This window comes from Pteronotus mesoamericanus, unplaced genomic scaffold, assembly GCF_021234165.1.
Source record: "Pteronotus mesoamericanus isolate MK-2021 breed Mesoamerican mustached bat unplaced genomic scaffold, CSHL_Meso_final contig_202, whole genome shotgun sequence".
NCBI lineage: Eukaryota > Metazoa > Chordata > Mammalia > Chiroptera > Mormoopidae > Pteronotus > Pteronotus mesoamericanus.
In genome coordinates, this window is record NW_026555086.1 from 287,794 (window position 1) to 356,491 (window position 68,698).

General features: G+C 58.9%; 2 protein-coding genes across 3 annotated transcripts; both read right to left on the reverse strand.

Moving 5' to 3' along the window:
* Positions 1 to 516: 516 nt before the first annotated feature.
* Positions 517 to 29,208, reverse strand: DPY19L3 (dpy-19 like C-mannosyltransferase 3). The gene is made up of 19 exons (XM_054570283.1): positions 29,110 to 29,208; positions 28,015 to 28,169; positions 27,124 to 27,260; positions 21,339 to 21,429; positions 19,562 to 19,683; positions 18,867 to 19,012; positions 17,589 to 17,712; positions 16,928 to 17,062; positions 15,541 to 15,672; positions 13,983 to 14,084; positions 13,288 to 13,361; positions 12,920 to 13,078; positions 12,007 to 12,129; positions 11,563 to 11,674; positions 10,957 to 11,013; positions 7,488 to 7,570; positions 3,263 to 3,395; positions 2,853 to 3,011; positions 517 to 1,913 (listed from the first exon to the last, which is right to left on the reverse strand). The coding sequence occupies exons 2-19, from the start codon at positions 28,115 to 28,117 to the stop codon at positions 1,752 to 1,754; spliced, it is 2,154 nt and encodes a 717-aa protein (XP_054426258.1). The 5' UTR covers positions 28,118 to 28,169; positions 29,110 to 29,208; the 3' UTR covers positions 517 to 1,751.
* Positions 29,209 to 37,114: 7,906 nt separating this feature from the next.
* On the reverse strand, positions 37,115 to 51,538 carry ZNF507 (zinc finger protein 507). Of its 2 annotated transcripts, none has more exons than XM_054570285.1 (6): positions 51,472 to 51,538; positions 43,392 to 45,523; positions 42,262 to 42,379; positions 39,179 to 39,293; positions 37,550 to 37,684; positions 37,115 to 37,463 (listed from the first exon to the last, which is right to left on the reverse strand). In XM_054570285.1, exons 2-6 carry the CDS (start codon positions 45,519 to 45,521, stop codon positions 37,115 to 37,117), a joined length of 2,847 nt encoding a protein of 948 aa, XP_054426260.1. In that variant the 5' UTR covers positions 45,522 to 45,523; positions 51,472 to 51,538. The 2 variants fall into 2 exon arrangements, with proteins under 2 accessions (XP_054426260.1, XP_054426259.1); XM_054570284.1 differs by having other exon boundaries at positions 51,401 to 51,538.
* Positions 51,539 to 68,698: the final 17,160 nt, after the last annotated feature.

Sequence of the window (68,698 nt, forward strand, 5' to 3'; positions counted from 1 at the left end):
CAAAAGGGACCCCCAGGAGCCCTCGGGTGTTCGCATGACGCGTGGGGCCCGGTCCCCGGGAAGCAGGGGCATGTGCTGTCTGCGTCACGCCTGCGAAGCGGTGGTGCCTGGGCTCGTCTTGAGGGGTTTTTTGGGCACTTAACACTTTTCGGGAAGACTGAACACTGAGTGTGTCGGCCAGCACGACCCCGGGCTCTGAGCAAGGGTCTCTGCTGGCCACCCACAGGGCGAGGCCAGGCCTGAACACTTTGCAGACTCCAAATACCCAGATGCTTCGACTGACGCAAACAGGAATGTTTCACATCAATGGAACGATATCTGAGAAAATAACAGGATTTAACGATCGGACCCCGGAGTCCACTGCACGGGGCCGGGGGCATCTGGTGCTGGCTGAGGGGACAGCCGCCCCTTCAGACCTCAGTGCTCCCTGAGTGTTTACTACTCATCACCGCAAACCGCAAGGACACAGAGAAGAAGAAATTCAGGAGTCTCAGTTGCATAATTAATAAACCCAGCTGCTGCCAGTTTTTATTTAAATAAGTTTTGATAAAAGCCGAGTACCCTCAAGTCCAAAGGCCTGTCCAGCCTGCTGCAGAACACTGCTTGGTGAGTAGTGACCGCTCAAAGCCACCGGCGCAGCGGTAATTCACTTCCTGCAGCTGCGGGGCCCTCCGGGCGGAAGGCTGAGCTCCTCAGCCATCGTGACTTTAACCAAACGCACCACGTGCTTTTACCAGCAACTTTCACACGTCCCCGTCCTTAGGAATTACTTACGAAGGCAACCGTCAGGCCTTTGGGGCGGGCGCACAGAACGCTCTGGTCGTTGACAAGCAGGCAGGAGGGTGGGCTCTGGGTTTGGGCGACCAGAAGCCCAGCGCCAGGCCCTCACAGTGAGACCACGGCCGGGCTTGGTCGGAGGATGCTCCCTGCCAAAAATACTGTGCTAACGCGTTCGTGAAGGTACGATATTTTAAAAATATTCCGATTTTGCAAGGTTCTAGGCTGTAAAAAATACAAAGGCTAAAAACAAAACGTTTACAAAATTTTGCAAACCCAGTCCGTTTAAACAAGTAAGAAATAAAGAGATGTGACCTTTCTCGCAGGATCAGTTAAATGGAATCACAGGTGTTAAAATGGCAACACTGAACAGCGACCACACACGAGCACACACAGAGCTCCGCCCTCTAGACCTGCGGTGTGGACCCTGAAATTCTCCCGCGTCCAGCAGGAACACGCACAGGCACACGCAGTGCATGACGTGCGCCACACAGTACATTTCAGACAGAGCGCATTTAGTTACAAAGACCTAACATGATTTTGTTTGAAATATTAAAAGCATGATAATTGGAAAACATTATAAAATTTCTAGGTGAAACTGGGCAATAAAGAACTTTTAAAAAGCCACCAACTGGTCTTCACTAGTGAAATGACAGTCAGCGACGTAGTCCCGCGCCCACAACGCGCCGCGGCCGGCGCTGCCGCGAGTCGGCGGCGAGTCCAGAGGGTTTCAGGCCCTGCCCAGGCTGTGGGCTCCCGGCGTGAAGCGGGCTGCTCGGGCTGTCCCCGGCCACGGAACCCTCGGTCGCTGGGAGGAGGCCGAGAACAAGGAAGGGGACGGCTGGGCAGGCACCTGAAGACCGCGCCCGAGCGGCAGCGTCCGCATCCGGGCCTCCGAACGCCACGCGCCACGCGGTCTGCTGCGGCTCGTCGCGGGGCGCCACGCATGGACGCCGGGGACGGAGCAGGGGCTGTCACGGGCCCCTGGCCAGCCTGTAGACGTGGAAGGTCTTGTTCTGGAAGACGCGTGTGAAGAGCTTCGCGTAGGGCGGCAGGCCCCTCCTCACCTCCTCGCAGAAGCGCGGGTGGGCTGCCTGGCGCAGGTCTGGGTCGTTCCCACCGGGGCCGTCCATCACCTGGAGCCCAGACAAAACCCAGGGTGATTCGGCAGGAGGGAAGGGGCGCAAGCCCGCACCCCGAGGGCCCCCCGCGGCTCCTCTCCCAAGAACAAAGTCTGAGAGAACCCGCCACGGCCGGCCCGCCCGGCCCCCGGCCCCCAAGACGGCCTGGCTAGGCAGGGCCGTGCACGAAGCAGCACGGAGGCGCGCGTCTTGGGTCTGCTCCTCCCGAGCGGAAGACAGGGCTGTGGGCAGCTGTCCGCTGGGGCGACGGCCTGAATCTCGGGCTCGACGTCCTCGGCGTCGCTCGCGGAGGCGGAGCTGGCGGACAGCGCTGTGTGCGTTTCGGGGGCAGGCTGGCGGCCTGACACAGGCGCGCGCTGGCACGGCCCGGACCGGCTCAGCCAGCACGCCGGGCGGAGGAGGGGACGGGCGGCGGCACCGGGCGAGTGCTCGGGGCGCCGGGCCAGCGCGGGGCCTGCCGCTCACGACGACGCGCCGCACGCGGGGGGCTTTGCTCAGAGATTGGACCGGAAGTCGTCTGAATCCGGAGTTTTCCGCGGTGGAGTCTGGCCGGATCCAGGCCAGGCTCCTGTTTCCCTGCCCTGCGGCGTGAGCTGGCCCGACAGCACCCTGTGTCCGGTGGACAAGGGGGGCCCACAGGGGCAGCGGGGAGGCGATGTCGCCGCCGTCAGCCCAGCGACGCTTCAGAGCACAGGTTTTAACAAGGCGACGGTTTTAGCAGCAAAGCCTTAAATGGGAACCTCGGGCTCAACACCCCCAACCCGCCGGCTGCAGACGACCCGTCCGCCCTGACCTGGGGCACCGGTGCGCCCTCCCCTCCCCCGCCCAAGGGACACAGAGAAGAGGCCGATGCGCTGTCGCTCCGCGAGGCACAGAGGTGCCGACACCCCCAGGACCCCGGGGGGAGCCCGCCCCCCGGGACCTCGCGCTCACATGTCCGTTGGCCACGTCCAGCAGGTCCCGCAGCCGGCAGCCCCGCTGGTGCCTCCGCTCGTAGCAGATGCTGTCCTCCAGGATGACGTAGTCGGTGCCCAGGGCCCGCAGCAGGGCGTGGACCTCCTCCGGGGGCCTCTTCGCGTATATCTGGTAGACCTTCGCAACGCAGTGGACACGGGCGGGCAAAGCGCGCTCAGCTGCTGGGGCGTCCGCCGAGGGCGGTGCTGCAGCCTCCCCGGGCAGGGGGGCCTCAGCCCGGGCACCAGCTCCCCTCCTGGCCCCACGGGGGGCTCCCCTGAGCACTTCCACCCCACGCCCCCTCCCAGCCTGCAGGCAGGGGGTGCCCACGGGCAGGGGAAGCCCGCGGCCGGCGCCCGGAAGCCAGAGGAGGCGCGGTGCACACTTACCGCCTTGGTCCGAGCTCGCAGGCCGCTGTCCTCGTAGTGCGGGTGGTTGGTGAGGGTCCGGCCCGTGCACAGCTTGACTCCCGCCAGCAGCTGCATGCTCCCCGCAAACACTGCGGTCCCCGGGGTGTTCGCGCTGGAAGATTTTAGAGTCTCGATCACCCCACGGCTGGGTTTCTCACAGGCGACTGTGCAGGGGATGCCGCACAGCGTCAGCGCCGCCCTGCTGGGGGCGAGGGCCTGAGGCCGGAAACGCGAGGACAGCCTGAGACTCACTTGCCCTCAGTCTAGTTGACAAAATTTTTTGCAGCTGTGTTTGTCTGGGAAGCGTCTGACAGAGGCTCCAACGGGTCTGCCCCAGCAGTGCTCTGTGCTCGTCTCTGAGCCTTCCCCACACCCTGGGGTGGAGCCCACCCGCGCCCGGCCCTGAGGGGCAGGTTCTCGGGAGAGAGTGTGGAAGTTCCCCTTTGCTTTTTGGGTAAATGTAGCTGAAGGGCCGCCCACCGCAAAACAAGTCAGAAAGCTGAAAGCTGCAGGTGATCAGTCGCTTCTGAGGGTTTTTTGTTTAAAACAAGCAAAAGAGATCCCACAAATTGCTATAAACTACTTTTCAGAAAGAATCAGTGCAAACAAAGGAGCGTGGAGAGGAGACGCTGAGAGCCCCGCCCGCGCTCCCTCGGGGGTGCAGCGCCCTCCCGCGGAAGCAGGCGTCTCCAGAGGCCTCGCCTCCAATCCTGGTCACCGACGGCAGGGACTCGGGGCGCGCGGCCTCTGCCACCCAACCACGAGCCCGCTTCCCGGCACCAGAGCCCTGGTTTGGGGGACCTTCCCCCTTCCCTCACCCTGGGGAAAAGAATCTTAGTAGTTGACCTGACTCCCTCCTGTCGTTTTGAAACCTGGGTGTGACCCGCCCACTGGAGAGGTGTCACTGTGAAGAAGGTGCCCACAGTTGGCGCGCCCTCCCACGCAGACCTGCTGGCCCCCCTTAGTGGGTGAGGAAACCCCACGCTCGCCCGGGTGCCCGAGAGGGACTGGAGTCCATCGGAAACCGCGCGGCCCGCTCTCCACGGAAAGGCTGCTCCCGAGGGGAGCCTGCGGGCTCCCCCCACCCCCAGCCCGAGGCTGCTCCGTTTGTTCCAAGTTAACGCTCACCCAGCCGAGGCCTGAGGGGCCTACGAGTAGGATGCCCCGCAGTTCAAGAGGCGCATCTGCAAGCAGTTTACTCTGGAAAAGGTCAAGCTTTCCTTTCCAACAACGGACCTCGCGGGCGTCAGAGCCCACAAGGCGGGTTCCGGCAAGAAGCTTTCAGGGAGCTCGCCCGTGCGGGTGGGGGTCACTCTGACAAGCAGACCCAGGAGCCCAAGCCAGAGAGGTGTTCGCTCCGGCTCCTAACCAGCAATTTCCAGGGAGCCCTTGACATCTGCCCCCTGTGGGCAGGGGACCAGGAAGGTTCAAACGACCTGTAGAGGGAGGTCTACAGAAGCCCAGCTTGTTTGCTGAGGGATCACTGAACACCCTGTGGCCACGGCCACCCCTACTGGCAGCCACAGGCGCTCACGGCAGAAGCCGCATCGTCTGCCCCGCCCCTCCGTCTGCTCTGCACTGGCCTGGATCGGCTGCTGCCCTCTGTGTCCCGGACACCCCGGTTAACACCCCCGGGCGCCGCCTCTGGTCCTCTGAGCAAACAGGGCTGCCCGGCGGAGCAGAGACAGAGGGGGACAGCAAGGCCGCCCCAGCGCCGCAGCCGGACCGCCCAGGGACCTGCACAGAGCTGCCCGCCGGCGCCGCTTGCAGCCGAGGCACAGACGCAGCCTGGCCTCCCATCTGCCTGCGGCGTCGCGGAGGGCCCACTGCGCGCTGCCCCGGCCCAGCTGCTGGAGGCCACTGAGCAGTGCTCTCTCCGCCGTGGGCGGGCCCGCAGGGATGCTGAAACCAGACGCATCAGCACGCGCCGCCCCCCAGGACGCCCTGAGCGCACCGAGCCCCGCACCCTGTGGGTGGTGCTGTCCTGGGGCAGCGGCACCGCCAGGCACAGCGAGGTGACGTGTCACGTGACTGCTTAGACTTCTTGAGGAAGAAATGGAGAAGAGCTCGTGCAGTGGGGACACGTGCCCACGTGTGGCCTCGCTGGCGCGGGGAGGAAGCTCAGGAGCAATGTCTGCTGTCCGAACCGCGGGGGTCTGGGCAGGGTCTGGCCACAGTCTCCGGTCTTGTGCGGATGCCTGCAGCTGCCGCGGGACAGCCCGTCTGCAGACACCCCGGACGCCGGCCCAGCAAAGGCGACGCCTGTCCCCGGGGCTCGGCCTGGCCTCTGTCCCAGCCCAGGGCACGGCTGACGCAAAGGTGCAGCAAACAGGCAAAGTGGAACTAAATGAGAAATTCACACAGTTTCTCAACTGCAGACACCGAGAGCCACAGCGTTTTACATTTCCTGCGGAAAAGCTCTCGGGCGCAGGGCGGGGACAGGCCTGTGTCTAGGACGGACACAGGCTCCTCAGCACCGCACGGTGCTTCTCCATTAGAGGAGAACAAGGCCACCTTCGCTGACGTCTGAGCGGGCGGCGCGTAGAGCGCAAGGGCGACTTGGCCCCATTGCTCTGTCAAGCTCCGCAGCAGCCGCCCGACCTGAACACAGTGCATTCTGGGAGGAGTGCCACTCAATGAGACAGGGCCCCCAGGTCGGATGCGTTTACATGATGTGATTTACGTGTCATTCCAGAAAGGCCTGGTGGCATTTTGAGCAAATACTCTCATTTATTTTTGAAGCTTGAAGCCCCAACAAGTAAACTGCTGTTGATCTAACAGATAAACTGTACATTACTGTGAACATTTGCTTTATCTATACCTCAAAAATATATAGAATTATGGAAATACTACAAAAAGACTCATTAAACATGAAAGTGGTTTCTAGGCATTTAAGGTCTGAACTTAACCTACCTCATACTTAAAATATACAGAGCAGTTCTTTCTGCTTTGATTAAATGCAAAGGAAATTTGGTCCATTTTCTTAGTCTCGATATATTGAGAAAACATTGTGCACACTCTCCTCACCGGGAAGAGGCCATTTCTAGAAGCCAAGCAGCTAAAACGTCACACTTCAAAATACTCAAACCCGCAGGTCTCTGAGCTGTCCGGGGACCAAGAAGAACTCCAGCCACCAAACACTCTAAGGGCACAGGGGGACCAGGCACCCCCGCCCAGGCTGCGCCTTGTGACGCGCTTCCTGACACGCCAGACCCGTGGACGTGCCCCCGGGCTTTGCCAAACGAGGTGTTGCAAAAACCCCGGGTTCTGGGGCTTTACAGGCAGGAGACACCATCAGCCGGGGGGTGAGGAGGGACACACACAGGCCAGGGTGCTGGGGACACGCGTGGGGGCGCGGGGCTCGCCCGCGCAGGCAGCCTCCTGGTCCTCCTGGGAGGAGCCCTGGGCCCGAGGCCCCCCAAGGTCTTCGCCCTTGACGAAGAAATTTAATCCCGAAAGATTCTTGGTTTTGTCCTTAACGTAAAATCTCTACTGCTCTAAGGAACTAAAGAGCAAAATGCACAAAACATTCTCTAAGAATTAGGACGCTGAAACTTCTTTCCACTGACACGGGTTAAGCCTCTCACTGTCTCACACGCGATCAAGAATAAGAATCTGTATAAAGCCCATGGATTTTGCCTGCAGACGCGGGCCGCCGAAGGCCGCCCTGCACACACGGGGCCCGGGGCCGGGCACGGGGCCAAGAGGTGGGGTTTTGCTGGCGGAGGCGGTTCGTTCAGGAGGCTCGCGTGCCGGGGCCCCACTGAAGCGCCAGGTGCCCGTGCAAGGGGAACGCCGGCCGCCTCCCCCCGCCCCAGGGGCTGCGCCGCGGGTCCTGCGCGCTCCAGGCCCGGGCGCCGCGCAAGGGTGGCCAGCGCGTGAGGACGGGCGCGCTGCGGGGACCGGCGGCCGGAGCCCCTGCCGGGCCGGGGCCGCGCGGGCCGACGGTGCTGGCACAAGAGGCAGCCACCGGCCCCGCCTCACTCGGCGTCCGGGCGGCCTGCCCTCGCGGGCCCCGGGCTGCGGTTCCAGAGCGCAGTTCTCGCGTGAAGGAAGCTAGTTCCGAACACAGAGCTTTAAAGAAACCTTGAGAATGAGTGTCTCTCCGCAATTAGGTTCAGCAAGAAGCAGAGGACACAGACCGGGAGTCTGCAGAGACGCTGGAAAGGCACCGAAAGTGAAAAGGGTAAGAAAATCCTCTTACTTAATCCAGTCCATCAGCTCCACTGTATCTGGGTCATAGAATTCCCTCAACTCGGACAGCTCATCCATCATTCCTGGCCAGAACTGAAATTAAAAACAAAACAAAACAAAAACAAAATCCGCCCCACACCCACCGCCGTCGCTAAGGTGGAAGGGACAGGCGGGCCTGCCCCTGCGGGTGAGCAGGGCGCCCCGCAGTGGGACCCGGGCCTTGGCCCCGCCGCCCCCCACTCTGCGGCCGGGGGAGTTGGCTGACGCCTCGGTTTCCAAGATCAACTTGCGTCAAAGCTAATTCTGACTAGAGGTGCTGCCGACGTCTTAAAATGAGCTTTTGTTTTACTCAATAAAAATGCTGCTGTTAGAATCTAGTGGAACGTTAATTTGGAGAGAGGAACAGTGACCATGACAAAGTTCACAGCCTACAGGAAGCTCTAAATGTGACCCCACGCCCTGCCCTCCACGCCGGGTGCGCCCGGAAGGCAGCAGCGCGGGGCGGGGCGGGGGCCGCAGGCACGCTGTGGGGGCCGGGCACACGGGCTGCAGGCGGCCTGCCGCGCCGTCTGCCGTCCTCGGGAGCCGCAGGCCCCGCCCGGCCACGCGGGGCAGAGTGCTCTCCAGGTCCAGCCCCTTTGCTGCGTCGTGGGGCCGCGGGCCACTCTTGTCCCAGAAGTCTGGGCAGCCAGTTTGCCTCTCTCACCGCCACTGCGGGTGCGATGGCAGGAGGGCCCCTGCGCCGGGCTCTCCGGGCCACCGGGCGCGTCTGAGTCCGCGCGTCCGCTGCGGGCACTGCCGGCCGCCCCGGGTCCCCACGGCTGTGCAGACGCAGGCGGGGTCCCCGCCGCTCTGACGGGGCACGTTGAGCACAGCGCCCGGTCCAACGTGGGCGGTTCGAGCCCGTGACTGGGAGGCTCCGCCGTCCGCACCGCCCTGAGCGAAGACCAGGGCTCCTCGGCCGCCTGGGCCACGGCCCCGCGCCGCTGACAGGAGGCGCCCTGCCCCTCTGGGGGGCAAAGCGGGCCACCGGGCACCGGCACCTCGAGTTCCGGGTTCCAGACGAAGACAGACCCCGGCTCACGCAGTGCCTGCATCACGTCCGGTCCCCCGTCACCCCCGGGACTTCGATGGTCAGTAGAAATCAACTTTCTGCCCCCGGTTGGTGCGGCGCAGTGGACTGAGCGCCGGCCTGCGAACCACAGGGCCGCCGGGTCGACTCCCCGTCGGGGCACAGGCCTGGGCCGCGGGCCAGGTCCCCAGCAGGGGGCGCGCAAGAGGCGACCACACAGGGATGTCTCTCTCCCTCTTGCTTCCTCCCTTCTCCTCTCTAAAAGTGGATAAATAAAATCTTAAAGAAATCAACTTCTTTACGGTACGTTCTAATGCTTTTGCCATAAAACATTTTTAAATCTGTGAATTCAAGGGATATGACATATTTTTTTTGTTTGAAAGTGGCTGTTACTAATTCTGAAAATGTTAACATTTAGTAACATAGTCTTGTGGTCAGTCTTTAACCAATGGAAAGGTAAGTGTTGATGTAACTAAATGTTGTTTCTACATGGTCCACAGTAGTTTCTGTGACGTTTTAACAACCCAAGCACGTTACCAACCTGGGGGTAAAACTACTATTAAAGACTCGAGTTTGGAAGGGAGACTAGTAAATGCGCTTCCCTCCCGACGGGGTCCCCTGAAGAGACACGGAGCAGCGTGAGCACCAGGGACACGAAGCTCGGGAGCTGCCTCGGCTGCCCGTATGGCTCCGGTCGGGCTGCGGAAGGCGGGCTCACGCCGCTGCCAGGGAGGCCTGCTCAGCGGCAGGCCGGCGGCCGCAGGGAGCCGCGCACGCACACGCCGCCTCGGTCCTTGAGCCTCGTGCCGCGCGGGCACGCGGAAGCCGAGCCAGCTGCCCAGCCTCCCACATGGGCCTCTCCTCCGCCGGGTGCCGGCACAGGCCCGGCTTGTGGGCCCCTTGGACGGGCGGGGCAGGGCCTGCCATGGGCGTGCGGGCGGAGGGCTCTGCCCCCTCGCGCGATGCCCCGCCCTCCCCGGACACGCCCAGATATCCGCACACGTTTCTGGTCGCCCCAACGGGAGACAAGGTCTCTGGCGCGCGGAGGCTGGGAGGCTGCCAGGCCAGGACGCCCGGTGCCCAGGGGCCCTCGCCAGCTCGGCCACGCAGAGGGCCTGACCGGGCAGCAGCCCAGCCGTGGGGCCGGGGACCCAGCTCGGGGCCACAACCAGAGCCTCTGGTTCAGCAGGTCAGCGACCCAGAGCTCCGAGGGTGGCTTCTCCCCGCTACCCCGCCCTTCCCCGTCGTATCAACAACAGGTGACTTGAGTCCCCACCCAGGTTCAAAGGGACCAGTGCGACTTGAAGGAAGGGGCTCCCTGCGCAGAGAGTTGGAGGTGAGGCCGCCTCCCGCCCCGTTCGGCCTGCGTCTGCCCGACCCTTGGCGGCGGCTGCGGGGGAGTCCGCCAGAGTCTCGCCGACGTCGGAGCGGTCCCCAGGGTCCCGGGGAGGGGGAGGAGCCACCTCGTGCTGGGGTCCCAGGGCCTGGCCCGGGGCTCTGCCTGGGACAGCGAAGGGTTGGATGGAGAGGATCGTGACCGAACATAGTTTTTCGAAGTATTTACAATGCAATCATCCAACACAGCGATTATCTAACTTTTTTCCCCCTAAGTCCTTTGCTTAAAATAGAATCTTATGCGAACACATAAGCAAGTGAACCCCAAGTTGGGCTGCCGTGGCTGACCCCCTCTGTGGGGGGCCGCTCCCGCCAGGCGCCTCCCAGACCGCGGCCTACGCGCAGGACCGCTTGAAATCCAGTTCTGATTAAAGCAGAGTTTGAAGAAAATCATCTAAACTTAAAAAACACATTCGTGTTTTTTTTTTTTTTTTTTTGAGAGGCTGAGAGTTCACTTGGATCAAGCAGTCTGGGCTACCTGCCCAGGTGACAACTGGAGCCTCTCACCCGGAAGATGTGACCGAGCGTCACAGAGTCGCTGACGCGGCTGACGACCCGGGGTCTTGGGCTGGAAGTGCCGCCAGTGCCAAGTCAGAAACCAGCCACCTGACAGGACAAAGTCGCAGCATTTTCTCCGGAGGGAGGGACGGGCCAGGCCAGGCCAGCGCCGCCGCGGCTGCTAAGCTCAGTCCGTGCAAAGCGGGTAACAGGGAAAACAACGTTCCTACTTTATTCACCTCCAACAGGTCTGGAAACATCTTTATTTTCAGAATTTGCATCAGCTGAATAGTAAGTCAAAACCAAGATTAACTAGAATGATTAAGCTGTAGTACTTTTTGCCATGTTTTTACTTCTTAAATGCCACTTGGGGGACGACCGGTCTCCCCACCCACGCGGGGGGCACCTGAGACCTGCGCAGTGCACCCCGCCTGCCGGCGACGGCTGAGGTCGCTGGGCCGAAGCACACGCTGCTGCGTTGGTCAAGGACAAGAAGGAGGAAAATCCATCTTACCTTATAGCACAGACAGAGCAGTATTAACGTCGGGACTGAATACCGCATTACACACATCTACGTAAAAAAGACAACAACATTTAGATTACAAGCGTTTTCAACGCTTTTGCCTCAGTTTTACTCTGTAAACATGACTTTTTTAAAAACAACAGAAATTTATAGTTAAGGGGGCGTTTCCCGGAGCCTCTGACACGTGAGGCAACCAGGCAGGGCCCGGTCGCTCTGCAGAGCTTGTGGCTCCAGTGCACTGCCCCCCGCCCCCCGTGCCCCTGGGGAGCAGGACAAGGCAGACCACGTGCTCACTGGTCACTATTTTTAGGACAACACGCTGTCGTTACAAGTGGTAACTCTGGACAATGGGATTACTGGGGATTTTTAAATTTTCTTTTTGTGCTTTTCAGTATTTCTAAATTCTGTATAATGAGCATATCTAATTTACGGTCTGGAAAAAGATGATTAAAAAATGAAATTAAAAATAAAAAAAATTCCTCATAAATCACACTGCATCAATGATCTACTTTTTCGCTTCGATCCCGGTATCAGTTTGATCAGAGGGGTGTGTGGGCGGCCGCCCAGTAACCGGGGGGCCGCGGGGGCCGCACTGACCCGCGCCGGGGTGTACAGGCGGGCGGCCCTCAGGAGCGGCCCCCACACGTCCGCGCTGCACAGGCCGGAGGCTGCGAACACGCACAGGTGCGGCGTCCACAGGTACTTCATCCTGCAAGGACACGGGCACAGGTCAGCCCGAGCCGGCGCCCGTCAGACCGGGCCCGAGCTGTGCCGAGACCCCGCCGCAAGCCGGCCGTTGGCGCCACTGCCGTCCGACGGCCACCGGGGGGAAGACGCAGGGATGTTGCTAATGAGGAAAACCCTGGTTATCAATGAGGTTTTGTTCTGGGAGAAAACAGCAGACAAAAGGCGTTTTATGGGAACCATGGTCATTAACGGAGATGATGTTAGTCTCCAATTTTACTGCTAAATTATGTCAGGTAAAGAGTGGCTGAAGGAAAGGATCAATCAGACAGAATCAGACCGATCAGACAGAAATACCTCATGGTGCTCAGTGCCAAGAATCCAAACAAAATGGTGTGTATTAGGTGGTAGGCAGTCTCTGGTCTCAGGTGGAGGGTGCCGGGTCCCGTCCGACCCGGGGCGGGCTGGCCTGGGGACCCCCTGCATCGAACGGCACACGCACCGGTCAAAGCTGCGTACGGGCTTTTGATTTAGTCAAATCTTTTTAGAAGGAGACACAAGGAGCTTATGCTTTCATATATTTAGAAACGTATTATTTCTCTAAGATAAAATAAATCACCATTGACCATTTTAACTTGTTTATGAGGCTCAAGGTATCATAATATAAGTGCAGCAATAAGTAGAAGAACTAAAATTTAATAAATGTCAATTTAACGTAAGTAAAAATATAAAGTGCTTCAATCCTTTAAATTATAAGAGAAGAGCAAAAGAAGTCCTTTTGAAATCACGGAAACTAAGAGATCTAGGGAAATGTTTTATAAGTTACCAGTGCTTGTCAAGCTTTTACGAATGAGAAAAATAAAAAATGTGTCCATAAGCTTGGATTTCCGTGTCTCTGTGGACCAAGGACCGCCCTGTACGCCACTGACCCCCCAACCCCGTGTGTGTGGCAGACGTGTCCCACCAGCCACGCCCACGCCGGTGGGTCGCCACGTCCCCTTGGCGGTGCGGCCGGTGAGTGGGGAGAAGGACGCGGCAGAAGGACCCGCTTGGAGAGAAAGCGACACTTTATCAGCCCCTGGGCCTCGATGCTGCTCTGACGGGGAAGCCCAGTCGCCTGGGGTCCCTTCGCCTTCCTAGACTCACAACAAAGTCACAGTGACGCTCTAAGGGGCCCCCGTCCCCCTGCCTGGACCCCCCTGAACGCCGGTGCCGCACCCCCACCCTGGCGCCCACGGGGGCTCAGGCCTGGCTTCCGACGGCCGCGCACCTGAGGTTGCGGAGCGCGGCCACCAGCGCGGTGGGCGCCGTGACGCCCAGGACAAACACGTGGGCGTGGAGCAGCAGCGTGTCCGACAGCCGCCCGAAGGTGTTCAGGGGCAGGAGGCCGAAGGCCTCTTCACACAGGTACAGGTTGGCATCGAAGTCCCTGGGGGCAAACGGAGAGCCACGGTGAGCTTCAACGGCAGAAAAGTACACTTTTTTCCTCAAACTGAGCCTGAAATTAACAGCTGAAGGTGCAATCATAACTTAACTTTTAAAGTCTTTGCTGATTTAATATAAAAAGTAAACCTAGATTTTATTTGTTTGTTCAAGAAAAAAAATAAAAACCCCCCAACATTTTAAATCTAGTCATACCTTGTTGCTCCGAAGCCGAATTTCGCTTTCAGGAACTTAAATATGTGTTCATCCGACTTCAGGCTGAGAACCGTCTGTTGGGGAGGGACAGGCGGCAGCTGCTGTCAGTGCCTGGCAGGGCCGCGGGGCCAGCGGCAGGCGCGGCAAACGCGCAGAGTGGGCCTCCAGCTGGAGATTCCCGGTGTCCCCGCGGTTCCTGGGGGAGCAGACGCTCTGCTCGGATAAGGCTTGGACGCCCACTGAACCGCGTGCGGGTCAGGGGTGCAGCAACAAGGGCCTGGGGGGCGCTGCTTCCCGGGCAGGGAGCAGGCGCCACGTCCGGAGGCGCACGGCTTGTCCGGAGACCGGCCTCCGGGGCAGCAGGGTGGCCTCGGGCAGGGGCGTGGTTCTGACGGTCCAGCCGGCTCATTTATTAACCTAACCCAGTACAAAGCATGCCGAGCTGTTTTCTTAGCTCCACGGTGCAGAAAACGATCTCCAGAAATACTTGTTTAGTGCTTTTAAAGCTGAGCTTCTAAAAAGTTTAATAACTCAAAAGGTGAGTTCAAGGTAGAACACATTAAAGAGTGGATAGAAAGCAAGGGCTAAAATCAAGAAAACAATCCTATTGCCAAAACAAGTCAAAACTGAGCCCACTTGAGGTAAAACTGGTAACTCTTTATCATGAGACAGTAAATGCCATTTTGTTAACCTACCTTAATGATGTTATTGAGCAGAAATGTCAAACATAAGACCGCAAGTACGTGTAGTGACAGTTTCCTGAGCCTGGTAAGGAAGTTTCCAGTTTTCAGATTTTTCTAGAAATTAAAAGAGTTGAGTTTTAATTCTTAAACTTTACTATAACTTCATAAACACTTAAGATTACTTAAGGATTTAAAACGCTGGGTCATGCAACATACAGGGAAGACATGTGGAAAATGTAAGCTACAGATTTTCCTAAGTTTGCCTTGTTTTAATGTCTGCAATTTTCTGAAACTAAATGAATCCTTAATAAGCAGCCCCATAAAAAAGGAAAACGTGTTCTTTGCGACCAGAGTGCGGAGCCGGCCCCTTAGAAGGTGCTCAGGGACGCCGACCGAACAAGCCCTCCGGCCCCTCCCGCGCGAGCCCACGAGTCGCGGACGCAGCTGGCGCGCCGCTGGGGACAGCCGGGCCCGGGGCTGCCCCTCGTTTCCTTCCAGCCCTCGGGTAGCTTCGCAGGTGTTACATGTAAGAGCATCTGAAAGGTTCCTTGCTTACAACGAAGGCTGTAAGGATGGGCAGGCGCTAAAGTTCCTGACAGACGACTAAAAGCCTGTTTCTAAAAATCTCTGCGAGTTTGTCAGTAGCAGCTGTCACAAGAGACTAATAAGAAAAAGGGTTTGTTCCTCCCAAAGCAGAGAACAAAACGCCTCCTTGGCAGCAAAGCGTTCATGAGAAGTGTTTCTCAGGTGCTCATGCGAGAGACAGCAGGCTTTGTGACACTATGAAGGAAAAACCGCTGGTCCTTAAATCTCACGTAAATTTTTAAAACTCTAATTAGATGAGTCAAAAGATGGGGGCACGGTGTTCAAACACAAATGCACTAGGAGATGTCCCGTTATTTCCAAAGGTATCTATTTGGATTTCTAAGAGTTAATTTTAATTCGCTGAAAAGCCAGTCACAATGTGCGGGAGTGGGGGCAGGAGTGGGGCGCAGGGGTCCCCGGGGGAGCCGGTCAGAGCGCGCCCTGCCCCCAGCAGCTTTTCCCTCTGGTCAAGCACAGGCGGGAGCTGAGAGGTTTTCTCTGCGGTTTCAATGTTATTTTTTATTTTTTTAAAGGTCACTTTATAATTTTTTTAAAAAGATTTTTATTTATTTATTTTTAGAGAGGGGAAGGGACGGAGAAAGAGAGGGAGAGAAAGATCCAAGTGTGGTTGCATCTCCCGCGCCCCCTGCTGGGGACCTGGCCTGCCGCCCAGGCCTGTGCCCCGACGGGGAATCGAACCTGCAGCCCTTCGGTGTGCAGGCCGGCGCTCAGTCCGCTGAGCCGCACCGGCCAGGGCTGTGGTTTCAACTCTAAATCCACGGCATTCAAGCAGGCATCTGTGCTTAACCGCTGAATCGAATGAAGAGTCCAACAGGAACACTAACCATGGACTTCCAAAGGTGAAGGTTGCCCTCCTGGCTTTTTAGTGGGAATTTGCTCGCACGTGTCCCTTCGTGTGTCGCACGAAAAGAAGGCCCCACAAACCACGCTATTCACAGAAAAACACAGACAAAGAAAGTCCTACCTGAAGCCTTCTCACAGTTAACACTGAGAGGTTAAAGCTGATAAGCAGCGATCCAAGAATCATGGAATTGAAGAACTGAAGGGCGCAGACCAGGAGCAAAGCCGCGACCTGAATCACGTACAGCCGTGTCGCCTGCAAAAGCCAAGAAGGCCGCCTGAGGCCGCAGGTCAGGGGATGTCCACCCGTCTCAGCTCCCCGATGCGCAGAGGACACGCCCACGCGGAGCAATGCAGCGAAACAGGGGCCGGAATCTCCTGCTCCCGTCTTCTTTACGAGGGGACACCTGAGGTTTTGGAACATTAACTGAAGGGGAGACAAACTGGACGCTGCGAAGCAGGGGAGGCAACCGCGCTGTGAGCGCATCCGGGAAACGGGCCAGGCCGTTCGCCCCTGCGGTGTCCTCCTCGTTTTCCTCCTGTCGCGGCCGGCGGCCGGCGGCCAGGGTGCCTGGTCGTGTCCCCTTGCTTCCCCGCCGCAGGACCCCGCCAGGCACTGCTCCATCGTATCTGTGTGCGTGCGCATGCATGCATGTGCATGCGTGGTTAATTCCCCAGGGACTGGAAACCGCCCGGGAGCAGGCACGGTGTGGCACCAGGGACACGCTGGTCCTGGCGGCAACCCGCCGTGTGGCCCCTGTGTGGGGGCCGGCTCGTCGGGAAGGCGGGGACGCTCGCGCCTGCCTCGGCGCCGTGGGCCCGGCAGGACCAGCGGGGGCGGCGCATGGAAGTGCGTGTAAGCGGCGCTGGTCCGGGCAGCTCTGGGTGAAGACTGAGGGAAGCGAGACCCCGCCCACCTGGACACAAGAAAATGCCTCAAAGACAACAAGAATAACGAGTGGGCGTCTTGGTCATCTCTTTCCAGTTAGACCATTCGGTACTCACGCAGGCTTGAGATCGGGCCAAGGGCGGGGCACAAGGGGGCAGGAGGGCTGTGGGCTGTTTTTGGTCAAAAACGGCTAAGTGCTCAGCGCGGCGCGGGCAGGTGCACTCCTACAGCGCCCATCGTGAAACGGGCGAGTGCGCTGCTCGAGTCTTCAAAGAACACGCACCGAGGCCGAACGCAGCCTCTCACAACGCCGGCTGGTGCACGGACACGCGTGGGTTCCTACAACACTCACTGCGGGGAGCCTGGACCACAGGGGCCAGCCCTCTGGGAGGTAATCCTGCCTTCGCTCTTGGGCCCCTCCCCGTACCACCTAACGCACCGTGAGCAGCAGAGGAGCTCGGACGGCCCAGTGAGGCCGCGTGGCCTCCAGATCGAGCGCCGCATTCCCATGAGCTGCAAGCAGCTTCAGCCTCATCGCTGAGTACACGCGTGTCCTGCCCCTTCCACGGCCGCCGCCGCGTGCAGCAGGGACCGTCCCCACCGAGCGGCCGGTGGCGCTCACCTTCTGGGCCGGCAGCATGTCCAGGGAGTCCAGGACGAACAGCCCCAGTGCCTGCAGCAGCATCGTGAACTGGTTGAACTGCCACGTCAGGCTGAAGACAAAGGTCGACGTGAAAATGGCAAGAAGGGTCAGCCTCTGGGGAGAGAAGACTCTGCGTGACTGACCTAGGAGTCACCAGCAGTAAAAAGCCCTGCAGACAAGGTTTTGAGAGTGGCCAGATCTCTGTAACCGAGTAGGAGAGCCATACACGGTTGCTCTGAAAACTGTTGCATTTGTCACTTAAGCTCTAAATACCCCGAAGGGCGTGCGGCACGTAAACGCTCACACGTGGCGTGCGAGCCCCACCCTGGGACAGAGGCGATGACCTGCCAAGTCACATCACGAGAGCCCTGGCTCCAGGAATTCTGACAGTTTTGCAGAAACTGTGGGTTTGCTGCAGCTATGTAAGGGCATGTTCTGTAGAGTACATTTTAAAGAACAAAAAAGAAACCATTTTCTTTGCAAATAAGGAAAAGACTCAGAAGGAGACTTCACTTCACTTAAAACACTGAGTCGCGAACCGAGGCCTGTGCGCAGGCCTTGGGAGAGCGTACACGTCACCACGCCCGAAGTCTGGATGCAACAGGAGACTAAACACGCAGGAAGTTTCCTAACAACTTACTTCAGACAGAGGCCGCAGGTTCGGTCTCAGGAAGTGCGTGACAGCCGCCACCTGGACCGCGAAGAAGGGCAGCGCCCAGTTCTCCCGCAGCGGGACGGTGAACTCCACCCTGGTGGTGTCGAGTCTGCAGGGAGGACACAGGACCACCGCGCCCTTTGTGCCGGGATCACGCCCGGCGCCCCGGGGTGACAGCTACGCTACATCAAGGACACTGAGGTTCTGGTTCTGGGTTCTCGGGAATGATCTGTCCTCGCCACCGCCCGGGGAGCACGCAGCCGGCCCCGAGCAGAGCCGGACGTGCACCCACACACGTGCGGTCCAGGCGGTGAACCGGGGCTGCACACAGGCGCGTCCAGCCTGCCAGCTCCCCGCCCCCTGGAAGGTGGCCCCCGAGGGCACGCCCGGTACCAGGAACCATCCCACACGTCCTGGGCATTCAGTAAGTATCTTATTTACCCTTCACACGAACACGAAATTTGACTTTCGTTTACTCTTAGCAGGAATAATATGTTGGGTTCAGCCGCTGAGGCAGCACAACCCAGGGCTCCTCACACTCTGGGTTTGAATTCTGACCAACGCTTAGCTGTGTGCGTGTTGACACATGTATGTATGCCTTGATCTCTACATACACTCACACACACACTTACAAATAACAATGCACACATAAAGCATTCTGCTGAGTGCTGGGCGTACAGTAATCACTCAATAAAATTAAATAAAACGTAATGTGTTTAGGGTTATAAAATAAGTGTTAGAACTTGCGTTTGACTCTTAAGTCTCCTACTCAGCGCTGGTGTTGCTACTGTGGATCAGGAGGTCTTTCAATGTATCTTGAATATGTTTTTAAGAAGTGCTGTTTCATAATGCTCTGGTATTTAGAAACAGGTAATCAGGCAGGGAAGAGTCCCTCACACTTGTACGGCGCTTCATGCTGTGCCCCCCTGAGCTGCACACAGCCCCCTGCAGGCTGAGAGCGAAGGCGGTACCTGTCCCATAGGGATGAGGATGTGGCTGGAGAAACACTGACCACACAGCCACCTGGCAACAGAACTGGGTTATTACGAGCGACTCTCAACTTGCAGTTCAACATTCTGTTCCTCACTTGGAAATACACGAACGTGGGACTTTCTACCTTCCTAAATAAGGCAGTAAACGCCACTGGGCGAAGACCCCCACGCAAGCCAGCGGGGCAGAACGACTTTCTTTGCACCGGCAGCACAGATGCTCCACGTTTGCTCGCGCACACAGAGGGAGAGGGGCACACTGATCCCAGCTCACCTGTTGGCGACGTACCAGCAGGCGGCCAGCAGCCCCGCCAGCCACGTGCCGCTCAGGAGCCAGCTGGTGACGTAGAGGGCGGCCACGTACACGGCCTGCAGCCCGAACAAGGTGTAAATGTAGAAGTAGACAGGCTCCACGCGGTTCTGCGAAAGGGAGCAGTAACAGCTATTTGTTAGGGAAGCTCCGGCCCTCTCTCTGCCATGGAAGAAACACGACAGTGGACATGCAGTGTTTCTCAGGAGCTCGGTATCAGTTGCAAGCGCTGAGCCCAGGCCACTGCGAGGGCAGAAGGCGGAGGGGCCCCGGGGAACCTGGCCTCACTCCCTGGGCCTGTCCGTGCCGGACGCTGTCCAGCTCGCCGTCACTGGGAGCGGTCACTGTCGTTTGTAAATGTTCCCATGGCTTTTATTTCAGAGGTAAGGAAGGAGCGCTTACATGTTTCCACAGGAAAATATTTACTACCCCTAAGACTGCGCACATGTAGTATAAGCCAGGAAGCATCCCCATGCACAAAATGTCTTATGAAACATAAATGAAAAGCAAACTTCAGAGTGTCTGTGAAGCTGTTAGGATATGGCGGTTTCTATACCAATCCAGTTGAAGGTCAGAGTGACACCCGTGAAACGTCAACGGAAAAGGCGGACTTTGATGTTCACTGCCATCGACAGCTCCGCGCTGCGGCGGCGACGCACCTGTATGGGCAGCACTTTATATAGAACGCTGAGGAAAACCTCTTGGTAAATATTCATTCGTTGAAGGAGGTTAATTGTCCTCATAGATTCAGTTTTGTTATCGTGCATTAAGCCATGGAAACCTAAGGTCGATATTTGAAAAATGAGGAAAAAGAATTAAAATTACAATTATTCACCCACTCACAGGTCCTGTGGAACAGCCCCTGCTGCGGCCTGGGAGCCCCCGTACCCCGGCCCCCAGCCCCCAGCCCCCCAGCCCCCAGGCCAGGCGGACGGCGGGAACGTGGCGGGGGCGGGGGGTTCAGGCGCGCGCCCAGGCGTCCAGCAAAACCCGGAAAGTGGAAAACTCCGTCTGAGAGGTGGACCAGTGTTTTCAACAAAGAGTTATAAGAAAAAATGGAGAGAAATCCATAGATTAAGAGAAACAAAGAGACAGAGCAAATGATTGTGATGCATGGCCTTTATTTGACTCTCAAAAACACCATTAAAAACCTGTAAGACACGGAACCCCAAGGCCGGGTTTCCTGCTGCCCTTTTATCACTTCGAGGCTTCATGAAAGAGCAGCCTGAGCCACGGACACGTGAGCTGGGTCCCAGCGGCCGCTGAGAGGCAGACGCGCACTCTCCGCTGCGGCCGAGGTTCTCAGCCCCGGCCGCCCCGCGCGTCCCCTCGTGGGCCTGGCCACTCCGGGATGCGGAGGCTGAGTGACGATGTGGCTGTGTCCACACACCATCTTTTCCTTTCCTTTTGCAGGGGCGGGGGGGCCGGCGTGAGATCGGGCGGTGCCTGGCCCCGGGCCACGCGCCCCCCAGCCCGTGGCCAGAGCCCGGCCGGTCAGAGAGCAGGCAGTGGACGTGTGAGGACGGAAGGACGGGTGGGCGGACGCAGAGGCCTGACCTTCGGGAGCCCGCAGGGAGGGCGGCTCTGCCCGCAGGAAACCGTGGCCGGGGCGCACTGCACGCCGCCTTCCACAAACCCCGCTGGCTCCTGGGGAAGGCAGCTCCGCTCGGGCGGCCTGCCTGGGACCGACTACACCTCAGGCCCCCGGACAGTTGATGGGAAAAAGCCTTTGTACACCCTGAACTTCCAGCGAACAGACACAGGGGGCCCCAGGGCAGCCCTCACGTGGCTGCCGGGCATCCCCCCTGTGGTGGGTGCCGATCTGCACAGGGCCGGGCAGGCTGGTTTTTATGGCACAAGAGGAAAGACAACCAAACTCCCGTGTCTCTTATTGTGAGCAGTAAAAAGCATCACCTATGAAGAGCCCGTGTCACATGTCAGGTCGGGCACACGTGCACGTGTGGCCCAGGGTCCCCGGCTGCCACTGGCTGGAGTGAAGGTAGAGTCTGCGTCTGACGCTTAGAAACAGTGAAAATGGCGATCGCAAAACACAGGAACTCGTCGGGCACCAACGGGCAACTGCCATTTTCGTCTGTTATCAAAATGCCTCCTTTGGGACACGCCTTCCCCCTCCAGCAACAACCCCGCCCAGGCCCTCGTGAGCAGAGCCCAGTGCAGCCCCCAGAGGCCGCACACTGAGCTGGGGACAGAGAAGAGCCGGGAGGCAGGAGAGAGGTCCCGGGAAGTGTCACACAGCTTCTCCCGGAGCGGCACCGGCACCGGCACCGTCACGGGCGGCCTGCTCTTGAACAAGGAAAAGCTGCACAGGTCACAGAAGCCACCGCACAGGCGCTGCGGGGGCTCTAAGGTGCGCGAGGGTGACGGTGTGTCGGCCCGACGGGCAGCTGCACGGCGTCGGGGGTGCGGGGGGCTTACCGTGCAGGAGGCTGGGCGCCTGCAGCATCTGCTTGTAGTAGGAGTAGTACAGGCCGCACTCGGTCCGGAAGGAGATCTCCCGCTCCACCTCCTGCAAGGCAGGCAGACAGGCCTGAGGCGCACACGCCGCCGGCGAAGCCCGTCCGGTCGCTGCAGGCCCAGGGCGCAGAGCTACAACTTAGCAGGCGGACAAGCTCTGAACGCACAGCCGTAGGGGCTTTTGGCAGACGGCAGGGACAGGAGGCTGCCCACGGCCGGGCAGGCGCCATGGGGGGGGGGGCTTACTACACTGTCCCCTCTGCTTCTGCAGATGTTTAAAACTGTCTGTAACAAAGCATTTTAAACAATGGAGACAACGAGTTCCATTTAGTTGATGTTTCAGAGTTAATGTTTTTCTTGTATTTCACACAAATTAAGGCAAAAAAAAAAAAAACAACAACAACAAACCAACCACGCCGCCATTCTTACATAGTATTCGTGAGAGGAGACAGGACAGCACCCAGAAGTCCCCAGAGGAGCCTGCAGGCCCCTCCCCGTCCCCTCTCTGTAAAATCAAGCAGCATCTCCTCAGGTGTGGATAAAAAAAAAACCCAAATGAAAAAAACCTAATTGCATGAGACACCTGCCCAAAAGCCAACCATGTCATACGGGAGGAGCAATTCTCTTTGTGCCGCGGGAGTACGAGGCGTTCTCAGTGAAACGGGCAGACCGTCCACATGCGAGCTTCACTCCGAGAAGCGGAGAGGCGTTCCCGGAGGAAAATGGGTACAAGGAGTCTCAACTGCTCTTGCACAAAGAGCCAGTTTTAGAAGAACAATTAAAGCAACAGCTAATGGTTTTTATAAAATTTAAACCATTAACAAAAAATACGCAGGCAACTGGTAAGGAGGTGGAGAAGCTTCTGGAATAATCCCATTAACACGCTTAGATCTTGTATTTCTTACACACAGACGCATATATTTTTATGTATATGAAAAACATTATATAAGTGAACAAAGAATTATAACCCACGGCGTTACAGGCCTTTACACCAGGCTTCAGAAACCCCAGAGCCTGAGGGCGGTGCCCGAGGGGCGTCTCCACCTCCGCTCCGGGCCCCAGCCCGTCAGCGCCCACACGCCCGGCTCCCCGGGGCGGAGGAGACCTGGCTCTTCCGCGGAGCAGCCGCTTTGAGCACGTCTGTATTTCCCGCACTGCCCCCCATCTTCCAGGCAGGAATAAATGCTGCATTAAAAGGGCTGCTCCTGCTACTTATCTTCACACCCATGAGCCATTCACTTCTTCTACCCTTTAAATATTTCTCCCACTCTTTAAAAAAAGTACGATAAATCAACTCATGAGTAAAGCATCGAAGACTACTCAATTATCTAAGAGGAGAAACATCCAATCACTGGCATTGAAAAACAAACTATTATGTTCTATCATTATTAACTCATTAGAAAACAACGGGAGGGTGGGTAGGGCAGGAGATCTTAAATAATGAGCTTCCTTTCATAGAAAATAGATTTATCCTGGAAAAATCAAACATTATAAAGGAGGCCCAGTCAGGTTCTGAGACTTAATTTCATTAGCAGAGGAGCTTTGTAAAAAGGACAATACAAAACAATGTAGCTTTTTCAGGGGTTACATTTGCTTCTGATTTGAGATGTTGCCTTTCCAGCAGCAAAGGCAGGCTTCCGGCTCTACTGCTTTTGATAACATAAAACTAAGCTGGTATCACTCCTTTCTAGACGTGAGCTGAGCCAGTATTAGCTTTCTTTCATGCAAATGAAAATAAAACATCAAGTTTAATTACATTCCTTTTTTTCCTCTCCAGCTGCCTTTAAAAAAATTAAAAAAAAAAAAAAAATCCTCACACAAGGACATTTTTTCATTGCGTTTCAGCACGTGCCCTGACAGGGAAGTGAGCCTGCAGCCTCGCGGTCACGGAATGGCACTCCGGCCCACGGAGCCACGCCGGGCGTGCCGGCTGCCTTCCACGGAACATTCTGACGTCAAACCTACGCCCGCAAATCAAACTGGAGGGCCGGGCCCGAGAGTAACCGGCTGCTTCCGTGAAGGTGGGGGGAGAGCAACGCTGCTCGAAGCCCTGGCAGCAGAAAGCTTCCGTGCCCCGCCGACACGCCCGGAGTGTGCGAGGAACAGAGGGCCGTAGTTAGTAAAAACGCATTCGAACATGATGAATTGGTGAGCTTGGCACCAGCTGTATGGAACCAAATGCTATACTTTATCAGACAGACATTTGCAAGTTTTACATCTGCTTCCTGCTAAGAGAACATCTGCTTCACGCATCCAGGCACTTTCCCAGTTTCCCAGTGATTTCTACTTTGCCCGGTGAGTCGCGCCAAGGACAACGCACAGCGGCAGGTGTTGCTCCTGAAGCCACGGAGCGAGCAGACGCGTCCGACTCTATTGGCGTGTGTTCCACGGGAGAGCGGTGCTGAGAGCAAGCCCGCGTCTTCTCTGGAGGCGATGACGGGGAGGCGGGGGACAAAAGAAGCGCGTTTACAAGGAGCAGCGCCGCCGAAGCCGTCCCGCAGCCGGGCATGCGGTGCCGCACACGCAGGCGACAAGCCCCTCCAGACACACGGCACCGAGTGTGCGAAGGAAACGTGTCATTCATCCTTAAAATTCTCGTGTAAATAACGTCTGCTTATAAAAGTTGCCCCCCAAATTACTCGGATGCAGGTCGTGGAGAAGCAATGTGAAGACCAACCTTCTGGACGTGACCTGTTTCTGCATCAGGCTCACAAGTCCTCTCACCGAGAAGCAGCAGCTCACGGCCAGACAGCTGCTCCCCGGCGCGGCCCTGGAGCCCGCCCTGGCAAACACGCTTGCACGCACACACGGCGAACACGCTCACGCACACACATGGCATGCTGTCTGGTTGCATTCACAGCTGTGGGTCAGAATGAACGACTCTTGCCCTCGAGGGGACAAGCCCTGGCGCGAGAGGGGCCAGGGCCGCAGGCTCTGGGACTGCTGTCAAAGTGACCGTGCTCCCATGGGGCGGCCACCAGCCCCGGGCCTGCTGTGGCCTCCACGCTGCGGACGGACCCTGTTCATTCTCAAGACTCCTTGCTTTGCAAGGTTGTTCAATGGGAAGACACACAACTTCTGTGATATCAAGTAAATAAGACAGTTACAGTGGGAAATGTTAGCATAAGGGAAAAAAAGACTAAAAAAATTGAGCGCTTTTAGCCAGTTGAGAATTACTTTTCCTTATCACTGAACATTTATTTGCTGGGGAAACAAAAAGTTATAAAAATTTAGTCCTTGATCCCAAAGGGTTTATTTTTCAACAAGAAAGAACAATGCTTTCCTAAACAAGGAGAACCACTTCCACGGAGGCGCGGCATCCGCTGAGAGAGTAAAGGGCCTTTGGCCTGAACACGGCAACCAGCCTCCCCGCTGGGCTCTGCGCTCCTAACTGGGCTCGTCTCCCTCCACGACCCCGCTCACCCGTCCCACGAAGGCCCCCTGACCGACAAGGACGAGCTCCCTGCCGCTGGGAGACACGCAGGGAGCAAAAGGGACGCAGCCTCCGCCACCTGGGAAGCCACACTCTGGAACACAGTGTGGCAGGCGGAGCACAGGTGGGGGGGAAGGCCGCACCCAGGACGGGCGGAGCGGAGGCCGGGAGGCGAGGCGGTGAGTGCGTGGGGGGGCGCTGGCCGCACAGTCGTGGTCCCCACCCGCCGCACCGAGGGACAGAGAGGAAGGCGGGGGCAGCAGGGGGTCAGGGAGGCTGCTGTGCCCCTGAGCTCCCTGCAGCGTCCCTCCCCCTGCCCGGCGACCCTGCCCCCTTCAGGTCTCAGCCTCCTCACATCCTCCAGGAACCTTCCGACCGGCTCCCAGGACTCCCGGTGAGGCCAGTGCGGCGCTGACTCGCTCCCCGTGCAGTGGAGCTGCCCGCCCGCCGGCGCCTTGCTCAGGGGCGGCCGCGGGCAGACGGGCGGCCTTGCTGGGCGGCGCTGCGGCCCTGAGAACTGCCCGTGGCACCGGCAGGTGCCGCGCGCGCCCTGACCACGTCCCTCTGACGCCCTGGAAGGTCCGCGAGCAGACTCGGAGGCGCTGTTACTCCTTCCGGGAGCCCAGGGTTCAGATCCGCGTTACCCGCAGACCCGGCGTTCAACAAACAGCCGGCAAAAGTACAGTCGAGAGCCAAAAGCCAAGGGTGCCCGGGTGCCTGGGCGAAGGCTGCGTTCACTTGAGGACACTGCCAGGGCCACGGAGCGGCGCGGGTCGGAGACCTGGACGTGCCGTTTACGGTCAAGCCGCCCGGCCGCTTCGGCACGTCTCCTCACTATGCAGTTGCCAGCACCTCGCTGCGGCCGGGCGCCCCGACAGCGACGTTTGAGCCTTTATTCAAAGTACCTGCGTTAAAGAGCAAGCGTTCGACTGCTCTACTCCAGTTTAGCAGGGGGTGGGGGGTGGACCGGACGCAACCACATGGCACACACGGACATTTCTCTCTTCCTCCCGCCCTTCCCGTCTCTACAAAAGAAAAAAAAAAATTTGAAAAAACCCCTGCTTTATTCTAGGGAACTTCTTTATAAGCATCCCATTTGAAACAGATAAAGGTGAGTAAAAAATTTTTCTTGACAACAAAAACCAGTAATTGCCACTGAAGGATAAGAGGATTCTGTGCCATCCTGATTGCTTGTATAAAGATATATTGACACATGCTATGCCATAAGCTGCTAGAAATTAGTCAGATAAATCAAATCTGTCCAATAATCCAATAAACCAAAGCTCAAAATATTTTGGAAAACTCTCTATCGGAACTTCTTTAGATTCCTCATTAATTTTCCTGAATATTCTCACGGATTGTAAATCTTTCACTTTGGACGGTGGATTTCACCTTCATAAGCAACTAGCCATTAGAAGCCATAGTAGGAAATAAGGTCAAAGATCATGACACTTTGGATCAAAACCACTGCCAACATGTAAGTCTCCTTGCATCATATACCTGTTGTGAAAACAATGCCTAGTTTTTAAAAAATGTAGACATGCTTAAAAAGAGAGAGACATGCTTAAAGAGGCAACAGGAAACTGGTGTTTAAAACATCACAGACCGCCCTGGCTGGACTGGCTCAGTGGACTGAGCGCCGGCCTGCAAACCAAAGGGTCCCCTGTTCGATTCCCACTCGGGGCACAGGCCTGGGTTGCAGGCCAGGTCTCCAGCAGGGGGCACATGAGATGCAACCACATACTGATGTTTCTCTCCCTCTCTACCCCTCTCTAAAAATAAAATATTAAAAACAAACAAACATCACAGACCCCCCGGAAGCGTGATGAAGACCGGGGTCCGCCCCAGCTGCAGACCGGCCATCGAGACCGGACACACTGCGGCCCTCGGCAGAGCGGCGCCTTTGGAACTGCTTTCCTTCTTTTATTTTTAAACTGCACCCGACAGAAGACAGACTTTTACCTGTGACCCTGTTTGTACACACGCAGAAGTAAGAGCCCCCCGCTCCCTGGTGCCCTGAGCGCGGGGCGCTGGCAGGGGCTCCAGGCCACGGCCGACCTCCCGGCCCTGGCGGCCGTCGGCACCGGTCTCGCCACCCCGCCCGACAGGCATTGGTCTGAGGTAACTGCTGCTTCACTGGAGCAGGTGAGGAAACGCACTGGACCGCGAAGGTTCTGACCTTGTTTTAACCTAACCAACACAAGCATTTTTCCTCCACGGACAAACTTCTTAAGAGACTGGATTCTTTGCGGGGAACGGCACCGTGTGGGCCGCTGCCGGCACGTCAATGAGCTCCGCACACAGAAACCGTACCTTAATGTTCGAAAACCACAGGTCGTTCTCGTGCAGGGTGGCCAGGTAGACGGCCGTCAGCACCCCAGCGCAGAGGGCCACGGCCCCGCCGGCTGCGAGCGACAGGGTCTTCCAGAATCTCTCCCTGGTGCCACCGTCTGGAAAAGGGGACGGAGAGCCGAGTCGGTGAGGAACTGCACAGTCCTACCTCCGACCGTCACGTCTGCTGCGTGCCGGCCGCCGGCCTGCATGCCGCGGGGAAGCGCGCCGCCCAGGACAGCCGGGGCTCCTCCGGTGGCCCCAGGCCACACGCCCCACTCGTGGCAGCTTCCCCGTGGGACCTAACTGCTCTGCCTGCTGGATGTCGGCTTCTTGAGAAGCTGCCTTAGCGGCCCGACCGACGCCCAGAGCCTGTGTTTGGCGCAGTGACGTGGCCGCAGTGAAGTTACCAAGGTTGTGAAGTGAGAACAATGGGTTACAGGTCCAGGACGTAAACAGTCTGCCTGCAATTTGTGATCCAGTTACCATTTGATGGGTAACTCGAAATCCCACCCAAAAAAGTAAAGAAGAAAATTTCAGGAATTTGGCTGGAAATAAAGAATAAAACATTTGATTCGTGACTCCATATGTTAAGGAAACGAGACCTCCTCTCCGAGGTCATGCTGGGGGTGCAGACGGTGCAGAGACCAGGCAAGGGCCCGGGAGCGAGAGCGAAGTGACGGCGGCATCTAGCAGGGGCGCCGCTCGCTCACACCGTCCGAATGGCAAGGCCCGCACTGCCCCACGGCAACCAGGCCACGCGCCAGCCGGGAATGTCGGGGTGTCGCCTGCGTCTCCCCTGCGTTTAGGTCGCACTGCGTTTTCACCCTGCGGCGGTGACAGTTCACATGCAGAAGTGAAAGCTCTCCCTACCTGCCGGTGATGTGTGTTCCAGCGTCGCGGTCTCCTGCTGGGCCCCGCCATCTTCCGGCGCCTCTGTGGCTTTGGCCCCTTTTCTTTGCCTGACGGACATCATGGTGTCAAAGGCTCCCGCGCATGGCTCTCCCCACGGCTCCTGCAGACAGCACCTGAGACAGCGCAGAGGAAATGCTGCCCACAGGCCAGGACCATGGCCTTCCTCAGCCCGTCCCGTCTTCCCTTCCGTCTCCATCGGCCGGCAGAGATCCGCTGCCCCCGGCACAAGAGCCCATGCACGGCGTGTTTGGGACGCGCGCAGGCGGGAGGAGGCGGGGACGCCCCTGACACCCCAGCAGCCCCGGCCTCGTCCCTGCCTGAGCCCCCGTCACCGCACAACTGTCACCTCACTGAGTCCTGCAGGCTAGTCCCACAGCTGCGCACCGCCGAGCGGTCCGGCAGCGAGCCTGTCGGCGGCTGGTCGCAAAGACCTGAAGCACCGGTTGTGCCGGGGGCGGAATTCAGCGCCCGCCCTCTCTACCCGCCCTGAGCGGTGCGCGGTGCCGGCCGCGGTGCTTTGGGCGGGTTATGGCTCCCGAAAGGCTAACGGCTCGCTCGGAGGAAAAGAACCGACCCCGTTGTGCCATTCCTGCGCGCGCTCGCTCATTCATTCGCTCGTCCATTCACTCATTTATTGGTCCATTTGCTCATTCGTTCACCCATTCATTCATTCGTTCACTCGCCCAATAATTCCTTCACTCCATTCATTCATTCCTGCGTCCGTCCGCTTCTCCGTCCACTCGCTCATCCCTTCGCTCGTTCACACAAAGCCACGCGCCCCACGCGCACGCGGGACGCACTCCGGAAGCGCAGGCTCGGCGCCGCGGGTCCCCTCGCGGCAGGCGCAGAGGCGGCCGGAGCTCCACGGCCGCCACCCTCGGGGCGCCGCGACGGCGGACGCGCACTACACCCCCTCGGGGCCGGCGCTACTACAGCCGCGCCGATCGCTACACAAGCCTCCCGTCCGCGAGGAGGCCCGGCGCGCAGCGCGCGAGGGACAGAGCGGCGCCGGGTCACCGCCGACCGGCACGGCTGGGCCGCCCGAGCACACACCTGCGCTCGGCCGTCCTCGCGCCGCTCCGGGCGGGGCAGGACCGGCGGGCGGGGCGCCGAGGGCCGAGGGCCAGGGGCCGGGAGCAACGCGGAGCCGGGGAACGTGGCTCACCACCCGGAAATGGGGCCTGGGGACGTTCGCGGCTCGCGAAGGGCGCGAAGGAGGCTGGGCCGGTGCGGTCGCGCCCTCGCCCATAGGCTCCGGAAGCCGCCTGTCATCGCGGCCCCGCCCCCCACGGCGTCCCGCCCCGCCCCGTGAGGTGCCGGCCGGAAGGAAGCGGCCGGGACAGCGCCGGCCGGAAAGCAAGCGGCGCGCTTCCGGTCGTCACTGAGGCCGGAGCGAGCGCGGCTCCGGGAGGAGCAAGCGTCGCAGCTGCGGGCGCCGCGTCCCCATCCTCTCGCTAGCGGGTGCGGGAGGCGCGGCTGGGGTGGGGTGGGGCGGCGCGTGCCGTGCTCCCCGGGTCCCCGCGACCGCGCGTCGCCCGGAAGGCTCGCCGACCGCCGGCGGGACGGCCCGCGGACCCGTCGGCAGCGCCGACCGCACTCCCCCAAAGTGGGCGCCGCTTCCCCTCCGCCTTCCCGGGCGCGCTCCTCGGTGGTCCCGGTCCCCTGTCCTCGCCGGCACCCCGGAGCGCCGACCAGGGCGCACCTGGGTGTGTCTCCACGGCCCCAGGTGCCCGGCTTCGTGAGGAGTCGGCGTGCGTGGGCCTCGGTCCCCGCGCCGCCTGCACGAGGCCGGCGTCTCCCGCGGCTTTGGCTCGGCCCTGTCCCTTTAGCGAACCACCGCCGCCCTCCCCGCACGGGCGCCCCCGCGCCTGCGTCTGGGTGGATGCGACGAAGCCCCGACGCGTCTGTGCCCCGCTGGGCTCGTGCTGTGCGCGCGCCCCGGGGCTCTGTCGTAGCCCGGCCGCGCTGAGGTTGGGAACCGGGGCGGCCTTGCCCGGGGGCTGACATTACATGGAGGCCACCTCCCCGCCTTCGAGTTGTTCGTCAGTACTTGAGAAAAGGCGTTACGAAACAATGTATTTTCCCTCTCCTTCGGTGAACGTTGTTACTAACTGGATTTGCGGTGGTTTCGAATAGTCAGATCTACAGGCAGATGAACACAGGTGCCCGTTTGTCCAGACTTAAAGTTAATAAAGTGCATACAGGTGATCGATTTTGTTTCATTTTCCTCCCAAACACGAGCTTTCTTAACTGTTTTCTGTGGTTCCCACCAACGGACACCTGTTTCATTTCCATGGTGAGAAGAACCGATGTTATATCCTGGGGTGAGGACACAAATTGTCGTTATTCAGTTAAAGCCGATGAGGCTTTGCCACATAAGCTTTTTCCAAACGCGACAATACCTGGGTGTTGGCTGTTCTGGTCCGCAAACCGCTTGGCTGGTCTTTCCCGTTCGTTTCTCTGGACGGTTCGAATCCCCTCCGAACGCATGTACTCCACAGGCGTCTGAGGTCCTAGAAGTGAACGTTTCCCACGCACCGATGCCAAGGCGCATGGCCTGGCTTGAGACTGGTGTTTCTGTAGGAAGAAGCAGGACTTCCAGCAGGAAGGGCATGTGTTTCTGACTTTTCTCAAATTAGGGCTCATCTCGGCTGGGGCTGTGTTTTCACGAAGACCACCCCCCCCCCGCCCCCCACAGCCCATCCATGGATCTCGGTAAACCAGCCCGCGGGGCTCTGTGCGCCAGGATTCACGGCCTGATTGCAGAGTAGCTGAGTGGACGCTGTCCTGCGTGGATTCCACCCCTGGTGGATTCTATGACGCCCAGTCACAGCCACCTCTGCGAGGGGTTTCACCAGTCTCTAGACCGTGTAAACCTTCTCTCAAGGGACCAGGACACGAAGCGTGTGGCATCTCTCCCCACAATGATCATCAACCAGCTACGTAAGAGTGCGCATGCTCCATGCTGTCCCCCTCCCCCCAACGGGAAGATTGGTCTTGGGGGTTAAAAAAGGTCATACTGTTTATGTATAGGGCACAGATATGCAGTATATTGAAGGTACTCAAATTTCATGGGGGGTCGATGATGAAAAAAATGTCTAAAAACAGCTCCTAGGGTGGATGATAATGAAAAAAGGTTGACATGTTGCTAATAGTAAGGTTTGGTGGTGGGAGCCCTGCCCAAATCTGGAGACACTTTTTTTCCCCCACTGGATTTTCAGTATAAACAGGTGGGAGGGGGCAGGCCAGAAATACAGGCTGAGGACTCAGAATTAACAAGGACTGCCCTGGCATGTGTGGCTCAGAGGATTGAGCACCGCACCAGCCTGAGAACCAAAGGGTCGCTGGTTCGATTCCCAGTCAGGGCACAGGCCTGGGTTGCAGGCCAGGTTCCCAGTAGGGGGCGCGCGAGAGGCGACCACACATCGATGTTTTCCCTCTCCCCGTCCCCTCTGTCTAAAAATAAAATCTTACAAACAAACAAATTCAGACTGGCTGCTGAAACAGTACCTCAAATAACAGTTGCTTAAAGGAGGCATTTATTTCTGGATCAAGGAAACAGGTCAGGTCCAGTGCCAGACTCATGTGTTTTGTATTACAAGTGCCCATGTTACATCCAGTTTTGCAAACTTACCTTCCTGCTCCTTTACCGTCTGCACTAAGTGACGCACTGGTGTAACTGGCAAGTGACCGAGTAACAAGACACCAACTTTGGGCGATTTCCTCATACAATGCTAAGGGTTTATATGAGGTGCCTAAAACTAAACTTAATTCAACCAAAGAACTTAAAAACAACCAAGATCTAGAATAATCTACCTTCATGAGGCAAACAAGTTAAACCGTGACTACCGTTATTAGAAAAAAGCCAGTACAGAACCCAACTATGCCATGATCTTACCAATATTCTGTGGTTTGAATGAGAACGCTAGGCAGTTGATTAGGGGCCCCCCAGAAAAGCGAGGCCGGCGCTGGCCAGCGCAGGGTGGCAAACCAGATCCTGCTGCCCACGTGTAACCCTGGACACAGTTCACCCCTCGTGGACACTTGGATTCTGAGACATAAGCCAAGACATACAATCTAAGTAAGCCTATTGTATGGCACCAGTGAAAACCAGAGGCTTCTCCAAGAACTTCTGGGGCCAAAAATGTCCATTTTACATCTGTACTGAGTGTGGCAAAGGGTCTGCGGGAGAATACTGTGACTTTTTCTAATGCTGCCAGTGTCGTCAACATTCAGCAAAGCCACCTGCAGCCTCCACCTGACCCAGGGACGCGGCTTGACTCACCCAAGCCATTCACCATGAAAAGGTGCACAGAAGACGCTTTGCTTTATACCCCGAATTATTCAATTGCTGCCCCAGGGGAGTGGATTGGCCACCTGGTCACCTGCACCGTGGCCAGATGTGTGGGCATGTGTCCACATCGCATTTGGGCAACCAGCACTGAACTGGCGGTGGGGGGGGGGCGGCAGGGGACCGCACCCGTGAAGCTGCATGGTTGTTGGGGGTAAACAAAACACCGTTTTACAGCATTACTACTTAATTGTGCATTGTTATTCCAAACTGTGCGTGTGGCTCTAAATGGCAAAAACGAGGACCTAGTGAGTTACGAATTACGGTTGAGGTCTGCAGGAAACCAGGAACACTATAAAAACTACAGAGGAGTATTGAATAATATAATGTAGTCCCCGAACGGTGCTATAAAGCTTGTTTCTGGGCGCTTCAAAGCAGAGGTCGTACGGCGGTCCCAGTTCAGAGGTCTGCGAACGTTTCCTGCTGGACTATTTACCATCAAAGGCACAGCGGCTACTTGGCCTTCTGACCTCAGAGCCGCTGGCGCCCCTCGTGGAGAGCCCCCGGCAACAGGTGCCCGGGCTGCCGCCCGGTGAGGCCCCGCACACACAGCCACCAGGTCTGATGCTGGGCTGGAATTCACGGCCTCCGCATGCACAGCGCTGCCCAACAGCAGTACAGAGGGAGCTGCGTGGGCAACATTTCTTAGGTGCTACAGCAAAAGAAAGTGAAATGAATTTTAATGATTTTATTTAACCTAAAATATCCAAAGTATCATTTCATGTAGTCAAAACTACTGAGACACTGCCCATTTTAGAGTTTCTGTCACCCCCCCCCCCCCCCGCCCTGCCATCCCTATGCTCAACGCCATGTGTCTGGTGCTGCCAAACCGCGCCCGTGCCTGGATCCTGAAGGCTGGGGTTTGTGTGCGTCTGGTTCTTGAGAGTCAGGAGGTGGCTCCCAGGATGGGGGCGGGGGGGACAGATGGGATGCGGGGATCCAGCTATGGCGAGGGAACGTGCGGCCTCATACACAGTAAGGCGAGGTGGCCCAGGAGGCTCGGGCACAAATGGACCACCAGACCAGTGATACAGCCAGATGACATCGCCACACTGTGCACGCAACACACGAGTCTGGTGTGAGGAGACGCCTAGTCCAGGCCACAAGGCGACCGAGGTGTGGGCACCTCGGTCACCTCCGCACCTTTGCCCTTCAATGACGCACACTGTCTGTCACGGACAGAGCTAGCGTTTGCACTTTGACTGCACAAGAATTTCAAGTGCGTAAGGATGTGATCTGGAGATTGAATGAACTGTGGCAAAAAAAAAAAGCACCAGAGTTAGACTGAACTTTTAGTGATGACAACAATCTAAACGCATTTCCGGTCCCTTTGTGGGGCAGTTTGACACCATCAGCAGTTTAACAAGTGACCGGGGCGGGGGGGGGGGGGTGATGGACCTTCAGCAAAACCTTGGGACATTCAAGATCTAAACTTTCTAAGCGATGACATCATATTTCCAAGATATGCATGGACATAACCTTTTGTTAATAAAACTTCGAGGCTAGTGTTTTTAACAAAAAATTTATTACCAAAATACAATATTAAAGTCAATACATGACAAACTCCTATAAAGCAAAATAAATTACTCTAACATTGTACAGTATCTCCAAAGGTAGCTGAAGCCGGCAGCGCCGGGCGCGCCACCGGGGGGCGGGCCGCCGGCCGGGACACCGTCCTGGAGCTGGGGCGTTAAGGCATGCAGCTCGCTGTGCGGGGAGCTCTACAAAACGCGCGTCATCCCGTTTTCAACAGGATGCAGTGTCAGAAGAACTGTAGTCTTTACAGGTCAGTGTTCCAGAAATTTCTAGACTTTGGCTATAGAAGCAATGCCATAGTGTTACACAATACTCATTTCTTAAAAAAATACATGTATTCATGTCCATGAATAGCAAACTCAAATTTCTATTAAATATATTTTATAGAATATTACTTGGAGCACCTTGCTGTACAATAAAAAAAGATTAAATAAGTGTCTATGAAAACTAAAAATAGACCAAGTCTCCACAGAGCAGCCTGCACGTCCTCAGGCAGCTTGTACGCGGCAGACGAGGCGCTGACACCAGCGCCCACTCCCCGCCTCGTGAGGACCGAGAACCCCGGGCCGCTGCCGGCGACCTCGGCCAGGGAGCGGCTCCCACACACTGTCTCCAGGTGGCCCGGCTGTGCTGCACCGCTGGACACCGGGAGGACGAGGGCCCCGGGCCCCACTGCCCCCTCCCCACCACTGCCCCCTCCGGGAGTTTCTTCGAAAAACTGTTTCCACTACCAGCTCTTACAGCTGTTAAGTGTTCAGCGCGGACAGCAAGTGCACAGGCTCAGCACGGCTGCAGGTCCGCGCCGGCGCACCCCATGCTCCTAGAGAGGGAGCCCCGGCCGGCGCTGCGGCACTGAGCCCCGCATGGCTGCCATCGGCCCTTCGGTCTGAGCCGCGGAGCGGAGGGCCACTCGCTGGCTCTGGCCGGCTGCGAAGTGGGCACGGGAGCCCAACAAGCTGGGAGAACACTCTTGGCCAGGGGGACATTTAAAGACTCTGAACTGCTGTGTCAGTTTTCCCCACGAGCTGGGGGAAGTTTCAATCCATGATTCCAAAAGGACAACTTAGGTGACAACCGATGGAAGTGGTCTACAGAAATGAAGAAAACTAAATTAAAAAATTCCCTGTTGAAGTTTTGGGGATGTTTTTGGATATTAGTATTTTCCAAAATGATTACATAAAATTAAAGCCAAGGAAAACTTATGAAACAAAAATTTTTTAGGGTTAATTTTCAGAATCATAGATTTCTGTAAAGAAATACTGAGTCACAGCTACCAGCAATGGAATAGGCTGAGTGGTAACAATGTGCTAATAATGGAACCACTTGAAGTACTTTATTGGAATTTGAAAGGAAATAATTGTTGTAATTCTGAAAATAGGAGAAAACGAATATAAATCCACATGAAGTGGACTGGGGGAATATAATTTACTATATATAATTCATTTTATCTTTGTAAAAATCACGTCAGAAATGGATTAACTTTCATAAATAACTTATAGCTACCTAAATCAAAGAGCTGCAAAGTTACAATCAATTCTGTTTGCTTAAAGATCTTCGTGGAAATGAAATTAAGAAAACAAATCAATGTTTCCAGACGCCTGGCCCCACGGAAGCAGCTCCCAATGCGAACGCGTGCACTCAGGCCGCGCCTGGACTCTGGGGAGACAAGCCTGCGCGAGAGCTGCCGGCAGAGTGTCCGGCCGCACCCGCCTCGGCCGTTTCCGAGGCCCTGGACTTCCGGGCACAGTGCCCTTTAACAAAACAAGGCAGGAACAAATGACAAAACTGCAAAAGCCCAAACGAAATCCCCTGTGGTCTTGGAAATGCATTATAATACAGAACGTGTAAACGGGGAGAAGTCACATTTATTTGAAGGCGTGTTTTAAAGCACAAGCAGGCAGCGAGTCTTCCGCGTGTCCCATCACACGCGCGAGGAAGGAACTTCCTAGAGAGGAGAAACCCTGCAGACTCGCCAGCGGTGCCTGTCACTTAAGTTTTAAAACCACGAGACTTTTCAGTGTATTTTATCCACATTTGGTTACACCTCGTACGCCAAGTTTAACTACATTAATTAGCTCCAGGAAAGTAAAATCTCACAGCAGCCTTCACAGGGGGACCCAGCCCATGGCCCGCGGGGCCGCACGCAGCCCAGGAAGGTTCCGAACGTGGCCCCACACAAATTTGTAAATTTACTTAAAACATTAGGAGGTTTTTTTTGTTTGTTTGTTTTGGTGATTACACGCTGCGATGTATTTGATGTGGCCCAGAGATGCCAAAAGGCTGGACATCCCTGCAAAGGGACGCTGGATCTAGCCCTTCTTCATTTTTATTTAAGAGAACAAACTATTTCCGAGGTCCACGGACCGAACGCTAACTGGCAGTCTTTGCTGCTCACAGACTCTTCCAGGTGAGGGCCTGGTACGAGCGGCAGAGTGTGCAGGCCCATCCCACCCGGAAGGGAGCCTCGGGGCAGGGCTGGCCTGCGCCCGACGCAGGCTTCCAACGCTGCAAGTCTGGTGGAGTCTGCTGGGCTCGCCTGCTTCCTCCTCCTGTGCCCACAGAACTCTGTAAATTTAAGATAGTAACTGACTCCTTAAATGCTCACTTACAATCTAGCTTTGGATTTACAGGTCTCTTTTCCTCTTTCCTTTTTTAAAAAAAGAGCGAAGCAGTGTTTCTTAGGTCTGATAAGTTCCTATCGGTAGGCAGGTGCCCACGAAGCCCTCCGGCTGAGCGCTGCCTCCCACGGCCCACAGCACGCGGCGCCCGGCGCTGGCCGCCCCACCACGGGGGAGGAGAGCCCAGCTCTGCTGAGAGTGTGACACTTCTGCAGCAATGGGTTTTCGAACAGTTCCTGAAAAACCCTTTTGCTTGCATTTCTACACTATAATAAGCTTTTAGTAATAAATACACTCGACGCTAACAAGAGGTAACAGAGGGTTAATATGGGGTTACTTCCTTGCTTCCTCTCCAGCCTATTTCCCCTCAAAATATTTAAATATTAGGACCACCTATCCATTTGGAATTCCTTTGATTACGTTACCCATTTGGTTCCAAAACCACACCTGCCACTTCCTTGACCACCACCCGCCGCCTCCGCAGGGCCGGGCTGGGGGGGTTGTCCGAGGCTGGGGCAGAGGGCGGGGGGGCGGGGGGGGCGGGCCCGCGGCCTCAGCTGGCGTTCAGGGCGGGGCCGTGGTCCCTGCTCAGGATGATGTTCACTATCTCTCCCTCGTGCTCCTTCATGTGGTCCAGGAGGTTCTCCTTGCTCGTCGATTCGAAGCCGCAGATGCAGCAGCAGAAGAGCAGGACGCAGAACTCAGTCCCCGGAGGGGCCACGCTCCCGCTCTTCTCCAGTCCCCTTGGGGCGGGGCTGGCGGGGCTCCGCTTCCCGCTCTCCGGAGAGGCCTGGGGGGCCAGCTCAGGGGGCGACGCCGCCCCGTCCGGACTTCCTGGGGACGGACCAGCTCGTTCTTCACTGCTGTTTGAGACAGTCTTTCCCTGGGGCTTCCCCAGAACCCTACAGAGCCAAACAGAAGCACCGAACCTTGAGCCGGGGGACGCAAGCCTTGACCTCGCAGCTGAGGGCGGGGCGGGGGGCCGTACCTGCCGCTCTGAGAGATGGCGTCGTTGATGGCCTTGTTCACCTGCTCATAGTTGTAGTTCTGGTCGCTCGCGTGCTTCCACATGTGGGACTTCAGAGACGGGGGGTGGCTGCACACGTACCCGCATAGAGAGCACCTGGGGCAGGGGCGGCACAGGAGCCACGTTACACGTCGGGCAGCGGCCCTGCCCCATTATTACACTCCTCCTCCTGAGGGCTGACCAGGCCTCAGGCGCCACTGACTCTGAGACACACAACGATTTCAGAGGCTAAAATGTCCTGGAATGGCTATCCTAGACACAATGAAATAAAGTATTTTATAGTACGAAGAATCTATAAAAACCAGGACAAATATCCCAGATTACTTTAGTTATTATAGTGTTTGGAAAGATTTCTAATATAGTAACATACTAAACCTATGCCCTAACTTATTTACACCAAAATATCCTACATACCTCTATTTTTAAAGGAAATTAAACATGGTCACATACTTCTCAGCACGAACTACGTGCTTATTCACAGATGCCCAGAAAACAAAAGAGGCCCCGACCAGTGCCCACACTGGAGTCCGCGAGGGAGACAGGCACGTAATGACCTCTGCAGAGCGTCCAGGGCCATTAAAGCTGTCCCCACGTGGGCGCGCGGGCCGCAGCCTGGGCTGCAGCCCTTCCGAAGCAGCCGATGCTTCCAGACCGCCCCTGGGTGACCAGGCCCCTCCAGTGACACCCTGTGTCAGCGTGGAGATGCCACAATGACGCGCCGACACCAGCACGTCAGCAATGAAATGCCATGTGGCCGGCCCTCGAACGGGGAGGAGGGTGCGTTAGGGACGCGGAGGCCCCGCCGTCCACAAGGGCACGCGCAGCCCAAACCTACCTAGTTTGGGGCCGGCTGCAGTGGACAGGACGGGGCACTGTCTGTTGTACATTCTGTGTGTTCTGACGAGGGCACGATGCCCGGAACCCACCACTGCAGTGTCACCCTGAGTAACTTCCTGCCCAGACACCCTCTGGGGACCTGTTCATCTCTCCTTGCCCACTGCCCCCCAAAGCCGAATCTCTCATAGGGAATTTTATTCCTTTTTCGTGGTGAGACTCCTTTGCTGGAATTACTCAGGGCTGGAATTGCTGAAATTGTGAAGTTAATTTATGAAACGGAAAAAGCACAAAACCGACAGATGTGTGCATCTTCCTCTCTTCCAACCAGACAACATGTCTCCTCTCCTAGGACTCAAGCTTAACATCCATATTCTTTAACAAATTAAACAATGCTCTTAAAAAAAGAAAAGCCACAAACCCCCATGGACATTTCCCCATTGCTTTCTGAGAGGGCGGGGAGGAGGGGGGCCAGGGCGGGTGAGAAGGAAACACCGGCCAGCAGCCCCTCGTGTGCCCCTGCAGACGCCCGGCCAGGGGCCGCGCCGGCTCCCTCCCAGCCTGCGGGATGACGCTTCGCCCACGGAGCCTCCGGGCCAGCGCGAAGCCGCACTCTTGAAATCAGTGTGTGAATGCGTCTCAGGGCCTGACCCGTCCTCAGACGGCTACATGCGCTTTCGGGAAGCTCGGCGCTCCCTTCCGTGTGAAGCGCTGCCGTGCGAGCGCGTGGACCGGGACTCCAGGCTCGTCACTCACCTGTAGGGCTTGTCAGAGTTATGGGTTCGCCTGTGGTTTCTGACACCCACACACGTCGTACTCGTGTAATCGCACACGTCGCAGCGGTACTGTTTCTGGACTGAAGGCTGATTCCCTAGACAAGGCATTTCAGAGTTTCAGTGACATGCTTTCGTTAGATTCAAATGGCAGTACTTACACTCCACTGTTAACGACCTTGTGCACGCGTCTAATATAATGCACTTGATGCCCTCTGTTCTGCTGACTAGCTGCAGCCGCATTAGCCAGAGAGCAGAGAGCCACTGATACCTTGTCTTAAGGAAACTGATTTGCCAACAAGCTGTAACTTAATGCTAGAATCCAGTATTGCAAAGTGTGGCTACAAAGTATACGTGACAGACTGGATACAAACAGCCCGAGCTTTTTCAGCCTGTAGGCTTCCTGTCTGTAACCATCAGCTGTCCACCCCGCTGCTGCTACGTGCTAAGGCTGCGCAGTGACAGCTCACAGGGACGAAGGCCGTAGCCGCTGTGAAAGTGCAGCTGCATCCACAGGTCGCTGGGCCACAGAGCGGGGCTCCTGGGCCCTGGAGCCTGGACGGCGCCTACGTGGCCCGAGCCCAGCAGCTGCTCCTGTAGACGCCCGGCCCACCAGACGCCCTGAGGGCCCCACGCACAGGGAGGCCCACAGCCCAGCCGTGGGCCAGAACCATGCTGCACAGAGGCCGACAGGCAGGGGAAGAGGGGCTCAGGGACAGCACGGCACGGCACGGCGCGGCGGTGGCGGAGGACAGAAGCGGCCCATGCTGAGACCAACAAGATAAAGAAAACCCTGAAATTAAATTTAAGCTCTCTACAATGGAAGGTCCCTTTTGCTAGTAACCCCTTTTGCCAGGCATAATGAAATATCCTCACTTCCTGGTGTAAATCTGTTACATTACCATGCACACGAGCCACGACCATAATCTATTATAACCTAAGCATCACTTTCAGGGGCCAGGGTGGAAATGAGGACTTTGCTGTGAGGGGCACTGGCCCCAGCGCAGTTCAAGGAGGAGCCCCGAGGAGCAGCGGGCGGCCTGTGGTTTGGTGGGGCAGCCGCACAGGCGGGACGCGGGGCCCGAGGCTGAGCAGCTGGCCTGCAGTTTCTCCAGGGGAGGGAACTGGGCTTCAGCTCAAGACCTCGGGCTCCATCCTTGCTGCCACTTGGTACCTGGTGACGGTGAGCAAATTATGTCCCCTCTGGGGGGGCCTGGTTTTCTCACCTATAAAACCGAGCTCTCAGAGCCCCCACGTGGCTTGGCGCACCCAGGGGCACTGCGCCCTCCCCCACCACATCCGCGCTTTGCTGCCTTCCATGGGAAGGCTCTTGAAGTGCCACTAGCTGTGGCCTCTGCGGGCAGGGACCTGCGTGTACAGTGCTCGGCCACTGCAGGTCTGCACGGAAGCACGAGTCACTCCAATCCCACAAGGGAACGCGCGGAGATGCTCTGCCTGCGGCTCCGCTGGAGCCCCCGTCGGACCTGCTCACCGGGCTGGGTCCCTCAATGGCGCTGACAGGGTCCCCCAACTCCCAGAACCCAGACCCGGTCCCACCTCAGGACGGTGCTCCCTGCCTTAGGCAGAGCCCTGTCCCAAGTACGACGGCCCAGGCCTTGGAGCTGCAAACTTGCCGTGCAGTGGGCAGAAACTGGGACCACAGGGACACATATCTCTTCTCTGAGGAGATTACTAAATGGTTAAAAACGTTTCGGCAAACACAAATAGTTCCTCCCTTCTCTGGAGGCTAAAAAAACGGTCTTTGGCCGACAACCCCCTTGGAAAGGCCTAACGCTGAGTGCAGAAGGCGGAAGGCGTCAGTGCAGGCTGAGCGCGCATGAGGCCGCCTGCCCTCCGACCGGCCGGCCGCTCTGCGAGGTCTCGGCAAGCATGTGGGGCGGGCGGGGGAGCCACTCTCGGCCCCAGGAGGCTGCAGAGGGGAGCGCGGTGGCGACGCCATGGCTGCGGAGCTCACTGTGAAACAGTGAACTGGTCCCTTTAGTTTCGAGCTCACGCCAACCTTTTTACTAAAACTGTTACTGACGCACTCGGACAGAGTCAGAGGATCTCTTCTGGAGACGGCACAGAAAAGACCTGGCCCAGCTCTGTGGGCGTGGCCGGCAGTGCCCGCAGGGGTTCCCGCCCACAGACCCGTTCCCCACTTCCCCACGGCATAAGGGGGGCGGAGCACGAGGACGCGTGGCGAGAGCGGGGCCGCCGTCTGGGCGCAGCACCCCTCGCAGAGGCAGACGCTCGGCCGCACACCCCCGTGTCTGGGAGGCGTCTGCGGGGACGACATCTGCCTGCCTGGGGCCACGGCAAGTTGGACACGTTCTTTCAGAGAGGTTTCAGAGCTGGTTATGTTTTCCGGAGTGTAACTGAATGAATGTCACTGTAAAACATTTGGCTCTGCAGTTGTTTCTGGCGTCGATGCTCAGGAAGCCTAAAAGGGAGGCCACCGGACTTGCCCCACTTCCCAGGAGCCCGGGCAGCGCCGCCAGGCCCAAGGCGCAGGCAGCACAGCCCAGCTGCTGGGCCCCAGCTCGCTGGTCGAGGCGCTGCCTTTCCATGGACCGTGATGGACCCCTGATTCGAACACTACTCTCAGCAGCAACCGCCCGGCCCCTGGCTCGCACGTCGCTCTGGGCTCTTCCTGAGAGGAGTGCAGGCACCCTCCAACCCTCATACCTGCTGAGAGTGACGGCCACAGGGGGGCCGGGCTGGAGGCGTTGGGCGGGGCGCGGGCGCTGCCACCTGCCCACTGCTCCCGCTGGTCCGCTGGTCCGCGGTGGGGAGGGGCAGGAGGGGTGCTGCTGCTACGCTGCGGCCCCCCCCAGCTCGCTCGTGTGCCCCCTCAGGGTTCGGGCTGCAGTCGGCCCTCGTGCCTGCCCGTGAGGGGCACCGAGCCCGTGTGCAGAGCGCTTCATCGGGCACTCGGAGCCTCCCTGGGCGGTGAGGCCTGACTCCGTCGGCCGCAGTCCCGAAAACCACCCGTGTGGCCGGCAGCTCACGGCGTCTTTCCCGGGGGCGCAAGGCAGGGCGGCCGAGGGGGACACGCACGCGTACCTTCCTGGGCGCACTTCGCCTCGGCCGTGTCCCTGGGGAGCCCCGGCTCGGGGGATGCCGCTTCTGATGAGGCCTCGGGAAGCCTGTGCCGTTCCCTCTCGTGGTTCCTCAGCTGACTCTAAAAATGCAGAGAAACGAACAGGCAATTTCCATGGGACACACCGGCAGGCACAGGAGGCGTGGAAGCAGCAATCGCTGCTGTGGCCTGGAACCCAAAACACGCCGCCCGTCTCTCAAAGGCCAAAGTGCTGAAGGGCCACCCGAGGCGCCTGACAGTTCGCGGGAAGATCAAGGCCTCGGGGCCGCCAGAAAGGCGGTTCTCCCCACGTCCCGGAAAGGGAGGTGCCGCCCGCTGGCCGCCTGCCCCGTCTCCGTGTGCCCCTCACCCCCGCCCCGGAGGCCACGCCGGGTGCCAGGAGGGCGGCCTGAGTGGAGTGGAGCCCCTTGCAGAGGCCCGTCACCCCGACTGCTGTTTACTGCCAGCCTCGCCCAGCTCTTGGGGGCCTGAGAGGAAAAGTGTGCATTCCCGTTTCCCAGCGAACCCCTCAGGATGCTGGGGGGATAAAAATTCCCCCGTCAACTGGCACATCGAGGGAAAACAGTTCTAAACGGGCGACCCGACGAAGGCCCGTTTCCTTTACAGGAACAGCACTTCCTGCCGGCTGCGGGTTCCGAGGCTGCTCGCGGGGTGAAGGTCACACAGTGAGAGCGACCCCTGCAGGGCCCTTCCCCGCCCCCACAGCGGCCACGCGACCCCGGCCCCCTCTCCCTGCTGCAGGAGGTGGGCTGCGGGGGCGGCAGGGCAGCCGCCACAGCCAACGCCCTGCTCTCTAGGGCCGGCTGGTGCTCCCGGTGCTGCGGACGGGGGCCAAACGTGTGTGACCCCGTCCCACTCCCCTTGCGTCTGAACAGACATGCTGAACCGCGAACGCAAGGAGCAGCGGCCGCCGGGAGGTCCTCCCCATCAGTCCCGGTGACCCAGACTTCAGGCCCAAGAGTGATGGCCACTCGCTGGGATCCCCTGGGCCGACGGCCCACCTCTCCGGGCCTGATTCCTGGTCTGTGCCATGCAGGGTGGCGGGGGGGGACTGCACCCTCCGAACCCACCCTGCTGCGAGGCCCCCGCGTACCTTGTAGTGGAACGCCTCTGCGCAGCGCTTGCACGGGTACAGCCGGGCCTTGCAGTGGTGCACCATGTGGCTCTCCAGCTCCCGGCTGCTGTCCGCCACGTGCTCACAGATCGGACACTGGTAGGGCTGCCGCTGCCGATGGACCCGCAGGTGCTGCTTGATGTAGCCCTTGTTCCCACTTGCATAGTGGCAGAGGCGGCAGCGGTAGGGCCGCTCGGCGTTCGGGAGGTACTCCACCACGCCGCTGCCTGACAGGGCGGCCTCGCCGCTGGGCTGGCGCTGCGCGTTGTCCTGCAGCTCCTTCAGGATGTCCTCGTCGGAGGCATCCTGGTCCGTCCTCTCCCTCAGCTTCTCGATGACCGTGAGCAGGGACACGCTGATGCCCGTCTTCGCCTGCCCGTCGGACAAGGCCTGCCCGCCCTCCGGCAGGGCCACCAGGGGGCAGCTGCTCGGGCGGAAGCCCGTCAGCCCGTTCGAGGAGTTTTTCAGTGGTGACATCATCTTAGAATATGCCGCCCGCGTGCCGTCCGCCTGCTTCTGCCCCGTGTCCGGGTCCAGGAGGCTCGCGTCCCCGTAGTGCCCAAGACTGGCTCTCGTGAGCTCAGCAGCTCGGATTGGCATCGTGACCAGGGCTTCTGCCGCGAGCGAGTGCAGCCTAAGGGACTCGGAGTTCGTCCTCCTTCGGCCTGGGGGGGCGTTCTCGTCAGGGGCCAGCCCCTGATGGAGTAACTCGCTCTCCTTCTTCTCTGCGCTGCTCCAGCCTATGATCAGCCCCCCGATGTCGACGGTGCACTGGCTCGCCCGACACGCCCCGCCTCCCCCTTCGGACCCGGCCCGGGCCTCCGTCGGGGGCAGGCTGTCTCCCTCTTCGATGGCGGCGCCCACAAGGAAAGGCTTCTGGGACACGGGCTCTTCCGCACTCGGCAGACGCTCCACGATCACATTCACGTGACCTTTTCTATTGGGGCTGCTGCTGACGATCTTCTGTGCCGACAAGAGCAGGCTGTCGGCCACCCGACTCTCCTCTGCGTCCGTAATCACCTCGAGCACGTCCTCCTCGGTGGGGTCGAGGGTCACCGACTGACCGAGGCCGACGCCCCCCTCGGCACCCTGCTCTAAAGGCGTCGAGGACAGCGGCTCCGAGCGGCAAATCTGCACCTGGACAGACGGCCCATTGTGGATGCTCAGCTCGTTCTCTCCGATGGCGATGACCACGGCATCGACCGTGCTGGGGGCAGGAGCCACTGGAGAGTCCAGCAGGCCCAGGGGCTCGTTCTCGTTCTCAAATATCGGGTAGGAGCAGTCGACCTCCCCGGCGTGTTTCCACGCGTGCGTTTTCAGCATTCTCTGCTGCCCGCACGTGTAGCTGCAGAACAAGCACCGATACATGCCGTACTGTTCGTAGGCGTACCACTTCCCCCTCCCCACGCCCGCCTTGGGCGCCGCGGGGGCGGGGCGCCTCTGTGGGCTGCTCGCGCTGCCAGCGGGGTCGGCGCTGGCCTTGCCCTTCCTCTCCGTGGGTCCCGGGCCGGCGGCGTCGGGGGGGCTCGCGCACAGCTGGGCTCGGGGCTGACCGAGACCGGGGGCATCGTTCTCGTGGTCGTTGGCCACGTGGGCCTCCAGTTCTTCCTGGCTTCTGGACGTCACGCGGCACTCCGAGCACATCAGGATCACTTCGTTCTCCTGACCGTGCTGCTTGATGTGGTCCCTTAACACAGCGAACGACGGCGACAGAAACTGGCAAAGGCTGCACTGGTAAGACATCCCCTTCCCGTCATCCTGGGCGAGAGCCCCGGGGCGCAGGGGCCCTTGTGACGGCGCGGCCCTCCCGCCCGCAGCAGCAGGAGGCAGGGCTGCCTTGGCTGGAATTTCCCAGAATTCCTGGCTTTCAGGAGAGCATGTCCCAGCCCCTGAACGTGCGCGTTTCTTCCCGATTAAAAGACATTTCTGGGACTTTTCGTGTTCCACGATCTTGCTTAGCTTCTGGATGACGTGGACCAGCGGGTCTGCCTTAGCGGCACTCTGCGCGTCGATTTCCAGGGAGGAACTGATGATGGTTCCGGCCGCCAGGATGGCTTCCTGCTGCCCGACGCCCGGCACCAGCACTGTGACGCCGCTGCTCTCCTCCATGTCTAGAAAGGGGAACAGACAGCAGGGCGGTCACAGCGCGCAGGGCGTGCGCGGCCCTGTCTCTCCCACGGGGGCCCTGGGCCAACGTCCCGCAGAGAGGGGAGGAACTCGGCAGGCCCCTCGGGGTGCACACCCGCCTCCCGTCCCTTCCTCTGGTAACGACTCGAATGACCTGCGCCCCCCGTTCTCGTCACTTCCTTCCCCCAAACCTGGCCAGGCCCGGTCGGCACCCCATCTTCTGCACAACCGGCTGAGCAAACACAGCCACTCCCAGGGCGCACGGGGCCACCGCAGGTGGCTCTGAAATAGCGCTTCTTACACTAGACAGGCTGCTCAAATCATAGATTTGTTTTTCTCTGCACGTCTGTGGAACCGTGAAAGTACAGTAACTAACTTATTGGCCAGGGCACCGTGGACTTTGAGGAGTACTCTGGCGACGATGTGGTTCCTTCTTTTACTTCCTTCATCTTCCTGAGGATAAACCACAAACTGCGCTGTGGGTTTTTCTGGAGGTCACATTAGTGGTCAACTATTACTCACACTGTACTATTTTTTTTTCTTGAAAGGGAAAGAGGCATCAAAGACGGAAACAACCGACATCCTAGTTGAGCTTCAGGTCCACACACGCACAGGGTCCTTAGACAGTGATGCCCCAGGGCAAGGAAGTCACTCAACATAAGACACGTATGCTTTCTATCAGCCTAAATCTTAAATACTCTTGTTTCCTGACATAACTTTCATTTCAGACATTCCCTTTGGCTTAAAGTCAGATTAACTGGTTGACTTGGAGCACATTTTTAAGTTCAGGCATTTTTCCAACAACAAGTTTTGTTTTTCCATATTTTAGGTGCGTTCTGGAATCTTACAACATCCAGTAAATGCCAGGGAAGTTTCTAGTGGCACTAGCTGCAGGCCAAAGACCACGCTGTTCTTAAACGCTGGTCACAGGCTCTGAAGTCTAATTTCAGGAGGTGACTTGGGGCCCCCGATGGAGACCCCCCGGTCCTCAGGCAGCGCCAGCACGCCTGCCCGGACCCACGCCAGCAGCGGGGGCTCCTCCCTGTCTCCTGCTCTCGCGGGCTCGCCGGCTTTCTGAGTCTAGGTCCGTCCACATCGGGCCAAGACGCAAACGCTCTCCTCGCGGCTCCTGCAGCGCGGCTGCGCCCCCGCCCCGTGCTCACCGCGGGAACGCGCTCCGGCCTGGACAGCAGCGGCCCTGGGGCCACGCCCTCCCCTGAACCACCGGAGGGCACCGCCCCTCCAAAGACGACAGCCACGCCTTGACCCCGTGTCAGAAAAGCAGGCGACAGCCCAGTGCAGAGGCCGGGCTGTTTGGCTTCGCGGCCGTGGGGCCCACAGGGAGCAGCGCCGCCCGCCCTCCCCACACAGCCAGCCCTGCCTGATGCACACCGCTGGCCCGGGGGGCCCAGACGTCCCTGCGCGGTGCCCACCTCTGCGCCACCGGGGCCGGGACAGCCGTGGCCGAGGGCCGTCTGTGCGCCCTCACACCGTTCTCGCACAGGCAGAAACCTCTGCACACGACCCCAGTCACTAACGAGGGACCAGGGTGAGAACAACGGTTTCTCCAGAAGAGCCCTTTGTGGCTTTCGACGTTGCCTGCCCGCCTGTGAGGCCACACTGGGAGGCCCAGGGGAGCTGTGGCACCTCACACAGCCACCGGGTCCCCCTCCGGGCCCTGCACCCCCGGTGCAGCTTCAGCTCAGCTGTTCACTGCAACTAGTCATGTGACTGCTGACGAGAGGAATCCTGGCACATTCCGCCTCTCGCCCGAGACTGGGCTCCACGGCAGGCACACAGCCTGGGGGCCAACGCCGCACTCCCCGGGAGGCGCAGGCTGTCCTGGTCGGCCCCCTCCAACGGAGGGGAGGCGGAGCGTGCCAGCTGCTCCCCGCGGCTGCTCAGGGCGCGATTTAAGAAGAGGGTGAAGTGAAGAGAAGGAGAAGGAGTTATCTCACTGCAAGAAAAACACATTAAAAACCAACCTGACAAGGTGCCTGTTGAAAGCTGTGTGCTCCGGGAGCCCTGCCACGGACGCCCCGTCTCCCGGGCCGGTACGTGTCCCGCTGTGCAGGCCACGCGCAGGGGAAGCCCAGAAATGGCAGCTCTGAACAGCCCTGAGAACGTGACCACCCCCAGGCACCCCCAGGGAAACCAGTGTGGGCACACATGCAAAGAGCAACGCAAAAGTCAAGTCTCATTAAAGCGAAGCCTCTGTGACAGGTCTGACCTCTCACCACAGAGGCTGCAGAGGGGGCCGCGCTGCCCTTCAGGCCGGCTCGTCCACTGCTCACAGAAAGTTCGCGCGGGCCACCAATGTGCAGACATGCACGGGACTGCACGTCAAGGGAAGCAAAATGTATGTGAATAATAAGAGGAAAAAATAAAAGCACATACAACCCCCACGGCTGAGCCGTAATGGCAACACGGACTGCGGGGACCCGCATGCTGCCTGAGGTCTCCAGGAGACACACGTGACAGCGACCGCAGAACACGTGATGACGGGGGAGGCTGGCGGAACGGGAGGAGGAGGGTGACTGCCCGGCAACCTTGCAGTTGGGGCGACGAGCACCGGGGACTTCGCTGCGCCACTCTACGTGTGTAAATGCTTAGACTTTTTAAACAACAAGTTACAGAAAACAATTGGTATGTGCAAGGCACCAAGCAAAGTACCAGGAAGAATGGAAAAATTTTAAATTTACAGTACTCATACTTTAAAGCTGAGTTGAGTGAACAAGACATTTTGACGTTTAGAAGAACAACTTTGAAACAATGCAACAGAACGCAAGGTAAAAACGTCAGCAGGCCGCGGACGGCTGTGGTCAGACCCTAACGGATGCCGAAGGGCTGTCCTGGCCTGGGGAGGGAGGCCAGGGCTCCCGAGGGGTCAGGTGGACACCGCGTCCCAAACGATGCCATCCGTCGGCCTCCCAGGCCCTCTGTCCCAGGAGGGCACATGCCACAGGGACCCTGTTCTCTGGCTTCTGGGGGACCTGTGCCAGTGGGGAGACACGCCAGGAGTGCAGGGGCCCCCAAGACGCTCGCTCTGGCCTCCCTCCTCCAGGCCCCACTACCTGGCCTGGCTGCGGTCCCTGACCCGGCCACGCGGGCTGCTCCGCAGGAGGCTCCTGGCTCTGGCCCTCGCCCATTTCCTGATCTGCTCCAGGCAACGCGCTATCCTGGGGGCCGCCCGCCCAGGCCCTACAGCTTGGCCGAGAGCATCTCTGTAAAAGGCGTCCTGAATTATCCAACTTTGGGGGTGCCACTTGCCTTCTTGCCATTCTGTTGACACAAAGGGGAGGCTGACAAGGACAGCAGCCATGATACCACATTTTCGGAGGCAGGGACACGTGTGCTGTCTGGGGCTGGTGCAAAGCCCAGCACGGCTCCAGGAGAAGACTTACGGTGGGGGAGGGCGGGGAGAGACTGGAGGCCTCGGCAGCACAGGGGTTTCCTGTTTGCAGCCTTCAGGCATAACCACCTTAGAGCCAACCTATCAAACTGTTACAAATGTACCACAGACCAGGACAGTTCTGTCGCCTCTCCTGCCGAGCCTCACATCTTCCCCAGACGACAGGTAAAAGCTCTAACATCTTTTGCAATAAAAGAGCCACGTTAACTCAGTTGTCTTTACTTCCTTGTACTTTTCTGTTGGGTTTATTTACACGTCTCATCAGTCTCTCTCAGGTGGAGCGGTCGGCAGGGCAGTCGGACTCACGCCGGGTGGGGGCTCCGCGGCCTCGCCGGCGCTGGGGAGGCGGAAGGGGCTGTGCACGTCCAGGACAGCGCGCAGCCTTACGCAGAACCTCTTCTTTCAGACTGAGGGCTCGCTCTTTTCCAACTGGAGAATCTGCTCTACAAGCAATGGCCAATTCCCCATTCTTCGAGATTATCGTTCGTTCTAAAATACAAAACACTCACTTTGTTCTGCAAAGAAGGCCGGAGACGCACACTCGCGGCCTCCTCTCGCAGTGGACGCTCTCGGGGCTGTGTGGCCCGGGCGAGTCCTTGTTCCTGTGGGTCTCCCGTCCCTCAGACGGAAAACAAAAGATCGGAACTGGGTGAACTTCTGTGCCCCTGAATGCTACGCCATCTGTAAAAATTACCCACTATTTATAGATCCACCTCACTGATGTCAGCTATAATTTGATTAAAATCTTCCTAGCTTAACGTAATTATTAATTGTCACCAGAAAAAAACTGAGTATAAATACCACAAGTACATGAATTTCACAGAATAAAATTTCCTGGCTGGTGTCTAGCCTGAGGCAAGAATATCCTAGCTTGGGAGCTCCTGGGAGCACGTGAGGTCACCCAGCAACCAGATGCAGCATCGCTGAGCAGCAGTGCGCAGGACGGTGCTGGAGGCTGTGCAGAGGGGCGGGGTCCCTGCCCACGGCGCCCGTGCAGACCCTCCGCTAATTCCTGGGGACAGCGGCCCCTTTTCTGCAGGTGAGGACTCTGCGGCTTAGACGCAGAAAGCAGCACGTGTTTTAAGAACTGGAATCCGAACGCACGTGACTCTCAGTCTGTCCTTTCTCAGGACACTGATTTCTCCTCCTCGCTCCTAGAGAACGGAAATGAATAAAGTCGCGATGCTGAGAGTAGGGCCCCTCAGGGCCGGCCTGTGCGGGGGCCCCAGTGACACTACACCACCTCACAGACACGACAGCACTGGGTGCCTGCTGAAGTGACTCACCCAGGTGACAAGGTAAGGGTCTATCAGTCCCCAGAAGTAACAGTCCCCTGGATGAATCTCCAACATCCAGCTGTGGCCAAGGAGTGTGCAGAAATCAAGCCTTTCTCTTTCTTGGTGAAATAAAGTAGTAATATTGGGGGCAATGAAACATTTCTCACTAGTCTATGTCCAAAAGACTATATGCCAATGTACATAACTTATCTCCTAGGTAGGCTTGAGGATTCTGGACAAGTCAGAAAAAGAACAGCTCTGCAAACTTCTCCAATAATTGTGCACTTTCTGCTTTAGCTCCTAGATTTTCTAACTCACTCAACGTACCGTTGGTCCTGACATCACCTTCTAGTGAAGAAGAGACAATCAACCACACCCTGCCCTTTGGATCCGCACTCAACACAGCCGCAGGGGTGTCCACCCTGCACCCCGGGCCACGTGGAGCCGCCAAGGCCGTGAAAGGGCCCAACCCAGAACCGTAAATTTACTTAAAACATCATGAGGTTTTTTGGTGATTACGTGTCGCCAAGTATTTAATGGGAGGCCTGAGACGACAGCTCTTCTTCCAGCGTGGCCCGGGGACGCCGAAAGGAGGGACGCCCCCGGCCTCAGGGTGAGCCCGCAAACTCCAAACAGCCCCGCGGCGCTGCGCGCAACGGCGACCCGCGGCCCCCGGCCCGCAGCCCCTGGCTCCCGCCTGGTTTCCTCTCTGGAAAGAATCTAAACGGTCAAGGGGGCGCCTTCGTCCCACCGGGACGCGACGCGACGCTGCGATGCGGTTCCTGCCGGGAGGAAAGCACTCGCTCCCCCGGAAGGTAGCGCGACGCGCGCTGAAGGCCCGGAGGGCCTGCTCCCTCCGCGAACGCGGCGCACGCCCCGGCCCGGCGGCGGACGGCCCGACACTCATCCGCGAGGGCCGCCGGGTACCGGGCGCCCCGGTCCACCGGGCGGGCGCTCGCTCCACGACCGGCGGCTCCGGGGCCAGGCCGGCTGCGCTGCCCGCCCCAGCTGCCCTGCTCCTGCCGGGCCGACGGCCGGGCGGCGGAGACGGAGCGCGGGCGGCCGGCAGCCGCGGGCCTCGCCGCGGGCGCCCACGGGCTGCAGGGGGCGGCGCACATGGCCGGCGGCGGCGGCGCCCGCGGCGGCGGGGGGGCGGCCCCGGGGCGCGGTACCTGCGGTCAGGCAGCGGCGGCTACTGCTCCGCGGGCCTGCGAGTGCCGGCCGGACGCCCCCGTGCCCTCACCCTCCGCCTCTCCCGCCGCGCTCCCGACTCCGCGCCTCCTTTTCCCCGCTTCTCGGCTCCTCACCGGAGCTCCAAGATGGCGGCGCGGGCCCGGTCACGTGAGCCGCAGAGGGTCAGGTGACCAAAGCCGGGGCTGAGCTGCTCGGGACCACGCCCACAATCTCCCTGGGGGCGGGGCGCGCCCAGGCCACGCCCACAGGGCCGGAGACCTGGCCGGGCCGGCGCCTTGAGGTGGGCGCCGGGGGTGTGCTCCAGAGGCCCTGGCACGGGCGCCGGGGTGGGTGGGCTTGTGTCCCCTGCGCCTCCCGGCGTGTCCGCATTTGGGGGCCCGCGCCGTCGCTGCGGCCTCCCGGGGCGCCCTGCGTCCTCTGCAGCCGCTGAACTTGGTGCAGCTTTAGGTCCGGCTGGACCCGTCGTGGCTGGAACGCAGGGAGGACCCGGCTGGGTTCCCGGCTCGTAGTCGGGGATGGCCTGAGACGGGCAGGGCTGGCCGGGGCCACGCGCTGGAGGGGTGGAGGATTTTCGGGGCAAGGGCTCATCTTGGGAACGCGGCCGCAGAGGGCGCCGTGGTGGTTGCGCCGGGATCCGGTCGGCGACGAGCACGAGGTCCCGGGCAGCCTGCGCACGTGGTAGCTCACAAAGCGAGAAGAACGGTGCGCTCAGCGCCATCCAGGAGGCTGGACGGTGTGGGCGCACTCAGGGCGCCGCCGGCCCTGGGGTCTGGACTGGGGTGGTGGGCCACCCACAGTACAGAGATGGTTAAACTGAAGATTGGGTCTCGGTGCTGGACTGAGGTGCCGCTGGGCACTGGCAGGTGCCCGGAGTCTCGGCGCCAGGCGGGCCTCACCTGGTGGGAGGGGGGCCCCCTGGCCTCAGAGTCGCCGCTCAGACGGGTCTGTAGTTCCCGAGATGCGCGCCTCTGTACCTCGTCCCCTGAATTGGGGGCTGGGACACCAGCAGTTAGAATTGTTTTTTTTTTTCTTTCTTTCTTTCTTTTTTTTTTTAGTGAATAGTTTGCCAATTGGATCAAACACCTAAGAAGAAGGAAAAGAAAGGATTAAGTAGTTTTTGGGTTTTTTTTCCAATAAAAGAGACTGAGCAGGAGATTAGCATGGAAGGGGGGGGAATCAGAAGAAAACCAGAAATACCTAAAAGGGAGAATGTGAGATCAAGCAATCAGTGTGCAAGTTCCTCCCCTTGTCCTTTGCTGCCAACACAAACGCTCCTCATTGGTATCACCCCGAAGAGAGGCTTTTCTGTAAGAACGTCCTCAAATCTGAAAGTGGGCAGAATGGAAACCAGAGAAGTAATTATTCAGTAAGGGGAGAGTACGGAATATCGTGGAGGAACCGTGATCCAGGGAAGGTCAGGGGGTTCCAAACCAAGTGAGGGAAGGTGGGTTTGGAGTCCCTGTGGAGCGTCCTCAGGTGTTCGTGGGGTCAGCACCGGGTAGGACAGAGCCCCTGGCGTGAAGGTGTGGCCTGTGACCGGAGGGCTGTGAATGGTGGCAGCGAGCAGGGCCGCGTCCATCCTGGAGCGCCTAGCGCCCGGTACCGCTCCGGCCAGAGCACTCGTCCCCACAGGCTGGAGGACCGGTGGTGGCGCAGCCTGCGTTGCAGAGTGACCAGGTGGTCGACCTGTAGGGTGAGGAAGTCTCGGAGGTGTGGGAGCTGTTTGTCAGGGCAGCAGGACAGACACGCCTCCGCTGCTCCCTGAAGTCGCTGGAAGGGGCACAGCCAACGGGGAGAAACCCTTCCGGGCAGACAGGCGTGTGAATGGAAGAATGAGCCCCTCCGTCCCCGAAGGCAGTCAAGGTATTGGAGGCCGAGTCCGAGAGAAGAACCTACGTGTTTCCCTTTCCTGTACACAGCTGTCCAGAAAATGACAGTAAACATTTCTGAGACAGAGAAAGGCAAAGACGTTCAGACAGTTTCACTGGACCTGTGCACAGCTCACAGAATGGTATTCGTCCTGATTTAGTTAACCAATCATAGCAAGATTTAGTGCGATCGCTAGGAGCCGTGCCTACCGGCCTATCCAGAACCTACCGGGTGGAATCGGATTCTGTCTCCAGATGAGCGGTGGCCCAGACAACTGACTCCCTGTCTTCACACGTCTCATTAGTCCACTTTGTGGCCATGAGTTGATGAGGTTAAAGGTTTTGCTTCTTCTACGAGCATCATGGGTCTGTTTCTTCTAAAGTGGGACTCGGAAGATACATGGTGTTCGCTTCACAGCCTGAACCGGAGCACCGTTAGAATGCTGGGCGCACCCACGGGCAGGGCAGGGAGTAAGTTGCCGAGGTGGTGCCTGGTTGTAAGGCGGCACCTGAGAAGACCGCCTTGTTCCCAGGCGTGATGCTTATGAAGGACACTTTGTCTTTGGTGTAAGAAGACCAGATTAGATGTTTTTGGGAAGAGATTAATCATGTAAGTCTTTGGCACGGCACAGAAAATTGGAGGAGACACGTTAGCTGGTACTTCTTTTAGTTGTAATTGTTATCATGAACTTTAAAAAATATACTTTGAATACACTGCCTCCAAAAAGGAACGACTGTGGAAGAGGGAGAGCAGGCGGCAAGGCTCAGAGGGAAAGAGGACGCGGTGCCGTGGCTGAGAAGACAAGCAGCGCCTTCCCCGACCTCCGACGGCGCCGGCTTTCTCCCGTCTCCCTGCCTGCAGAGCGGGAGCTCCGCCTGCCCTTGCTTCGAGCCTCACACGCCTGCAAATGGGAAGTCAGGAGTTTAATGATAGGACTCCTCAGGGTTCGAAACGGGACTTCATCATTAAGAATAACGACAAGGCTTGATTTTATTAATGAATGAAAAGATTGCTTGATGTAAGTCAGAAGGAATGTGAGATTAAAAGACGTGATGTATTATTATATATGCAGCTGTCAGTAATAAATTAACATTAGCTGTGGGTTCTTTACACTTTGCATCCTGAATATACACCTAGAAATGCTTCATAATTATAGCTCAGGTCTCGAGAATCATCATCAATTACCCATCTGCCATTCATTCCCTGCTAAAAGCCACAGACCGACCTTATTTCAGCGGCACGGCGACGTTGAAACTGCCGTGCGCTACAAGGCACACATGTTAATTCACTTCTCCTTGTGGACCTGAGTGTCCCAGAGAGAGGGGACTCCGCAGCCAGGAGGGGCGGGCGGCGAGCCGGGTGCCCCCGCATGGACTGGGCTGGGCTCCCGCTGACACGGCCCTGCTTGACTCCCCCCGGCTGCTCTGGGCCTGAGTGGCGTCTGGTTTAGAAAACGGGCTTAGACGGTCAGAGCATCGAAAGCAGCCCCGCCGCCCAGGTGTTCGTGGGGTCCTGTGCGCAGTTCCCTCCGCCCCTGGGATGCCGCCTGGTACCCGGACCGGAGCGAGGGCCGGAGTCCGTGGCGGTGACACCTGGTGGCTTACCTGGAACATGCGGTGAAGCCACACGCAGGAGAGCCTTTGTTCTGCCTGCCTACCCAGCCCCCCTCCCCTCCGCCCCGGGCCCCGGAATCAGTGGGCGAGCTGGGTTTCTGGCAGAGTCTCCGAATTCATGCTGATTCGTGGTTGGGCTCCAGACACGGCACCAGCAGGCTGGGCGTGGGGGTGCAGGGGGGCTGCTGGAGGGCGTGGGGGGCGTGCAGCCGGGTGGCATATGCCGCAGACGCCCGCGTGGCTGCACGAGGCTTGGCCGCCCTGCACGGCGGGGCCCGGAGCGCGCCTCTGCCAGGCTGTCTCTGCCTCAGCACAGGCTGGTTATTGGAACGCGCTGGCAAGTTTCAGTCGTCTTTGTCAGTAAGTCAGTCTCCGCGCCACAGAGGGAATGGAAATGAGATTTCGCCGCCTCCTGGGGGCTGCCTCCTTGCGCCACTTTGTCTGCTCAGGAGCCTCTGCTGAGGTGGGTGGCAGCTATTTGTCGTGTCCAAAACCTTGTTGACAGGTAATACCACCTGCGTTGGAACAAGACAACGTGATTATAACAGGGTGCTGTGAAAGCCTTCCCCCAGAAGCCGCGTCTTAGCTCAGTGACCCGTATTGATGAGAGAGGCGCAGAGGAGGAAAATGAAAAGAAGAAGAAGAAGGAAATGAGAAAAGGCGCTAAGAGAGGAAGGAGCTGCTCGTCAAACCACAGGAGCCCGGCTGCGGGGTAATCCTGTGACCTAAGAACGTGTCGTCTGTTATTTTGACAGGTCCTCTTGGGGCCATGGGCTGGGGAGCCCTGGCCCCCGCCGCTGACGGGGAGACCCACTGCGGGGTTCCTCCTGAAGACCCAGCCGCTGGAGAGCCGCCCAGTGAGCCCGCGCTCTGGAGGGCTCCCGCTCTGGCTCCCCTGTGCTATGCAAGGCCGGGCAGGAGGACGCGGCTTTGCACGTGACCAGAGGGGACACTTTTCTCACCGAGAAGGAGACGTGGGTGAGAGAGGGCAGGGAAAATGCCTGTGGCACATGGGCCTGTTACCCCCTTTCTGCTCACGTGGTCTGAGCTGCCCGTGGGAGCTCCGATAAGCCGTAGGTTGGAGGCCCAGCAGAACCGCAAGTGGCATGTCTGGAGCTGGGCGTGCGCAGGTGGCAGGACATACCTGGGCCCCAGAGCAGGTGGCCTGGCTCCATCATCCACCAGCTGCGCCGGCACCTCTGGGCCCCAGGGACAGAGCCTCCGTGTGACCAGTGATGGGGCGAAGCTGGGGCCGGGTTTATGAACGGATCTGCTTGGAGGTGTGAGGCGCGGGCGGACACTGCTGTCTGCCTCGCGGGGACACCTCTACCCAGTGTGGACGGCCGGAGTGGGGTCCAGGTCAGGACTGGCCAGAGGTGTCTTGGGGCTGGTGCTGGGCCAGGCAGAGGTGTGGGGCAGGCCCCTTTCTGGGGAGGGGATGGCGTTTGGGGCCCGGCTCGCCTCATCTCACCCGTCCTTGGGGATGTGGCCCTGCGGTCATTCATTCCGTCTGCAGCTCCTGCCCCGTCTCGGTCCCCCTCGGCAGTCGTGAGCTCTGGGAGCCGGGGAGCCCAACAGTCTGGTTCATCAACCTCCCCCCTGCACCCCCCAACCTAAAACGGGGCCGGAATGCTCCCTGCACTCAGGAAATACGATTGAATGAAAAAGGGATTCTGTTCAGTAGACATGCCCCCAGGCGTGGGCTTTATTGGAGAAGCTACTGAAAAAGCCGTTTTGGGGGAAGATCGGGCAGCGGACAGATAGTGGGGGGGGGTCTCTCACGCACGAGCTGTGAGGCACAGCCAGGTGCCGCTGCTCTGCGCTCTGCTCCCCGCTCCAGGGCCGGACGGCCGGCTCACGGGGCTGCTGCGCAGTTGGAAGGGCAGACGGTACGTGCGGCGCCGATGCCCGCCCTGGGCGTGAGCGATGCACAAGAGTAGTGTATTACGATGGCAAAGGTCAGGTTGGCAGGACGTGGAATGGACGTGGAATGGACGTGGAGATGGGGGACCCCGTGATCAAAGGGCACTTACGGAGCCCGTGAGGCTGGCCAGCAGCGGCGGGTGGGGTGCGGCATGACTGGTGAGCACCCCGTCCTCCGGCGGGTCCCTGGTGGGAAGCACAGGCCGCTCTGGGTGCCGGCACGCACGACGGGCAGGGGTGGCATCAGAGGACACGCAGAGGAGGGGAGGCCGCCGCGCGGCCATTCTCACGCCGGCTCGTCAGCTCTGGGGCTGGAAGGGGGGCCGGCTGGGCATGTTGCACCCGCCGCCGCGGGCTTCAGCCCCTGCTCCCCACATGCAGATTTTCCTGGCAACTGAATTTGTGCTAACACCCTAGGATTTAGTTATATTTTGGTTAAGAAGTCCAGAAGACTTTGGACTTGGCTTTGAAAAATCGAAAGTGAATCGCATTTGCATTATTTAAGTGGCTTATTCAGATGAACGTTTCTATCTCTTCGGATTTAAAATTTCAAAGGCTCAAGATTTGCTATTTCAGCAGCAACAATGGCATCTAGGGCTTGGTTTCTACAGGTCTAATTTTAGATCTATCTCCTTGGCGTTTTGAAAAATAGGGCGCTAACACGTCCCTTCAGTCCGAAATGTCTGGACTGTGTGAGCTTGGTTGGTGGCCTGTGCCGCCCTGACAGGCCAAAGAAAGACAAAGCTGGAAGTGGTTCCTGCTGTCATCTGAGGACGCGGCTGTCCTTCCGAAAGCGCGGCAGCTCTCCCCAGCTGGGCAGCTCCGCTGGCGGGAGCTTTGCTGTGCACCACAAGGTCGCAGGTTCAGTTCTCAGATGGGGCACCTGCCTCGGCTGCTGGCTCAGTCCCCAGTGGAGCGCTTGTGGGAAGCGACTGATCAATGTTTCTCCTCTCCCTTCCTCTTTCTTTAAAATCAATAAACGTATCCTTGGGTGAGAATTAAAAAAAAACTGAGTGCGGCTGCTCTCAGGGTTACCTGGTAACCAGCCGGGGCCACCTCCTCAGGTGTCCTGTGGGACCCGCGTCTGGGCGCACGGGGCCGGGGCCTCGGGCTCCGCCTCTCCCGGGTGTCCATCCTCCGATGAGCGGGGGCAGGAGCTGGTGGTTTGCCTCCCCTCCACCCTGTGCGTTTGGCCAGTTGCTTTTAAACAGCCGACTCTCCGGAAGGCTCAGAGGCACGAGCTTTGGTCTATTGCCAGCCAGTCAACCGACAGTGCAGACTCAGCGGCCGCTGGGTCCAGTCTTGTCTGTGTGTGTCCCGCGAGGTTCAGATGTGGACCAGCCAAACCCGAAAGGCAACACACCCGGGTGAAGCCCGTGAAAGACATGTTTATTGAAAGGACACAAGACGTGCCTGTTAATGGGAAATAAATTATACGCGAAAATATCCACGAACTCACTGGAAGAATTTACCAAGATTCGGATGATGTTAAAAGGTTCCCCTCAGCATGAGGATTCTGTGATTTTTGTGCAGGTTAAGACTGGTGCCCTCTGAGGCGGATGCACAGCAACATTGGCGTCGGCACCGGAAGTGTAGCTGTTTTTATGTTCCAGTGAGAAGAGCGCGGAATAGAACCGTCGCCATGGTGAGCAGGAGCTGACCCTCGGCGGGGTCTGGCCGCGCCCGGGACGCGCCCTGACCGCTGAGCTCTCTGGTTGTCGGCCCCACCCCGCCGCCTGCCCTCGCACGTGCTCTCTGGTTTCCCAGCTGCACCTGCGGGGTCCTCCTGCCACCTCCTTCTCTCCCCACGTGGCCGGTACTTCCCCTTCCTCAGGTCCCTGCAAGAGCCATGTTCTCGCGGGGGCCGCCCCGAGCCCCTGACGGGGTCACAGCTCTGCCCAGGCCGCAGCCCATGTGGCTGTGGCATTGATGTCCCCCCCTCCCTGGACGGGGGTGTGAGGCTGGCCAGCGTGTGAGTCGGCGTCGTGCCTGGCGCCCGTGTCTGCTGACGAGGGGACAATGAACGGGTGAGCGGGTGAAGGGGAACACGGTGGGGTGTCTTAGTGACCGCGGTTCTCAGGGTGATTCAGAGTCACATTGCCCTGCGACTTAGTCCATTCTGGCTGCTGTAACAGAAGACCGTAGATGGGGGCTCATCGACGACGGACACTGATCGCTCACGGTTCTGGGGCCTGGGCGTCCCAGCTCACGGCACCTGCAGGCGCGGGGTCTGCGAGGACCACCCACTGCTCCCGCCCTGGGAGGGCGGTCTGGGAGCTGCCGGCCGGGCCGGCAGAGGCCGGGCCCCCAGCGGCCCCGGTCAAGCACCCCCCCTCCCACTGTTGGGGGCTGGAGCAGGTTCCGGTCGCCAGCGAGGGTCCAGCGGCCAAGGGGGTTTCCAGGTTGTTAGGGCATTTTGGCATCCAGTTCCCGAGACGAACAAAGTATCTTGTCTGGTAATTGCAATTAATGGCTCTGCTATTCAAGCATGTCCGTCAATAAATCTCCTCTAATAACCGATCGGGCACAGCCGTGGCCACAGTTACGTCTATAAATTGAGCCCGGGGTAGTTGACCATGACTCTGACCTGACGGGGTCAGCCTGTTTCTTGACTGTGTGGCTCCACATCCCAGGAATTAAAGTTTCCTCCAAGCAGCTGGCGTGGAGCCCGCAGAAAAACAGCTCAGCCCCTCGCCCTCCCTGCCAGGAGACTTCCGGTGCGTCTCTCACAGGCCGAATACTGACCTTCCAAAGGACGCCGCGTCGACATCGTAGCAGTTAACCCTGCCCAACCCCGGTGTGCGGGGCCGGGCGGTGGTCGGCGGGGAGACCCGCGTCGGAGGGCGAGCGCCTGTGTTCTCCGGGGCGGGCCTCACAGCCGCTCCTCCTTCCGGGAGGTTCCAGGCCGTCGGCAGGCCCGCCTGCGCGCCTGGTCCCGCAGCGCCACCCCGCCCCCGAGGCTGCAGGGGTCCCTTCCGCGGTCGGACCCGCGCGCCTCTCGCCTCACGACACGCCGTGTCCTCGGCTGCCGCCTCCAACTCCCAGGGTGGTGGCCGTGCGCTTGAAGTGACTGCACGCGGCTACACGGAAGGGGGAGGAAGGAACCCGGAGACAAAAATACTCCGTAAAGTGGTCTCTCAAGTCATTAAAAGAAAAGAGAGAAGAAGGAAAGAAAATGGAAGTGTATTTCCTGACCCGGATGGGCCCGAGGCTTGGCATCAGCTTTCCAAACCCCGGTTTTCACTGCCTCCCATGTTTGCTCCTTCTCTTCCTATCTGCATGAGTCAGTGTTATAGGCCTGAGGGCCTTGGGGTTGGGGGGCAGGGAGGTGGGGCTGTGGGGCCGCAGAGCTGGGGCGAGGACCCGAAGGCCCGGTGCCCCTCCCCTGCTGGGGACCCGCGCGCAGGCTGCGGCACGGCTTCCCGCGTGCCCGTCTCCCGTGCATCTGGGAGGAAGGCCGGGGACTTGTCCGTGCCGCGGCAAAGGCGTCCGTTTAAAACTAACCAGCTCGGTTTATTGTTTTGCCTCTTTTCCAATAACTCCAAATACAATAAAATGATGGGGACTGTTTTCCAAATGGATGACGTCTGTAACAAGTTGGGGGTCCCTAGGGGAACGCTCACAGCCCGGGACGCATCAAACGAAGAACCAGACGCCCCGCCGGCCGCGGGCGGGCTCAGCTGCACAGCCTGCGTGTGGTTAGAACGCTGCCCATCAGTGGCTTGTGGGCGTATGGGAAGGTGTTTGATGGACTTCGAATCATTAAGCGATATCAGATAGAATTTTAGCTTCCCTGTTAATGACGTGTCCTTGAAAGGACTCGTCCAAGGGGCTGCCTGCCGACCCCGCCCGCTCCCTCTCCGGGGAGTGTCCAGGCCCCGTCCCCAGCATCTCCCCTGCTCCTGGCCAGGGCCGCGCACCCGGCTCCCTGCGGAGTCGAGCTCCAGCAGAGGGCGCCGGCCGATGGACTGGCTGCGGGCTCCTGGCAAGGCAGGACGCAGGCTGCGGCAGGAGAGGGGGCTGGCCGTGCCCCACTCACGCCGGGGATGAGGAAGGGGTGGCCTCCAGAGAGGACGAGGCTGGAAGGAGAACTGGGGACTGGGAGAGCTGAGAGCGAGTGGAGTGAGGGGGGCAGGGAGGGCGCCGGGCCCCGGAGGCTCCCGCCGAGGAGCCCGCCTGCCCTGGGCTCCGTGCCTGCTTCCTCCTCCTCCTCCTCTCGGGACCTCCTTTGTCTCTTCTTCATAATTTGTCTTTCCCTTTGAATGACAGTCTAAAGCTGTTCTAAACATATTTTAACATACACCTCTCGAGTAGTTAATACATGTGCACAATATAAAACTCGAGATCGGAATGGGTAAACGGTGACAGTTGAGTTCCCCAACCCCCTGAACCGGCCCCCAGTTTTCTGCGAAGGGGCTACTGTCGAGTTCACCGTGTTTCTGACGACGAGGCTCTGTGCGAACAGGCGCACCCGGGGTGCAGCTGGCGCCCTGTCCCGCCCGCAGCGCCTCCCTCGGACACACGGGATCCTGGAAATGCGCGTGTGGGTGGGCAGAGCTGCCCCCAGATTCCAAAGGCTGTACAGCCCTGGCGAAGGGTGTACTGTGATTTTCTCCACACGTCTTCTGTGGATGGACCTTTCGTTTGTTTGCCACGTTTTGCTGTAACAAATTTCCTGATACAGACATCTCTGTGCACATGTATGTACATATCGGCAAAATAGATTTTCAGAAACAGCATTGCTGGTCAGGGGGCGCATACATTTTTAGGTTGGAAAAATGTCCCCACACGTCTCTGGTTTCTGCTTCCCGGCGCCACTGTGCCAAGCCGGTGCGATCGAAGTCGATCTCTGACAATCTGTTAGGCACAACACGCGTCTCTGAGCGAGCCGGCTGCCTGGCGCGTCCTCCCTGTGAACTGCTTGCTGGCGTTGAGGGGAGTTTTGATCAATCCCTTTGGAAGAGAGTCAGGTTGAGAGAGGTCACCCACAGGGACAGATTGGAGAAGGAGAGGGAAAAAGCCGAGGGCGCCTCGGGAAAGAAAAATAAACTCGCTGCAGAAGCCGCGGGGCCTGGATCGCGCCTGTCAGTGCCTCACTTCTGCACAGATGGCTCCTCGGGCGGGTGCACTGGCGCTTCCGCCCCAGGACGGCGGTGCCGCAGCCTTTCCTCCCCTGGGCCTGGCGCGCACGGCGCCTTCGTGCCTCACCGGAGGCTGTGTTCCTTGAAAACGACACATAAAATCCATTGTTTCGTTGCAAATAAAAGTTGAGCTTTCCTGCGAGGTGACCGCAACGTGCCCGCCCCCCCCCCCCCCCCCCCCCGCCCCGCCCCGCCGCAGAGCCTCGTGAGCCTGAGTGGCTGGCGTTCTGCGGTGACCTTGAGGGGGCAGCAGCGCTGCACTCAACGCCGGGCGCCCCAAGCCCCTTACAAAGTGAGAGTAAAAACCGCAATAAATCAGAATAATACTGATTGTTATAATTTTATTATCAGCGCATTAAGTCAATAAAACATATCTGCAACGTCATTTGCATGGTGCACAATGTTTGCCGGGTATTCGGTCGGCCTTAAAACGCGTGCCTCAGACAACAGGAGGAGGGGATTGGCGGCACATCGTGCGGAAGCTGGACCCCCTCACGCTGCAGAAGGGCGAAGTCCCGTGTGCATCCTCCGCACTGGAAAGTGTCCTTTCTGCAGGCTTTCAACGGTAGCACGTCTGCCCCTCTGTATTTAGGGCCCTGCTGTCTGGTTACTTACATTCCTGCAGGTGGTGTGGCCCTTTTTCATTTATGATCTCACACAGCAAGGGCATCTAATATACGGCATCCTTTCAGGAAAGGAGAATGTGTTGTTTTTAAATAATGAGGAATAATGAAACTTATTTATGAAGGAAGTCAGAAAAATTTATTGCGGACTCACTGTAAGAGAAACATGCAAATTAAAAAAACCTGCTTAATAGCATATTCATTACCAGGGAGCTTCCAAGTAATGAAATAGTTGGGTAAAAGGCAGGATATTGGGGGAAGTAATATTGCTTCTATCAGGTGCAATGCCGGCTTATAGAGCATGTGTGTCTTGTCGATCACTATTCGATTATCCTTGCATTGCTGTGTAATTACTTAGGATGCAAGACACTAAAAATGTATAGATCTGTACTTTTGCACCTTTTTTTTCCCACTTCACGGGAGGGATTGTGCCATGTAAGCCACAGAGGTGGAGCAGTGGCTCCTGCACGCGCCCCAGGTTTGATAATATTAATGACGTCCTGGGTATCACTTTGCTCCTGGTCCTTGGTTGAGCCTCTGTAAGAAAGCACAGAGTCAAGGCGCCTTCCTGTCCTGTGCGGCGCTGGAGTGGAAGTCGAGGTTGAGCCGTCCCCCGCTCCGTGGCCGGGCGAGCGGCACACGGGTATGCCATTGCTCGCTTGGCGGACGTTGGTGACAGCCTACGGGGCCGGCGTTTGCGCTGGGGCTGGGGTCCTGAGCGGAGCGAGGCACACACAGGCCAGGAGGGCTCACGGCCCGGGGCGAAGCAGGCGTCAGGCGTGGTGGGGTGGGGGCTGGCGGGCGCTCGCGCTCCCTGAGCAGAACTGAGCGCTTGCTGTGCATCTGCACTTGGTGAGTCCTTCGCGTGGGCTGTTTCCTGCAACCCTCTCCCTAACCCCACTTTGCGGAGGATTGATGGCCATTCCCGTCTCACAGATGAACAAATCCGGGCTCAGAGACTTGGCCAGGACTCCCCGCCTCACGCCCTGCCACGTCCACAGCTTCCTCCCTTCCCTCTCTGTCTCACGAGCCTTGGGAAACGCCTTCATCTGAGGACCCCGGTGGGCTGCTGCCCCGCCCCTCCTACGAGGCTCCCGAGAAGGGGCTGGCCGCGCGGACAGGAGGAACCGAAGCAGAGAGGACAGCGAACAGAAGGGAGGATTTTATTCAGGGCCTGGATGCTGCCCGTCGCTTCCGGGTGGCTCCCTGCCGACTCAGGGGAGAGGAGCCCGTGCAGTGTCCCTTCGAATCTCTCACGCCCCTGAGAAGGGGCGCCGTGCAGTGGTTGGGGGCTGCCTGCCCTCCTACCGCCTGGGTCACATCCCGGGGAAGAGGCACCACATGTCCCCGCTCCCACCCGTCACCCCAAAACGGGGATACCAACGGCGACGTCGCCGTAGACTTGTCTGAAGACGGAGGGGGCGGTCTGGCGGCGGCGGGAGCCCAGGCCGCGGCGTGTCAGCAGCGCTCGGTGAGGCTTTTCCACAGCTGTCATTATTACGAACGGCCTTCCCTTCCTGGGTGATTGGCATAGACAGACATGTCAGAGGAAACCCAAAGAAAAATTAAATTAGAAGCTCACACTTTATCTGCATGCAACTTTGATACAAAGATCAGAGTAACATGTAGCTCCCTGTAAACAACCCCAAGAACAGTGCCTTTGGTGAGAGCGGCCGGCTCTGTGAAGCTCAGATAAGCCGATTATTAGATGAAACACTCCTCCCTCACCAGGGCATTGATTTAATTTTGGCGACAGTGTCGATTTGAGGGGGCTGATCGACTACGTTGGAGGGTATTTGCGTAAAAGGGCCTAAGGAGACGAGCTCGGTGAATCGCGCCGGGGCTGGCACGGACAGGGGCCAGGGCCGCCTTTCAAAAGCCCCGGTCAGGTCACGTCCCCGTCCTGCCTGGAAGCCCTCAGGGGGTCCCGACGCCGCGGGAACCGAGCCCTGCCTGTCACCGACGTGTCCGGCACTGGCTCCCCTGTGCGAGCCTCTCGTAGCACCCCCGCCCCGGGAGCCACCGGCGGGCTGTGGCTCGGGACGCGTCGCGGCCAGTCCGGGTGCTCGGCCCGCTCCTTGCCCGGCCCTCTGGGACTGGCTCTCCTTGAGCCTGTGGGCCTCCGTGTAAAGGTCACTCCTCCAAGCGGCCTTCCCCGACCCCTGCGGCCTTGCTGACCCCGTCGGTGCCTCTCGGTCACTCCACCGTGTACAGCACGGTTCATGTACGCTGCGCAGTGTCCCCTCGTCCGTGGCCATTGCCGGTCCCCCCAGGAGCCCGTGAGCGCTGGGGATCGGGGCCGTGGTTCGGCACCGCGGACAGCGCCCAGGCCCCGCCCAGGGAAGGGCTGCGAGCGCCCCCAGGCCCAGGCCCAGGCCCAGGCCGCCCCCCGGGCCGCGGGGTCCTCTCTCTGTGTGGCCTGTTCCCCGCAGTGGCCTCTGGACTCGCCTCCTTCTCTCCTGAGAGTTTCTGGGGGCGCAGCCCTTCCCAGCGGTTCTTTCTGTTCTTTTTAAACGCTTGCCTGGGGGCGCCTCGCTGCGGTTCCCCGTGAAGCCACGCGGGCGCGGCAGCGGCGTGTGCGCCCCAGGGCTGGTCTGCCGGGCGGACAGGGAGCCGAGGAAGTGCGGCAGGGACCCTTGTGGGACCCTGGCCCCGGATGGCCCCTGCCGGCTGGGGGCGGGGGGTGCCTGGCTGAAAAGGCCACGCGAGCCCTGCGGGGACCTGGTGCGGCCCCGCTCCTCCGCCGTTACTGCACGGAAGTGGGTGAAAAGGCGGGGCGCCGCCGGGCCTCGGGGCTCCCCGCCCCCGACAGCCACTGTCGCCAAAGCGGGACAGCAGCTCCCAACCGCGTGGCTCTCGGCGCCGTGCAAAGCGCATGGGCGTTCGCTGGGGGGCGCCGCTGCTCTAGCCAGAGGCGCCCCCACGGGCCGGGCGGGTCAGACGCCCTCTTCCGCTGGGGGGCGCAGTTCCCGCCAAAAGCGACCTCCTCACAGGTTTCCCGGGCGCTGCGGGGGCAGCAGAGCCAGTGCTGGGAGAGGGCGGCCTGGGCGCCGGTCGCAGGGAGCTCAGCGACGGGGAGACGCCGCCGTGGGAGCTGAGCGCGCGCCCGCCTGCCGTGGCCTCAGGCCCCGCGGCCGCCGCCCTTCGCACGTGTAGCTTGTGAGGAAATTCCGCGCGTGCGGTGGCAGTAGGCACATCCCATCCAGGCGCACAGACGCTCTGCCCGGGACCGCGCCCCACGCCGCGCTGTGGCGGCGGCTCCGTGGTTGCCGATGCGTGGCCCGCTGTTTGGAACCAGGGCCCGCGGCCCCTTGCAGGTGGGTTGCGAGGTGCCCAGGGCAGAGCCCCCGGAGCCTGCGGGACGGGGTTCCTGGAAATCCCACGACCCCTGGGGAGCGGCGGCCCCAGTCAGGCTGCAGGCCCTTGGGCGCCGGCCGCGGGCGCCAGCGTAGCCCGGCCCTCGGTTTCGGATCCCGGGGAGCGCGCCGCCCCACGTGAAGGGGTTGAGTTGAGTGGCCCGTGAAGGCCACCTCGTGACAAATGTGTGCGTCAACATGTGTACTTATCGAATGACTTAGACACGGAGTGTGGCTGAGCGCGCGCGGACAGCGCTGAAAACCTGGAAATTCTGAAGCGACAGCCGTTAAGTCTTGGCGCGTCGGCCTGGCTGCGGGGAGGCAGCGGCCCTGCCTCTGGGCTCGCGCTCCGCAGAGCCCGCCACGCCGGCGCCCGCGCTCGGCCCGCGCTCGGCTCGGCTGGGCTCGGCTGGGCTCGGCTCGGCCCGGCCCGGCTCGGCTCGGCTCGGCCCGGCCCGGCTCGGCCCGGCTCGGCTCGGCTCGGCTCGGCTCGGCTCGGGCTGTGCGCGTCGGAGGTTCCGCGGGCCGGGGGCCTCCTGGCAGCCACGGGGCGTGGGCTGCGGCCCGGCTGCCGCTCCAATCCCCCACCCCCCAGCAGCTCTGGGAAAAAAATCAACGGCGAATCTTCAGAAAGTGAAGGAAAGATGCTTTGGTGAATTATATTGTCAGTCCCCGGAAGACACTCTGAGTTTCCAGCTGGATTTCCGGGGCTGCCCCGAAGTCCCGGGCACGGGCGAGCCACGCCGCTGCCCGCGGTGGCCGAGGGGCAGGCTCCGGCTGTGTCCCGGGGTGCGGTGGATGCGCTGCCGATGCCGTTACTTCATTCTGCCCCAAATCCCCCAAGGACACAGCTCCCACCAGGTTAATACCCAGAAAGGCCTAGGCTCATATTTATAGCTAAAAATAAACAGCATGAAATTCTCAGCATCTTGTGGTCCGAGTGAAGCTGAGGCAGATCATATATGGCTCTTGAGTGAATATATGGAGACACGTGGGGATCCCAAAGAGGGGGTTCAGGGCAGGGTTCCCTAGAAACCCTGCAATCCCCGGGAAGTTTGTTAACACAGGAGCCACGTTGTATCTCTCCTCACTGTGGTTACTTCCTGCCCAGACTTTCGGGGACCTACGTTTTACCCAGCACCCTGTTTTCTTCCCTGGGAGCCACATGCTGAGCTTCCGACCTGGTCCCACAGGCAGGAGCGTGATGAGGCACTTTGGCAGCCACACGCCCCTCAGCCCCGACGCTCAGCACATGTGGGGACGTCACGGTGGGGAAGAGGGCGCCGAGGTGAGCTCTGTGTCTGGCTTTTTGTTTTTGCAGAACCCTATTTTCAGAGTTCAGTTCCCCTACTGTAAGCCGGGGTGCTCCACACCTTGGCGTGATGGCGGCGCCGAGGCATCGACTTGCGCAGCAAGCTGTTGCTCAGGGCGCCGGGGACTCCTTTGGACTTACCAGCTCTGAGGCTCCATCTTTGTGATTCCAAAGCGTGTGGTCATTCTAGCATGAAACTTAAAAAAAGAAAAAGCAATTAACCAGTTGCCTCTGTTGTATAGATAAAAAGATCTAGATAATCAGCTTCATCTTTGATTCGGCTTGATTGATTAATTAATTAAACAGTTATTGAGCCGGGCCTCACTGGATGCTGCCCGTGCCCTGCCCGAGGGCCTGGGGCCTGGAGGTAATTTGCAAATGTTGATGGTGCCAGTGCGGGGCACTGGGGAGAAGCCACAGAAAATGCCTCGGTCAGCAGATGTGAGAACGGCCCCTGGTCGCCAGCCTCTGGGGGTTGGAAGGCACCTCGCTCGGCCGTGGCTGGCTGGCGCACTGGGTCTCTGAGTGGGGGGCATATTGCGTGCACACACACACGGATGTGGCCACGTCCCGCCGACGTCGTCGGTGGGGACGTTAATCAGCACACACCCCGCGGAGTTCGATGCAGCCGAGTCCATCAGATGACAAGACGCACACGCCCTTTGACATGGCCCTTCCACTTCCAGGAATTTGTCTTAAGGACATACACACGCACCCGTGATGCATGTGCAGAGATGTTTGTTATTAATTCATTTATCAAGTGCTGAGTGCGCTCCCGCAGCGAAGAGCGCAGACCCGTCCTTGCCCCCTGGGTGCTCACGTGCCGGGGTGGAGGCCGAGGATGAACGCAGGCACACGCAGAAGCTGGGCCGGGTGCGTGCAGCCTGGGGGCCGTGACCGTCACATTTATGGCACTGTGATTGTCAGCGGCACCCTCCTGCTCTCAGAAATGTCCTCGTGTCACCATAAGATGGTGCTGATAAGTGCTATGAAAAAAATAATAAAGTAGAGAAAGAGGGAAGGACTGACCAGCGTGGGCGCTGTTTTAGATGTTATTCCTTGCAGGCTGTTCACAGGAGCGAAACCCTAACCGACCAACCAAACAGAAAGAAACAGTGAATGTCCTTCAGCTGGCGGCTGCTTAGTAACTTGTTACCTTTATGCATTAGAATACTATGTAGCTGTCAACACCAGCAGACAGTGCTGTTTCCCGCTCCCTAATGATCTCCAGGGTGCACGCAGCCCCCCTTGGCCCAGAGAAGCTCAAAGGGCGCGACCACCTGGCTGCCCGGGTGGCCTTTGCAGAGCGTCACTGGGAAGTGAGATCGGGGTGCAGGGAGGCTTGCCTCTTACTCTGCACCGATTTATGTCCTTTGGCTTTTAAAAAGCGATGCCACACAGTACCTGCTCAACAATAACAACAGGGAAGAGAAAGAGCC

What these genes read in the sequence shown, in the direction of transcription:
- ZNF507 (XM_054570285.1), bottom strand. Translation starts at nt 45,521, where the DNA reads ATGGAGGAGAGCAGCGGCGTCACAGTGCTGGTGCCGGGCGTCGGGCAG. An exon ending in CAGAGGCGTTCCACTACAAG is followed by an intron (nt 42,380 to 43,391) that starts GTACGCGGGGGC and finishes CTGCATTTTTAG; the next exon opens with AGTCAGCTGAGGAACCACGA. An exon ending in GGCGAAGTGCGCCCAGGAAG is followed by an intron (nt 39,294 to 42,261) that starts GTACGCGTGCGT and finishes TGCCTTGTCTAG; the next exon opens with GGAATCAGCCTTCAGTCCAG.
- DPY19L3 (XM_054570283.1), bottom strand. Translation starts at nt 28,117, where the DNA reads ATGATGTCCGTCAGGCAAAGAAAAGGGGCCAAAGCCACAGAGGCGCCG. An exon ending in TAACTGTGAGAAGGCTTCAG is followed by an intron (nt 14,085 to 15,540) that starts GTAGGACTTTCT and finishes TTTAATTTCTAG; the next exon opens with AAAAATCTGAAAACTGGAAA. An exon ending in TGGACGTGGCCAACGGACAT is followed by an intron (nt 1,914 to 2,852) that starts GTGAGCGCGAGG and finishes TCTGGGCTCCAG; the next exon opens with GTGATGGACGGCCCCGGTGG.